General features: G+C 35.9%; 5 protein-coding genes across 11 annotated transcripts; 1 reads left to right on the top strand and 4 right to left on the bottom strand.

The window, feature by feature from the left end:
• Positions 1-7,239: 7,239 nt before the first annotated feature.
• Positions 7,240-11,490, bottom strand: LOC113229498 (toll-like receptor 7). Its single transcript, XM_026463106.1, has one exon. The coding sequence runs from the start codon at positions 11,304-11,306 to the stop codon at positions 7,554-7,556; it is 3,753 nt and encodes a 1,250-aa protein (XP_026318891.1). The 5' UTR covers positions 11,307-11,490; the 3' UTR covers positions 7,240-7,553.
• A 3,771-nt stretch (positions 11,491-15,261) lies between these two features.
• LOC113229412 (UDP-N-acetylglucosamine--peptide N-acetylglucosaminyltransferase 110 kDa subunit) lies at positions 15,262-32,846 on the bottom strand. 2 transcript variants are annotated; one of them, XM_026462981.1, is made up of 10 exons: positions 32,568-32,846; positions 32,100-32,310; positions 27,021-27,204; positions 22,807-22,875; positions 20,927-21,123; positions 18,582-20,223; positions 18,147-18,438; positions 17,614-17,794; positions 16,890-16,994; positions 15,262-16,744 (listed from the first exon to the last, which is right to left on the bottom strand). In XM_026462981.1, exons 1-10 carry the CDS (start codon positions 32,704-32,706, stop codon positions 16,585-16,587), a joined length of 3,180 nt encoding a protein of 1,059 aa, XP_026318766.1. In that variant the 5' UTR covers positions 32,707-32,846; the 3' UTR covers positions 15,262-16,584. The 2 variants fall into 2 exon arrangements, with proteins under 2 accessions (XP_026318766.1, XP_026318767.1); XM_026462982.1 differs by lacking the exons at positions 22,807-22,875; positions 27,021-27,204; positions 32,100-32,310; positions 32,568-32,846 and adding an exon at positions 21,548-21,814.
• Positions 32,847-33,501: 655 nt separating this feature from the next.
• LOC113229507 (protein inturned) lies at positions 33,502-48,589 on the bottom strand. 2 transcript variants are annotated; one of them, XR_003310416.1, is made up of 13 exons: positions 48,489-48,589; positions 48,178-48,350; positions 46,426-46,562; positions 42,055-42,981; positions 40,906-41,144; positions 40,344-40,434; positions 39,997-40,180; positions 38,871-39,114; positions 37,667-37,760; positions 37,303-37,321; positions 36,286-36,362; positions 34,157-34,306; positions 33,502-33,948 (listed from the first exon to the last, which is right to left on the bottom strand). XR_003310416.1 is itself a non-coding variant. In XM_026463120.1 (13 exons), exons 1-13 carry the CDS (start codon positions 48,587-48,589, stop codon positions 33,840-33,842), a joined length of 2,718 nt encoding a protein of 905 aa, XP_026318905.1. In that variant the 3' UTR covers positions 33,502-33,839. The 2 variants fall into 2 exon arrangements, 1 of the variants encoding a protein (XP_026318905.1); XM_026463120.1 differs by having other exon boundaries at positions 36,286-36,468; positions 37,236-37,321.
• A 1,399-nt stretch (positions 48,590-49,988) lies between these two features.
• LOC113229526 lies at positions 49,989-63,381 on the top strand. 5 transcript variants are annotated; one of them, XM_026463153.1, is made up of 9 exons: positions 49,989-50,438; positions 51,814-51,963; positions 53,362-53,448; positions 53,664-53,879; positions 54,868-55,020; positions 55,629-55,851; positions 56,702-57,015; positions 57,283-57,365; positions 63,250-63,381. In XM_026463153.1, exons 1-9 carry the CDS (start codon positions 50,349-50,351, stop codon positions 63,254-63,256), a joined length of 1,323 nt encoding a protein of 440 aa, XP_026318938.1. In that variant the 5' UTR covers positions 49,989-50,348; the 3' UTR covers positions 63,257-63,381. The 5 variants fall into 5 exon arrangements, with proteins under 5 accessions (XP_026318938.1, XP_026318941.1, XP_026318937.1 ...); XM_026463156.1 differs by lacking the exon at positions 63,250-63,381 and adding an exon at positions 61,278-61,404 and having other exon boundaries at positions 56,876-57,015; XM_026463152.1 differs by lacking the exon at positions 63,250-63,381 and adding an exon at positions 61,278-61,404.
• Positions 63,382-63,673: 292 nt separating this feature from the next.
• LOC113229528 lies at positions 63,674-64,641 on the bottom strand. Its single transcript, XM_026463158.1, has one exon. It carries the CDS (start codon positions 64,594-64,596, stop codon positions 63,688-63,690), a length of 909 nt encoding a protein of 302 aa, XP_026318943.1. The 5' UTR covers positions 64,597-64,641; the 3' UTR covers positions 63,674-63,687.
• Positions 64,642-72,089: the final 7,448 nt, after the last annotated feature.

Below are 72,089 nucleotides of genomic sequence, written 5' to 3'. Positions count from 1 at the left end.
AAACTGATGGTCTAGTAACCAGCATTTTCAAGGCGAAACCCGTAATCTGAAAAATAAAACACGATCTTCAGACGGCCATCTCTAAAACACGCAACGCGTAATATCGTGGCCTAGACGGGTATTAATTTACACGACATGATTCACAATAATTTGTTCCCGACGTCTCTAAGAATTATAATATTTATATAAAACAGATAAAAATGCCTTCGAAATAGGCAGGCTCCATCTTCTGCGATAGTAAAAACTAATTAAGAAATTGAGGATGTATCTAGTATAGCTTAAGGATTAATTAGCATCGAAGCATGTTTACATTTACATTGAGTAGTTCTATGCTGATGTCTAAATTAAGGAATTTTAGAAGCGTGGAGAAAAAAAGCCTCGTGAAAGAGTTCGTCCAGGGAAATATTGCCACTTTACCTATTTCGTAAGTTATTTCAAAGTTCCGATTTTGAAGGGTAAGGGTGCTGGTGAAATTACACACACATAGGACTTGTCTACTTATGTTTCAGGGGACGGGCGCAGTGGCAGTGTCTTTCAGATTTTTGCGATTTAAAGCTTTGAGTGGCTCTGCATATGTTATGTATAGGCATGTTGTTATGAATGACTTTACTGCAGTAATGTATTTAAAAGAAAAGTTTTGCAACTGTATGTAAAAATATAACTATTTATAGGTTTCATTTTTTCTCTTTATTTTTAATCATTTCGAAATTTCTTATGGAGGTATTGTCCAATCCTACGTGTACCACTCGAGTTCAGGCAAATATAACCATTTACTTTACACTGCAGCTCCTATGACAGTCGTTTCGATTACGACCAGGCGCACAACTTGTTCATCCCATGTCGGTGTCATAAAAAAATGTAAACTATATAAGAACAAACAAGTATATATGTACCAAGAAATAAAACGAAACTGTACTTCGAGAAAAAAATATATTGAAATTGAAAAATAATTATTCAATCAGCACCTCTTTTGCAACGAAGCACTTAAACGGAAAAAAAACAAAAGATATTTAAAATAAATAACTTTTAAATAGCTAAGTCATTTTTAATTAATACAAATTCACAACAAAGGAATTAAACGGCCATTTTATGTAGCGGTAGAGCTCTTTGAGAAAGAGCTCGTCCAGGGAAGTACTGCCACCTTACCTATTTCTGCCGCCAAGCCGTAATGTGATCATTACTGCGTTCCAGTTTTGAAGGGCAAGGGCGCTTGTGAAATTACGGACACATGGAACTTGTCAACTTATATCTCAGGGTTACCGGCGCAGTGGCAGTGCCCCTCAAATCTTTGTAATTTAAAGCTCTGAGTGGCACTGCAACTGTTATGGAAGGGTGTGTCGCTTACCACCAGGCCCACAACTAGTTCGTCCCGTCACTTAATATCATAAAAAACTAGCCTTGCATACATAAGCACATTTGGGATGGCTCTGCTACATACCAACTGGCCACCTTGGATTCAATTGACAAGCGTGTCAAGAGGCTTATAGGTGACTCAGAATTAGTAGAGGCAAAGTGCAGAGCCTTGAACACCGCCGTAAAGTTGCCTGCTTATCGGTATTTTACAGGATTTATCACGGAAAGTGTGCGATGGAACTAAACGATTTAATCCCGCCTTCCCCTTTCCATCATCGGGGGACTAGGCGTAGGCTTGGCTTCCTCCCCTATGTTGTGGATATTCCAAAGATTCGCACGAAGCGTTACGCTTCCATATTTACATGGCGAAAGGCTATGGAGTGGAATTCCCTGCCTGCAGACTTGTTCCCTGAACGTTATAACTTGGACCTTTTCAAGGCGAGAGTGAATAGGCATTATTTATATGTGCATGATCCATCGTCGACCTCATCGTCATTTTCCATCAGGTGAGATGGAGGTCAAATGCACACTTACATTAAATAAACAAAATTAAAAAAAATAAGACACAATACCAAAACAAATAAGTGATTTATACCGTTGTTTCTTAGTTGAAATAAATAATTCAATTCTAAATATATAAATACGAATGATGTATTTACATTATTTACGTACGCATTTGTGTTATATGCAATTATTTTTGTTTAAGTTTTTACTTATGAACACTCTGTAGTCAAGAGCCATGTAATAAATCGTAATGAAACACAATACACTGAATAACCACTAGACCTGAACTTCGAGTGTCGTCGTCGAATAAAGCTACCGATCGCAAAAAAAGTACGCATAAACGAAAATGTTACACAACGTAATATCTGTGCCTAGTCAGCGAAACGCCTCGTGTAGCCAGTCTTACTCTATGACTACGAAACAAGCGAGTAGCGAGACGGTTTCTTCCGTTACACATAAGAATAGACAACAATTTTTATATTTTAAATGAGCAAAAAAAACGTGACCACAGGTCATCGAGCATACAGGTACAGCACTATGGGAAGCAAAAATAAGACTCTTAAATCTTGCATATTTCAAAGATTCGCACGAAGCGTTACGCTTATGGCGTACGGCTATAGAGCGCAATTCGCTGTCTGCAAACTTGTTCCCGTAACGCTATAAATTGGTTGTTTTCAAGTTGAGAGTGAATAAGCATACACAGTGTGCTGCTACCTAGTTGATTTCTTCGTCACCAGGTGAAATAAAAGTCCAGTGTACACTAATTGTCCTTAAGAATAAAATTGTGTCAAGAAGATATTCTGAACGAAAAGCTATTTCAAATCATAATAATTAAACGGAAATATTAAAATTTGAAAACTGTACGTTGGGTTACAGTTAGCAAACATAGCGCAAAAACATGATTATGTATGCACATTTCAGGTAATTCTAGTAATATACTCGTATATACAATATTCCAATTGCTCAGATGTTTCATATTTGCTCAAATTCAGGTTCAGGGTCAAGAGCACGTCAAGCTTGACACTTAAGATTTAAATCCAACTCTATGCCGCTTACGATAAGAACGGTCCAAAGTACAAAGTGTCAAGTTTGATGTGCTCTTGACTGTACTATGTAAAAAAATTTAAACAATGTGTTTTAAACATCTGGGACTACCTCTTTAGGAACAAATTCTCATGTCATCCTTATGATGAGGTATGTTTCCAATATACTTATATGTAATGTTTTAATAAATATGTTTTTCACTGCTAACTCTTCGCTCGCCGCTTACCCCAAAGCTCCGTTCAAAAATATGAAATCAATACGCACTCTTTGTGCTTGCTATCTTGCGGGAATGTCGTCATTTATTATTGTGGTTCCATAACTGTGTGGAGCTTATCCGAGTATTGGCGGATTTTGTAAAAACGTAAATCTGAACATTTCCACTTTCAAAATGCAAAAAGCTGAATTGATAAACGAAAGAAAGCTTAAAAATTTCATCATTTTCTACCATGGCCTTATATTGTAAATTAACCTTACTTCATTAACTTAAAACCGTATGAAACTTTTGGCTATGTAAATCAACACTGAAAGTACTTGAAAGTCTTTGAATATAGCTTAAATAAGTACTTATATATATGAACTTTGCATAAGCATTACATTATCTTGTACGTACTTAACAGTAGGTAAAAATATTACATAAAGTAATTCGATAGTGAAAGAGCTCAGTTGTTGAAAAGGAGCAGTGGACTTTCGTTCATTCCCGTTCTGTGATTTACCCCGTAAACAACGAATAGAATAACTTAATCAACTTCTAACCAACTAAATAATATGATTAACTTCTCTAGAACTGCGATTGGCGAGAAAATAACACTAGTACCGCATATTCATAATTATAGTTATCGTTGGCGACGACTGAGATTGCGGTATGCGGTAGCACATAAAAACAAGTACCTACGCAAGGACGCGTTTTAACTATTATTATTATTCCCTTAAATGGCAGGCTTGGGCCAGTGTCATTTTTATAAAAATAATACAAAAATTATGGCGATCGTCGCCAATGTCAAAATAGTTGTACAAATTGTTTCAATTTGTCTCAATGACCGACTTCTATACATTTCCTTTATTTATATATATATATAAGGCATGTCCGGCATGACTGGATGCAGAGCCAGAATGGACTTATCCAAATGAGGAAGGAGGTCGGACAATGCCTCCCAATATTTTCCCAAAAAACACTACATGGTTTCATGAGCATACAGAGTTTACTAATAGACGAATCTAATATACAAAATGAAAATAAACTTTGAACAATTTGGTCACCAAACCAAGTGGTTCGAATCTGTCTGAGACGTACGAAAATTCATAGGACATCACGTGGACCGTAAAAACAAGCGCGTCCTCTCCCTCCTCGTGAGCTCATGTGTGACGTAAGTAACCCTATTATCAACACTACTTGACTGAATGGATTTACACCGGACGATTTTTGACATAATCGCTATGCCTATTTGAAGTTAAAAACATTTTTTTTTATAATGTTACGTGACGGGACGAACAGGTCATGCGCCTGATGGTAAGCTACACGCCTGTCCATAACAGTTGCTGCGCCACACAGAACTTTAAATCGCAAAGATCTGAGGGGCGTTGCCACTGCGCCCGTCACCCCGAGAAATAAGTTGACAAGTTCATAACCGGAACAAAGTAATGCTAACATCACTGCTTGCCGGCAGAAATAGGTAAGGTGGCAGTACTTCCCTGGACGAACTCTTCCACAAGGAGCTCTACTGCTACTAAAATTGTGTTACTAAAATTGCACTTATTTTAATAAAATTAACAACGCGACAAAATACTTGGAGGAAGATTTTCGTGCTATAGAGAAAAATGGCGAATGTCGCTTCAAACATTTTCGGTGTCAGAATTTCAGGATCATCATTCATCAGCTTCAGTCACCGATGGAACATGGATGGAACGAGTAGTTGGATTGAAACATTGGATTAAAACGATATGGCAAACGTAGTGACTTCAATCTCTTTGGGTTATGGTTTAAATTGCACTTTTGACAAAGACATTACTTGACACTTAAATGGTACAACAATCTTAGACTATTTTTTTCCATCCTATAAGACAACAATACATAAATCCAATGTGCCTCCTTTCTCTTCCATTCATCTTTTATGATGATGTATACACTTGTCTATCTAAATTTATTGTATAAAATAATACAAAAAAATTAACTGTTGTAATGATAACTAATAACATAATATTTTTCCTATATTTACATTAATTGTTTATTTATATCTTATAATTTTAGGCTGATCCTTTCTTCAATCTTTCTCCATCTTCCTAATCCCATTTCCAGGTTTAATTAGTATGATATTATAAGTTCCCCAGTTTTAAAAAGAAGTTAAAGCTCCTTTTAAGTGGCTGAGACACTAACAGCGAAAAGTCAGGAAAAATAAGAAAAAAATGTATTAACATTCACTCAACATTCAATTATTTCAATCAAAATAGACTTGACAGCTCTTTATCGAAACGCGACGAGCATAACCGGCAATTTGTCTTCTTTCTCAACCCTGTCACTGGCGGAATCGTCACGTAAAACGTCGAAGCTATTATATACACACAAAACTTGTCTCGAAGCTTTGCTGGCTTCCACTTAAATCACACATTTTCGAATGGAATTACTTGGCCGTTACTCTATGGATAATACACCTAATTTTGAGTTTCGATCTGTGACCTGAGATAACTTAGTCCAAAGGCAAAATAATAATAACGAATAGTCACGCAGTTCATGCAAATAGAAAAAGAAGAAGCAAGCTATCATCACAAACACTCCCTCAATATGCGTACCTACTGCATTTACTTAATTTCGGTCTGTAGAAATAGTTAAAAACTGCCAAAAAAACTAAGAAAAGAAATTCAATTCAAGCACATATTTCATATTTGGTAAGTCTGTCTTATGAGTTCAAGGAAATTTAATTTATTTTACATTAAACATGGCTACACGCGCGTGTCATGTATACCAATGCCTTACCATTGGGCGATCTACCTGTGGCTCCAATGTGGTAAATAGGAGACCGTTGGTGCTGGGACAGCACGCGCCTCATCATCGAGACTATCCGCTTGCGGAGGATCTGTCCACGCGCTATTCGGCAAATATACCTTTTTTTTTTATTGTGACTCGTCAAAATGACTGCACCGCGCCTGATGGAAAGTGCGAATACAGTCCAGAGATGAGAGTAACGGATGGAAAACACAAATATCTTCACTCCGTCTCTATCATTTTGCCGGTCTGGCCAAATGCTTCTTCACACTACGTTTGAAGGATGACCCGACCAAACACACTGCAGAACTTGGGCAACCTGAGCGGCATCCTAAAACCATTATTATAGTAGTAGTAGTAGTAGTAGTTTTAGCCCCCGGGCTGCACTTACAAGAGTTGTTTAAATTTCTACATTACATCATTTAAATCTACGCGCCGACAATTTGTCAAATTGTAAAATTTTGGTGGTGAAAAAGGAACGAGTATTTCAAAATAGATCGACAATGAGATTGTTTTTGTAATATAGATTTTAAGAAATGCAAACATTGAGGATGTGGATTATGTCGTCGAGCCTTTGTATAAAAGAATTAAGTAGATACCACAAGTAATAATTTAATGTAGATTATCAAACCTGACGACGGAATAATATTCTCTAATTTGATACTAATTCATCGGCAAAACTTTACACAGATGTTTAGTTAATCCTAATGTCTATGGTATCAAATTTTACACTGTTATCTAATTCCGGAGTTCACTAGCTAATAGGTACCAGCTAATAAATAATAAGTCGTTTAAATATTTCAAGTCTGCAAATAGGTAAATCATTTATATCTTAATGACAGCTCTTTCAACTAAAATCAAGCTAAGTTAACCAAATGACAGTGATCCAGAGAAGTGGATTAAACTCACTGCGCTAGAATTCCCGGAGGGAGCAAAGTAACGCAGCCGGCCCGGGTTAAGGCAATTTAGCCTAATTACTTGCTTACTCGATAAGTAAAATGATCTTTACTTTTGTCTTCCCTATACAGAAAATTGGAACTTGACCTTTGTAATTTTTCTTACAGAAATATTAAAATAAAAATGCAATCAGTATTATGTACATGTTTCCACGGAACGTACTGAAAGCAGCGGGCACGTTCCCACTCATTTTTATTCTGTTTACACAAACCAGCTGCTGCATCTCAAGCTCGCTCGTAAAAACTCAATTGGAATCAGAGTAAAACATGTATTCTTAATGCGTTCTTTCACAACGTTTTTACATTCCAATTGACATTAATATAGATGCTCAGATGAAGAGGAAGGAAAACATAATAAAATCATATTTTATCTTTCATAAACTTCTTTAATTATGTTCCTATACTAACATCAGCCAATTGAATTCCACTTACAGCTAACACATAATTTACAGTCTTTCCAAATAATACTTAAAAGATTTTATTTTAAAAAGTAATAAATACGATGAAGCAAATCTGTAGAAATGCGAAAATTTGGTATCATTATTGTACAAAAGTTACATAACTTTAAATATACAATTAGATTACAAAGTCTATTTACAACAACTTTACTGACGATTCAATTCGTCTACAATAACCTTGATTTTTAATGACGGCCTAGGGCTATCTACAGGTTAACAGATCACATGCAAAGAGATCCTTTGGGACGTTTTATAGGTCCATCAGACGAGGTATGTTTGCACAGTGTGATGTAGTACAACAGACTGTGGTTGCTGATGTCGACCGTGGAAATCGTTAGATGAGTAATCTGAGTCTATGGTAGAATAGATGTGCTCAGATAGAGGACGGTCGCAGGGCGAGCGCTCAGCGGAATTCGCGGATTTCCCACAGAGTGTTTGGCAAGTACTATTTAACACTGAAGCATCTACAGTATATGTATTTGAATTCCTACCATAATTTAGCCTTTTCAACTTATGACCATGCTTCTTCGAAGACGGCATTGCATATCGTAACCTTTCCCAAAAACGTTTCTCTTTCCATGTTATCTCCAAACCCGTTTTGAAATACGACTTCAATTCCGGATCTCGTGGGACGAGCCCTGCGGCGACTAATATTAATTTATGTGGATTCTTCCGTAGCGCCCGCTGCAGCGCTTGTCGAAACTCTAACTGAGACCATTCGGTCGAGATAAAATTTTTTGTTAGAACGACAATTATACGTCTAGACGCTTCTGTAGCTTCCACCACCAAGTCGGGGAACTGAGCGTATGTAGCCTCAAATTGAGGCACATCTCTGTAATGCAGACAGAGGTGATATGATGGATAACCGTTCTCTAATTCTCGAGCCAAAGTTTCTACGACAAACTCCTCGTCCTTAGGACTATAACAAATATAAGCGTCATAAAGCTTATCAGCGTCCTCGAAACCGGCTAACGGAGAAAGTTTAATGCCGCAATTGGAATATAACCACATTCTGCAAGCATATCTAAACGTGAACACTAAGGCTAATATTAATAAAATGAGCATGAACCCCGTCAGCACCGAAGCCAGTAATGGGAGGTTATGGGAGACAAAGAACGCGCTTATCATCGAGTCATCGCTTATTTCACTGCAAACTGTCACATTTAAATTCAATGGCTTCTTCACGGGGCTCACGTTCTCGTTTAGACACCACAAGTTATGGACGTCAATAACTTTTTCGACATTCTGTGATACGTAAGTTAAGAATCCTTGCAAATATTTACAATCACAGGACCAACGGTTATTACCGATATACAAAGTTTGTAACCTTTTGTTATTGTCTAAATGCCACAGTCCGTAATTCACCAGCCTGTTTCCGTCCAAGCGTAAAACTTCAAGGGCTCCCAAAAACGAAAAAGTTTCATTTGAAATATACTCAATTTCATTACTCTGGAGATACAATTCTTTCAAATTGCTTAACTTGGAAAATTCCGGCCCTCGTAATTGTTTCAGTTTGTTATTATCTAAATGAAGTATTCGGAGTTCTTCGAGTTTACTGAAAGTGTTGTTGTGAACGTAGATAATGTTACTCGAGTTCAAATAAATTACAAGAGCCATACGGATTGTATCGAAAACAGACTCATTGAGATCTCTATACACATTACCGTCCAAATATACATGCGTTGCAACCATAGGTATGTCTTGTGGTACATATTTTATTTGCTTTACAGAACAATCGACTACATTAGTACTTCTAGTGGAATCATGATAACAAGAACAGTTTCTGGGGCACACAATTTTGCAGTCACAGATATGAAAATCGCAACAATGGCAGTCATCCGGGCAGTGATAGTCATATTTACACAGAAAATCTTTGATATGTAGAGAACTAACTGGAAGGTATTTTACGCCACGAACGTACGACTCCTTGCATATAACGTTTTCTAAATCCATGACGCGCGGGTACTGCCTCGAAGTGACGGAGTTAATAAGCAAGAGCCACTTCATTGTGCAATCGCAGCGGAACGGATTACCGCTAATGTAGAATTCTGGCAATGCTCTCTCATCAGGCACTCTCGAAATGCGTAGACTATTTATGTCTAAGCTTGCAATCTCGTTGGCATACATATCGACCCGAGTCAAGTTGCCCTTCTCTAAAAACGTGTCAGTTTCTATGCTCGAAATAAAATTGTTGTTTATAAACAGTAGCTCCACGCTGTTTGGTATAGATATTGGAGATAACGACACCAAACGATTATGACTTGCGTCCAAAGTTTTGACATGGAGATCTTTTTGAATTTTATAGTAGTTTCCGAGTATTTCAATAAAGTTGGCGTGAATATCTAACCATTTTAAACTAGACGGTATAAAAGCATAATCAAACCACACCAAATGGTTTTCGGATAAATTCAGCCATAACAACTTCGTTAACGACACAAATACTCCATTTATATCAGAAATGAAGTTACTGTCCAAACGAACGGCTTCCAATTGCGTGTTAGTTTGAAAGGTTTCCGTTTGTATTGACTGTATTTTATTTTTTGCCAGATTGAGCACCTGCAAGCTAGGCAAGCTCCAAAACATACCCGCTGTAAGGTTTCCGATTTGATTGTCTATTAAGCGTAGTCCGGTCAACTGCGATAAATTTTGAAATGAACTGTTTGTAATTTCTGTTAATAAGTTCTCCCCCAAGTCTAACGATTTCAAGAACGGTAATTGCAAAATTGCTTCGGGGACTTTCGTCAACTTATTAGAACTTAAATCTAACTCCTTCAAGTCGGAGCAATTTCTAAAAGCGTTCTCACTGACGTACGACAATAAATTGTTATTCAAATTAAGTTTATTTAATATAAACAACCCGTTAAATACATGGTCCTCAATAGTGTGCAATTTATTTTGACCTAAATTTAGAGTGTGCAAGTTAAAAAGGGGCGAAAAAGCGTTGTCCTCCACAGAGCCTATGGAGTTATTGCTCAAATTAAGAATCTGTAAAAAGAAAAGGTCTTTGAACATGTTGCGGGTGATCCGCGCGACCGAATTGCGGGACAGGTCGAGCACGATTAATCTTATTAGACCACCGAACGTTTCATCTTCTATGTGGTCGCTCCTCAATTTATTCGCCGAAAGATCTAAAACGAGCAATTGTTCCAACCGATTAAATATTCTCTTGGGTAAAGTTTCCAGCTCATTATTTTGCATATAAATTTCACGAATTTCTCTCGTGTTATAAAAGAGTCCCTCTGGCAAATATTTTATGGCATTTTCTGAGAGATTTAGAACTTTCATCGATAACAAGTCACTAAAGACTTCGGCTGACAAATCGGTTATTTTATTGTTCTGTAGAAACAGCTGTGTCAAACGCCGTAAATGTAATATTTCAGAGTCAGCTGGTAACGACATGATGTCGTTATAGCTTAAATCTATCGTCTGCAGCGTCGACCCGCATTTATGACCAAAGCCCAACTCGTCAACAAACTTAATTTTGTTATGCGTCAAATTGAGAGAAATTATGTTTTCTAGCGCACAAAACAAGTCCGATGGTATTTTTCTAATGTTGTTGTGGGCTAGATCTAGTGTATGCAATTCTCTCAAACCGTTAAAGGCGCCCAAGGATAACTCTAGCTCTTTATTGTTGCTCCACTCGTTATTCATGGAGCGTATCCTCAAAGTTTTGAGTCCTCGTAAGCCCTCAAATACGTTGCCGGGTAGTCGCAAGATCTTGCAGTCGTTGATGGAGATCTCCGCCAAACCTTGCATGCGGCCGAAGTGATGATCCCGTATTGTGCTCTCCGCGTGCAGTGAGCTGCAGCGGATCGCGAGCCGCTCCGCGCCATCCGAGTGCATCGAACCGACGACATCGCCGTCGGCCGACAGCGCGCGAACGTTGCACTCCACAGCACCGTTCTCACTGGCCACTCGGAAACACGCATCGGCATCTGGCGCTTCCGTAAGCGCCGCGCCCATCACTAAACAAAAGAATATCGCGTTGATTATCATTTTAAACACCGCGTCCATATCATTTTTAGGAGCGCCCGAACGTGTCGAGTAATGAAAGTTTGGCAAGAGCGGACATGCTCAGCTGTTCGCGGCGCGGTTTCGAGAGGCAGTTCGATAGCAGCGGTTAAGGCCCGGTGCGGGAACATGCATGTGCGCGCGGCATGACGCGGCCGATTCTTGGCTTAGCGCGCGATCCCCCCGCGGCAGCGCGACCGCGACTGCCGCACAATGAAATACCATGAATGCGCCCCGCCGCCCGCCCCCTGCCTCACGTCTCACACCGCTGTGCTACCACCACTGGAGGGAGCACCATCGCATTTCTATTGCCGCATACTAAGTAACCCCGTAGTTTTTTTACTTCTGCACAATACGGACACCGTTACGTGACTCAGATTGCATTAATGTTATTATGAGATGAGTCCAAAAAAAATGTATGTAATATAAATAATTTAAATTATAAGCTTATATCGAAATACATTTTTGATGGAAATACTCGGCGACAAACAATGTGGTTGCATGTGTTGTAGCGACAAACCAATTGAGGTTGTTAATACTTTTCTGATAGTAAAACTGGACTGAAATTTATCTTTGAAGTAGACCGCTATAAACGTCAGGGATAATTACGGTTTATTACGACCCTACAGAGCACCGTCGTAAAGAGTAGATTCGCAGATGTTTCTAACAGTCCTTGAAGTTACGGAAAGCTAAACAGATTTAAATGCTTATCAATGAAAGACGATGAAATCGGACTACGAATACGAGCTGCATTCCTACTGCACGCTGGCTGTAAGCCTGCTGTAAACAATCAGCGGTTATGATTATCCTGTGGTTGTGATGCAGTCGCAATGCAGTTGGTACAGCACATGTACCGACACCCTTACATCTTGGTTTTGGTTCCACATTTTTATAATCGTTACAAAATGTTCTGTACAATAGGAATTAATTAGTTCACTTTAATAATTAATTTATTGATTTAAGTAACAATTAAGTAAGGCATATTCTGAAACTTTTCTGTTTTTGTTACGTACACCATACATCATCAGATAAAATGGTTGCGTAACACAATAGCTTACCTATAAAGGACTAATTAAAAACAAATTAGAGACCCGTTTGCCTTCCCCAATTAAACTGGAAAACAAATGCGGTGGAAGACTTTAAAAAAACCTTTATTTGAAATAAGTATTTCTGTTAACACGAATAATTATTAACCGTAACTAGCAACACTTGCTTTTCATAAAACGTATTTTTTGAACATTTGAACAATTAACAGTCGGTAACTGTCTAAAGCAACAATTCTCAGCTTCCATATGCAGTTGAAACACTGTTAGGAAGGTGTTTTTAAAAAAAAAGCTGTTTCTAAAATCTTGAGTGAGATATATGTATTTAGGTTTCGTGTTTGGATATAATTTAGATTTGCCCTCAATATTCGTCTCACAGACGAATCCAAGCTTAGCCTTCTAGGTGTACCCAAATTCGATGACTCAATTCCAGCCTTTTCCCAAATTCAATCTCAAAATTTTACTCGTGTGCAGGCAGGCTCCTGAGTCTAGATACCAACTACGCCATCTGTATTTTAAAAGATTGCTTTTTCGTTCCTTAATTTTCATACGTACTTCGCTGCTGTCCAGCTTGGAAATCCCATAACTTGATGTCAATATATTCCGACCTCAAAGCTCTTCTTCAATCCATTCTCAACGTCCATCCCACCCACAAAGCCTGGACGCAAGCTACCCTCCCCATTAGACACGGTGGTTTAGGCATCAGGAGCATATCCGCCGTAGCTCTTCCGGCCTTTTTGTCTTCAATCTACGGCACGGCCAACCTCTTAGGCAATATTCCAAGGCTTCCGCCAACAGACCGCGAGGTGACGTGGTTAATTGAGTCCAAAAACGCCTAGAACCAGGCTTACCCCAACGGAAATTCCTCGTCCGACCCCGAAATTAAAAGGAGCTGGGACAATATACTGTGCAAAAGACTTTAAATTACTTAATGAATCACTGCACCCCAATAGACCGAGCACATCTGGAAGCGGCGTCCAGGTGGAAATCTGGCCACGGGCTACGTTTTCCCCGCTGCCAGTACCGGTAGCTTTCTTAGCGCCGCCCGAGACCATTCGTATAGCTGCAGGCTTGTCTTGATGTCCCAATTTGCTCTCCGCATCGATGTCCTTGCAGCAAAGACGTAAGTGCCCTATCACCACGGTCTTTCCTGGCAGCTGAGCGCCGGCCGTATCTCCCGGCGGCTGAGGCAGCGCCTTTTCACCGCCCGAATTACTTCTCAATAATGTTTAATTCTAGCAACTAAGAAACGAACACGTTTCTTGGTTGCTACAATTATTCGACAGTCTAGTCTTTATTTTCATATACTTATAGCATTAGTTTTTACTGGATTTTAGAAAATATATAATGTATTAAATTTCTCGTGGTAGTATCAAGTCTTTCTATTTTTAGGTTAGCTCGCAAACATCAATCGCTCGAAACTCGCGTGACATGGTGGACATCTTCGCGCGCATGCGTAATGCCGTGGAAGTGTCAAGCAGTGGTATTTATCAGAAACCGAATGGGGTAACCCCTAAACGTATTTCAGCGCGTGCAAAATTGAACATAAATTACAGTCCGATAAGGTATATTTTATATATAGCTTTTGATACCGGCAGCCGCAAATACACACCACAGGCACACCACCAATAAACTCAATTACAATTAATTTCAATACAATTTCAACAATATTTCATTTTATTCAATAATATTAAAAATTAGCACCAAGATGTGAATAAAACTACTATATTCGTTTTTTTTAATTTTATTTATGTTTCCTAAAGCCTAAATTTAAATTAACATATTTACAGTTTTGAAAACGAAATATACATAAAGCAAAGTCCACAACACCTAAAAAAATATCAAACCAAGTAGCATATGGCTAATGCTGCTAATGATATTTTTCGTGGCGTCGATTTTTAGAAAAAAACCTAATATGCTGAGATTTATAAAGACAGTTGAAATAGCATTGGATTGACAACACGTCCACATACAACGCGAGTTCAGTGTGTTACTGAAGTTCTTTTCAACCCTAAAATAATTACTATAATTTTAAAATGCACATTTTGTTTTGTTCTAAATATCTTGAAATTCTGCATTACATACATTAATAATACATCTAAATATACCAATTTAGTAATTTTACAATCTCACCATTTCTTAGAGAAAAAAGTTATATGACACTGAAATCAAATATAATGCCTTACATTAAACAAACAAAACATTCAAAAATGATATCTAAGAAAAAGTATTATTATTAGAATTTCAATCATCTTGTCATCAAAATATTTACAACAGATAAATACACTTTATTTACAAATTACAAACCCGACGAAAGAATTCGATGCTTTAATTTTGTAAACGAGCCTATACTCTTGTATAAATCTCTTCTGTCTTAAAAGCATAGCCGTGTGGTATATTATCACAATGACTTATAAATATTTCTATTAATGTCTATAACCTCCATAAAGCTATTAATAATAATAATATAAAAAATTACCAATGAATGTAGCCCATCGGTCATTAATGAGAATCGGAAGTTCAGTCTTAACACATCTCTGGTGTCAAAGCATTTTGTTCAATTATTTGGCTCAAGGAATTCCTAACATTCTCACAATTTCAAATAACACTGCTGGCGATCTTTGGTAAGATTTAAGAGCGCGTACTGCTGAGATACGCCCCGCAGATAACAAGGGATTATTAAGGCCTGTTCAGACATAAGCGTTATTCATTAAATTCCGCGACCAGAGCGAAACCGGAATACCGCGCCGTATCGCCCGGATCGGCGGTATCTTTTCGCTTGCTTTGCTAAACAGGTGTCCCCGCACGATGCTCTCGCATCAAAGTGGCAAATTGATTCCTCCGAACACCCCGCAAGTGAGTCAGTGACGATTAGTTGACATAATACTAATAAATGATAATGAATAATGGATTTCATTTAGCGTGAACAGACGGAATACTGTGTACCCATCGGATTTCGCTACCCACAGTGGCAGCGAATAACGCCTACATATCTGAACAGGCCTATTATACACTGCCACCATGGCTTTACTAGAAACAGGTTGAGTGCCTACTTTTACGACCGACTTCACCTTACCGCCTTTGGTGGGGGTCACGTCTGATACGGGGACGGATTTAGGTCAATACTTCCCGGACGTGGCAGCTAGAACCAAAGCAACATTAGCGTAACTTCTCCAAAAAATTTCGCATATACTCACGAGCTATGATTGGTTTTACGAGAAGACTACTTTGGTGGAAATAATCCGACGTGAAGTCCTATTACAGCAGCAAAACATACATTGAAAAGGTACAACAAATAATGTAGAAGTGCTCTTTCAGTGGGGTGATTTTAAATGGAGTTAAAATTCAGGAAAAGGACTGGGTACGCTATCGCAAAACTTGTCAGAAGTCAATTTCCAGGGTTGATATGAAATCGAGCATTACCATTTAAAAATCTGGAACAGGCTTAATACTAAAGCACTGCAACAATGATAAAAAGTCAAAAGAGCAAAAGACAGCAAAAAGTCACAGAGTCGATGACTCTTAAACAATGAACCCTGAGCAAATTTCGGTCTTTACATAAAATGGTGACGTGTTTATTCCAGTTTAAAATAACATTTTCTTGTAGTTAATTTCAACCATACATCATAATATTCACATAAAGTCAAGAAATGTAGTAGTTATCTAATTATTACAGAACTCTACAAAGGCCACATTTTTTAGCTATTTTACAGTTTATTGCTTTAGAACGATCCTACATTGATTGTCAAAAGTTCGAAGTAAGACTTTAACTACAAAAGCTATGATCTAATAAAGTTACTACGAAGATGAAATGCCAAGTAGGACCTTGACACAACAACCAGCCACAGTCACTAGCAAAACCAATGTTTTATCTAACTGTCTCTGTCTGTCTAATAAACATGAATTTTTAATACATACAGTATAATACAGTAAATATTCAAACTTATCTCTTTGCTCATACGCCCATATCACTACCCACATTTAAAAAGTAGTGAAGGATTGTCCATTTTAATGCCTCTCTTACATATGCACAATAAAAGACAAAATCAGTTTACATTTAGTAAAAACTGTTGTCCTAATACTAAAGTTAAAATATAACTTTCCAGAGGCGCTCGAGTGTCAGCAACACTTGACCATATACCATAATAAATCCACACTCACTGATATTGTACCACAACACACCACACTGTCACTTAGCACCGTCTTTTCTTAGCTGTCCACTCGGGAAAAGGCCTGGTCTATTTTTCTAAGGCCTGTATGTGGTCGGGGCGCTCTCCGCGCGCATGCCGCAGCCACATCTTGTTGTACAGCATCTCCAAACCAGTGGCGTATGCCCTGCAGTCGAATAGGGGGCTTTCGGTGCGCGCCGACCATACCTTCGCGCGGATTGCTTTCAAGCTGTAAAAGAAAATATATTTTTAAGCAACTTTTACGTTCAAAATATACCCAAGTTAAATGACACACGACATTCGTTTTTAACCGGCAGCTTCTCATGACTGTGACTATGATTTAATATATATGCTGAAGTGAGTTTGATACTTACTATTCCCTATCAGTTCCTAGTCTTACAGCTATGTCTTGATACTCCTGCCTTGTTCGCGCGATCAATTCAGGGCATCCGAGGGTATTCAATTGAGATGCTGCCACTCTGTAAATAAAAGATTACCCTGCATTCATTGTTTTCACCACACCTTGTTGACCTAGGATACAAATGCTACTGTTGTTTTTTAGGCATCCACAATATTGATGTTTTAGATTACCTTTGGGTACTTCAGGAAATCTTAATAAATAAATCAGTCTTACATGGCACTATACCCAAGTAATGCTTATAAGATAAGCGTATGCTACGCGTTGCATGCAACTAGCAGTGTAGGGGTACATTTTGGGGAATGACAACATTATTTTTGGAATAACTGCCACATGTTAAAACCTATTTATCGGGGCTTACATTTACTTATTTATTGCGTAGAATTTGGTTACTAACATTAAACCGTTTTACTAATTAATCAAATAATTAGTCTAACATGCGCTACTAGATCTTTAGATTCGAATAGATGGGACTCGGCGCATAATCGTGTAACAAGCAAAAAGTAATTTTCATCATTCTTTGGTCGCACTATGCAGTGGTCTCGAAAAGTTGCAGTGTAGCCATATATAAAGTTTGAACATATGTACATAAATTATCAGGTATGGGCGCCCGAAGAGATTATTGAACAGCAAGATGTTAGCACATTTTATAGAAAACTGACGTAAAAATAAACAACCACCTTGAGGCGAGAGTTTCTCCCGGCAACGTGACCACAGGCGTGCCTGTCCACAAAATGTCCATGCTGGTCGTGTGTCCGTTGCAGAGCGGCGTGTCTAGACACACGTCGGCTAGTTGCCCGCGTCGCACATGCTCTTCCTTGGCTGCCACGTTGGAGAAGATTATACGGCCGGGAGGTAAACCTGTCAATTAATGGTTCTTAGTTATGGGTGTTTTATAGTCACGAATAAGATATCAATAGGACTCTTATATTCTCATAGGAGGGCTACCACTGCTAAAACAGAGTAAGAAATACAAGCGCGTTTCTGAATTTACAAATTGTTGCATGAATAAAAATTCATCAACTCGCCTGCCAAGCGTGGCACTAATGACAAATCAACATCTATCAATCGAACAGTGAACTGTTCAATACTAGCTGAAAGGGGAAATAGTCGATGGCAGTATTTAAAAATGAGACCTCTACTTCATTTCGAGACAGTTTCAATATTTACGTAGCTGATTTTAGGCTAATATCAAAGTCCTTTAAATTCTTACCAAGGTGTTGAGCAGTAGTCTGTAAATTGGGTTCACCAACTGCAGGGAACCTTAGCAACCATAACACACTGTTTGGCACATGTTTCAGGATATAGACCCACATATGAAGAGTCAGCGGGTCGATTTTGTATAGCTGATTGAAGTTGCAGTACACGACTGCGTCATCGGGAAGACCGTATTGCTGGCGAGTGGTAATTACAATTGACTGGGGGACTTCTTCGCCTGTCGCGGCCTTGTTGTTGGTTTGAGTCGTCGCTAGGCCGTTTTGTAAGATTACACCATTGACTGATGTCTGTAAAAAAAAATATATTTTAGATTGTGATATAGATCACGGTAATAATGTACTTTATTGAAACTCTTTAAGATTTGCTAAGAATGATCATCCGTAGTAGTTCGCAAGATATAAAGTGACAATGAATAACCATTGAATCTCACCTGAACTTGTCCTGAAGCAATCATTGTTTCAATGGGAGTAGTTGTTGGTAATTCGGCCACTTTCAATGAGATTTCCACTGGCCTCGCTGCCCTAACAACTTCCTTGATCTCCTTGATATCAGTATTTTCAACCAATGGGGATAAATCTGTGGCGTTAATTACAGCAACGTTATCCGCAACACCGCCCAGGTTATTGTGACCCTTGACCTTGTCACTCAAAATAAGTCGCTCTTGCAAATGAGGGAACATCTGTTTATGGTCGCCAACGAAGTAAGTATTAGGCATGTACGCCAGCTTCTCACTATACTGGTTGGCCAGCTCTACAGGTGACGTTACAGCGTCAGTGACCAGGTAGTCCATGTAGCTCGCGCCACTTGTACCAGGATAGCCCAACCACATGACCTGTACTGGAGCCGGCCGCAAAGCGAATATCTCATTGCGTGCTCCCTTAGTATAACCGTTCATGTTCACAAGAATATGAATTCCATCCGAGTAGATCTTGTCCGCGGCTTTTCCGTTACAAGATACTTGCGACAAGTCGGTGAAATGTTCTGCTTCCCTCGCAATCTTAGAACGGAATGTTGTTCCATCATCAGGATGCAGCGCGTAACAGAATATTTCCACTTTGGAGCGGTCGTGCAATCCAGGTATCGACTGCATCAAATGAGAAGTAGGATGGTTGCCGAAATCACTGCTAACGTAACCGATACGCAGGCGACCTTGCAATTCGCGAGGAAATTTGTATGGAGGCTTGTGCAGAACTGTTACTTTTTCTAGGCACAAGTTTGCATGCCGGGCAGCAATCGCCTTTCTGAAATCATGTGTCAATGGATACAGCATCGAATGATGAGGATGAACTGATGGCAACCTATTCTTTTCAAGTTGCTCGGCAACAATGCTAACTAGTTTCTTCATACGAGCCTCATAATCAGTCCAATCGCAAACAATTTGAAGGCAGTGGGCCAAATTGCAATACGCATCAGGGAAGTCTGGCTTGAGTTTTAATGCAGTTCTGTATGACTGAATAGCTTCTGGGATATTTCCCGAGTCCTTGTGAATACTGGCGAGGTTGCTATGAGCGTCGGCAAACGCAGGATTTATCTGAATAGCTCTCGTGTAGCATTGCAATGCACCAGCAACATCTTGCATCTCTTTCAGGGTGTTACCCATATTACTGTACGCATCCGCGAAAGTTGGCTGGATGCGGATGGCTTCTTTGTAATGCATAAGGGCTTCGTTGAGTTTTCCTTGTTGCTGCAGCACAGAGGCCAAATTGCTATGAGCAGCGGCGAATTCGGGGAATACTTCCAGGGCTTTTAAGTATAGACGTGTTGCTTCTTCGATATAGCCTTGTTCGCGTTTGATGTTCGCTAAGTTGTTGAGGGAGTCTGCATGTGATGGACATAGCCGTAAAGCAGTATTGTAACATTCTTCAGCATCAACGACTTGTCCTTTCTCTTTGAGAGCATTCGCGAGATTACAATATGCATCTGGGAAATTAGGTTGCAACTCAATAGCCCTTCTGTATGTGTCAATCGCTAAGTCAATGAGTCCTTGTTCATAGTAGACGCACGCTAAGTTGCCGTGGACAACAGCGTTGTTTGGAGAGAGGTTCAAAGCACGTAGATAGGCAGCCACAGCCCTAATGGACAAAATAACTTTACTTTATTTCAATGTATGTTGTAATTTATATAACAAGGTCAATAATGGGTACAAGATAGTGCTAGATTCTGCACCAACTATAATCAGTACGTACTTAATGTACAAATAACGACTATCCCAAAAATTTGTGTTCCAAATAAGAGTACTACCAATTTCTAGGATCTACCAGAATTTCTGTATTACAATTACAGGTAAAGCAGACGTTCATATTTTTTATGTTATACTATAAAGCATACAGAAACCACGAAAGTTCCTGGCGGATTAAAGTAGTTCCATTGCAAACGGAAGTCTAAAACCAACATACAGTGGAAAAGCCGTCTTTGTACATTATAATTGTTTATCTAGGTTAACCATCTATGGCGATCTATGTATCGCACACACACACACACTCAACATAGCCCCGCACTAGGGAAACCCTGTGTCTCGGGTGCCATGGAGACACATATAGACAACCACAAATTAGACCCTAACTCACGAGAGAAATAAATGTAGACCATACAAATATTTCTCCCGGCCCGGGAATCGAACCTGGGACCTCTGCGTGGCAGTCCGGCATGGTACCATTTCGGCCACGGAGGCAGTTCGTCATTTCATGTCATTTCGCAGTGTGGTTATAATGCAATTAAATATAGTAGAAAAATAGCTCTTTCAGAACTACTCACTTATCAATTATTAATTTGTACCTGTCAAAAATTCTCGCCTCCTTAAGGACATTTCCCAGATTGATGTATGCGTCCAAAAAGTTGGGGTCCAAAGCAACAGCCTTCTCAAAGTGATGGATTGCCAACCAGATCTCGCTTTGAGCATTAAAAACGCATCCCAAGTTACTCCATGCCACCGCAAAGTCCGGCCTTGTCTCGATGGCCTTCAAGTAACATGCCTACACACACGAAAAAACAACATGTTAACAAATGAATCAGTAATGATATGTGCTTCGCGAAGATGAGTACCGAAATGTCTATTACGCCAAAGTAAGAGCATAGCACAGAGTGGTGCTGGGTTATCGGAATCAATACGAGGATAACCGAACACCAATCACAACAGTTTAAATTTACGCCAAATGCACCCTAAGGACACGACGCTACGCCAACTGCCAAAACCATCAGTAGGAAATGCAAACGACCGGCAAACAAACCCATTTGGACGTGACATATCTGTTACCACTGCATAATGTATCATTGAGAGTGCATCGTCACACAACACGCTTCCACTTCCTTACCGATGTGGGATGATCACGACATGATATCAAGTACGAGTTGTAACCAGTAACCTGTAAATCTGTCTTGCAAACCTTAGCACTTTACCTGCATGACGCAGTCGTTATCTCGAAGCCATAGCGAGTGTAGTACCAACCGTAACCCAGCTAGATACAGCACCGGTCACACCTACTGTCTTACCAGACAACACCTTGTGAAAATATAATATTGAATTAGTGGATTTTGAGTGGAATCTAAGGCACCGGATACTCGTCTTACTCATTATACTTATTTCAAATCGTAATGCTCATGATTCAGAGGATCATTGTCAACTCATGCTGTCTCCGAGCAGAGTGTTACAGGCATGATGTGGATGACCAAAATATAGTACAAATAAACATAACTCACTACGTCATACCACTAGTAAAAAAAACGCTACTGCCTCCTTTGATCCTCCTTTAGTAATGTATAGTAAAAAATCACTACAAGCACAAAGATTGAAAATGTAAAACTAAGAAGTTGAAGAAAACAGGATTTTATTGTTACAAGTGTTTAGGTTTAAGATATGAACATTAGTGTATTCTCTCTTTTCATTGAATCTTCCGCACAACATACTTTTACAACGTATTCTAGACTATTATTGAATATACCATTCACAATTTTGGATACTTATATTTAAATGCTGTGTGGAAAATATGTTACAAATTTTACGCAATGCGGTGGCCACATAATATCAAACAATAACAACTAAGAAATCCTCATAAGGAAATTGCATCAATAGACATAGGAAATTCTTGAGTAAAAATAATACTAGCAACCTACAATAGGATGCAAAAGTTGCTAATTGTAAAATAACAATGATAAACTACAGATTCAACTTAGGATTCCTGACGTCATACTGATAGAATATTGTGTGGCGATGTTATTACAAATAGAACAAAATTGAATACAAGAAAATGAAATACAAATTCTGGTTTTCAATCATATTCTCACGTGTTATAATGGTTTAAACAAACAGCATGTGTCATTCGTTAAAAAATAATGATGTTGAAACCATTACAAAAATAAAAATACGCAAATGCTGCTCTTTCTAACGACCAGCGATAAACTAATAAAGATATTTTCATCTTATTTTCATTGCGTCGCTCCAAAGCAAAAAGTAGTATTTATAGAACAAAAGAACGTTACACGTACAAAGTGATTTCATATCTTAGATAGATAGTGCTGGTCAGAGAAAGATTTTACGCTGTCGCAGTACGCTTTACGCTACGAAACAGAGAGTGCACTAATTTGCTAAAAGATAACAAAAGGACATAATCCTGTTAGCTTCAGAGCAAACAAGAAAAGAAACGCAGAACTGTATGTACCTTTGCCTCGTCCAAACGCCCGAGAGCCTTGAGCAAGTTGCCCAAGTCGCTTCTAACGCAGTAAAGATCCTGAAACAAATTACTTTTCTTATTATCTGTGACGACAAAGTTTTAAGCCAATTTGTTGTTGTCAGATTGCAATTCTTTCGCTTCAGAGCAACATTACAAAACACAATAATAAATTGTTTATAACCTTATGTTATTGAGTTTACTGAGTACAGAATCAACGTGACTATACACAATATACAAAATTTAAATGCGTTTTGAAATCCATACATCGGTTACCTCTTTTGTCCCAGTACTGTATTTTTTTCAATAAAGTGACGGGACGAACAAGTCGTGCGCCTGACGGTAAACTACACGCCTGTCCAACACAGTTGCAGTGCCACTCACGAGATATAAATCGCAAAGATCTGAGGGTCACTGTCACTGCGCCGTCACCCTGAGACATAAGTTGACAAGTCCCATGTGCCTGTAATATCACCAGCACTTTTAACCTTCAAAATCGGAACACAGTAATGCTGACATTACTGCTAGATGGCAGAAATAGGTAAGGTGGCAGTATATCCCTGGACGAACTCTTTCACTAGGAGCGCTACTGCTACTAAACTACTGTATAATAACAACGCACACATTCATACCTCGCAATAGCGAAACCCTATATCGCGGGTGCCGTGGATACACATAGACAACCACAAATTGCACTCAAATTCATAAGAGAAATAAATGTAGGCCATACAAATATCACCAAATACTTCTCCCGGCCTGGGAGTCGAACCCGGGATGTCTGCGTAGCAGTACATCATGGTAACCGTTCGGCACAGAGGCAGTTAAGAATGTGTATGTGTGAACATCAAATGTAAATTTTTTTTTGTTCTGCGAATTTAATCATGCATTTAGAAATTTTATCTTTCTACCTTTTAAATTAACAAGAAATTTAGAAATCTAAGTTTTGTGGTCAACAGCACATCAAACTATATACTTTTATTCCAATATCACCGCCAGTGCAACAGAACAAAATCCGTCATATGTAGCATGAAGGGCAAGCTCCATATCTTTCTACGTTAGTTTTGATTATAGTCACACTCAACTCACATTGGCACACTTTTTATAAAAAAAATAAAAAATATATTTACGATCATGAAACTGATTTTCAGTGAATTCTGAGCCCTTTCACCGTGTCTTAATTAGATCATCCCAAATCTGGTCGACCTTTCCCCACGTTTCACATTCGCGAAAGAGGTATGTCGGGAAAATAACAAGTAGAGGTCCGTAGTCTCTGGACACATGCAACCGAGGCAGACAAACATGTCCGTCTCTGTAGCTAACCACAAACGCCAGCGAATCCATAACCAAGTTCCGGTCCGCCAGAGACGCATCACAGCAAAGGCGTATCACTGGCGGAGGGCAAGCCCGGACGCCCGCTGTACCCTGGTCTTGCCGTCGAGCCCGTAGTCTCTCCAGAAAACCCTATCTCTCGGTAGTAGACAGGGACAAGGAGCATGATGGGCAGCCGTTTGTACATGGGTAAAAAAAATACTTAGTGTCTGCCCTGTATAATTGAAGACAATTTTTAAAATAACATTTTATAAGTGGACGCCCGTTATTTCGGTTAGTGGTTGTATGTAGTAGTTACGATCGAAACGCATCTTAGATACGTGCCTGGAAATAAACAATCTATTAAGCCTTAAGAGGACAGTCCTACTAGAGCGAGCGATCATGTTCGGTATTTCGTAGTTTGACGATTATTCAAATCATATAAGCTGTTACTCTCACGATATTTTTTTTTCAATGATTATAAAATCTATAAAATATATTCAGTACAGTCTTGCAAAATTTCCAGGGTCTATGTGAAAAAAAAAATGTATTTTCTTGATTTATCATTAGCAGAAGTAAAGCTCCTTGTGAAAGAGTTCGTCCAGGGAAGTACTGCCACATGAACTATTTCTGCCGCCAAGCAGTAATGTTAGCATTACTGCATTCCTGTTTCGAAAGGTAGGGAGCTGGTGAAATTACAGGCACATGGAACTTGTCAACTTATGTCTCAGGGTGATGGGCGCATTGGCAGAGCCCCTCAGATCTTTCCACACGCACTCAATTTGCGATTTAAAGATCTGAGTGACACTGCAACTGTTATGGACAGGCGAGTAGCTTACCATCAGTCGCACGACTTATTCGTCTCATTACTTGATATTATAAAAAAAACTTTAGGATCACGAAACTGATTTTCAGTTAATTCTGAGCCCTTTCACCGTGTTTTAATTAGACCATCCCAAATCTGGTCGACCTTTCCCCACGTTTTACATTCGCGAAAGAGGTATGTCGGGAAAATAACAAGTAGAGGTCCGTAGTCTCTGCCTATCCCACTGGGGCCAAGCGTTATGGCATGTATGTATAGCATTTTACAGATACAACTACTAATTTTTGTTGAAAATGCGAATCAGTCTAGTGACCTTATAACATTCTGTTGTTCTACTACATTATTAATGAGGATTCATATTACAACAGATAGTTGGAGTTAATTCATTATTAATACCATGACTTAATGTTAATGGCAAATATTAAATGTTTTAAATTTATCTTGTTTAGCAAATGATGATCAATGTTATATGTTTACATAATGGCTTTTGCGACAATGTTTCCGTTTTTTCATAACATGCATAACACGACTGTGTTAGTGTTATTGACTATGGAGAGATCATTGTTGGTATAGTTTGTAAATTTTAATCGTCTAAGCTAAATCTTTTTCTTTTATTTTTTTATTAATCATAAATGTTAAGCTTTCATCAATTCATTATAAGTATATCTTGAAGTCCATGGTCAGATTTTGATCAAAATCACTCATTACAAAGTGTAAAAAAAAATCAAAATAGGAAAAATGTTACGTTCACCAAAAGACCACCTTCCTTTACAAACACCGGGTGTCTATAAAGTGAACTGCAGTTGTGGGAGCTCGTATATCAGTCAGACTAAACGAACAATTGTCGATCGTATGAAGGAACACATCCGAGCAGTAAAAAACAATGATGCACAGAAGTTGGCTATAGCACAACATCTCACACAGACTGACACTAACCACTGGATCGAGTTGCATAGCCCCCAGATACTCTCGACAGAACGTCATTCACTACATACCACGGTTGGTACGAGAAGCCATCGAGATCACGAAGTACAAAACATTTAACCGTGATGATGGTTTTAAACTGTCCAGTGCATGGAATCCGGTCCTTAGTGCGTGCAGTAATAAAAACAAAAACACCTCGAGTTCAGTTTCGCGTGTGGATACAGTGAGTGTGGTTTGTGTGAAAAAAGTGAGTGACAATGGTAACGCCACAACAAATCGCGATGAAGGTAGTCGTCGACAGCGCAAGAGGGTAGACAGATATGTCTGCTCTTAAAGCTGTCATCTCAACCCGTGACCATGGAGCGTGCACCGTTCCGAAATATCGGGAAAAAAAAAAAGAAAAAAGAAAAAAAGAAGTCATACCGTGGTAAGAAACCTGATACTAGTGATAATCATTAAGTGTAAACAATTCGTGATTAAGTGTTAAGAATTCATGACAAAGTGTCACGAATTCATGACTAAGTATAAAGAGTTTGTAACTAAATATAAATAATTCATGAATATTTATGAAAAGTTCATAACTAAATATATTTTTTCAAACAAAAATAAAACCCTCCAAAGTAGTAGATATTTTACAGAGTAATAACCCAATAAATATGCATCAATAAATATAGTCGAACTGATTTAGAAGTAAGTTTTTTAAAAATGGAGTAGTCACTATCATTGTGATTAGTGTGCTATACATAGCTGTATTTTCATTGTTATTTGTTCCTTGGCCGCCTAGAGAAATTCCTATTCATTACCGAAAATTGTACAACAATTTAATATTCTGATAATTATTATAATTACTTTAAAATAACTTTTTAACTAAAAAATTGAAGAAAATGGGTTACAAATACTGAGGTACCCTCTTTCCAACAAAAAAAGAATCATCAAAATTGGTTCACAAATGTCAGAATTATTATGCAACATCATACAAAAAAAACGTACAGTCGAATTGAGAACCTCCTCCTTTTAAGTCGGTTAAAATATACTGGCGGTATTCTCCGTCTAATCTGTGTGGATTATTCATTAGGCAATGCCAAGATGGGTCGTGGTTTTCACCATAGGTTAGACATTTAATTCGTGTACTATATTATTAAATACTCACTGGGTTATATTGCAATGCAGTAACATAAGCCTGTACAGCTTGCTCCATGTCACCTGCGGCCACCAGCGCCGCAGCCAGGTTGATGTAGCCATCGATAAAGTCCGGCTTCAGACGCACTGCGTGCCTGTAGTTCTCCAGCGCCTCCTGAAGCTGACCGCGTTCTTTGTATACGTTTCCAAGGTTGCTAGGGAAGAAAGCAAGTCGTTAACAAGGTGTAGCTACTTCAGTGATGGTATGGTATATTACGGCAAAGTTACCTTTATACCAATTATACGGAAAATAAAACTAAACTTGGCGAAAGGACTTAAAACTGTAAGCATCACGATGGCTCTCTTTTTTTGAGCAAGGAAGCAAAATTTTGTACTAGTAAGATTTGGCAGCGCACAAAATGTCTGCGCATTGTTGATAAATCCTGAAATACGATAAAATCTACTCGGATTGAGAACTTAAATAAGAAATACCACTGGTTGTTAAAAAGAATTAATGGAATTCATATTCCATAACGGCGGGCATTCATTATGCCTAAAAATATCGCAATTAAAATATTGGCTAAAGGTAAGGAGTTAAACATATTTGAAAATTAGCTAATGTAATGTGGAGTCTAAAATGTTTCTACTTCATTTCATTCTTCACAATTGTTCTAAAATGCATACATATTGTTCTAGTAACTAGGTAACTAGCATTGACAGTACCTATGTAAGGTAAAGATTAGGATTTAAAAAATCAACTGCTAGGTTGGTTATTCTATATTAAAAATTACTCTATTATTGAAAACATAAATGAAAATTTTGTTATAAGATTATGAATATTTGTAGACAAAGTCGTAGCTTCCATGAAAAAAAATTATACCAGTTATAATGCAAATATTTAACAACATACAAAACAGCTCCTATAAATAATATGAAATGATTGAATTAACCTAAAAGCATAACTTTCGTAGAAAAATTCAAGCAATTTTAAACTCATATAAGAACAAATCTAAAGAATAAAATATTCAGACATAATACTTAATAAAACATGCAGACATAATACTTGAAATATATAATGAAATATAAGTACATTCTAGCTTTGTATCTTGTATCTAACAATCATCCAAGGGAACAAAAAGCATTGTTCTTTAATTGATCTAATTCTATATTGAGTACTGTAATTACATAATATTTTTCTCCATTCCATAGAATGTTGTTGGTAAGACAAGAATTCCTAAAACTCATTCAACAAATTAACTAGGTGATGACCTGTATGTTGTATGTTCTAATTTTATCACGGATTTAAGATAAAAATGCGGTAGAAAAGACATTGCTTACGTTCGGAAAATAATTACGCCAAAATATGGCTACGGGCCAAATCCATACATTCCATATTCCAAATAGTGTAAATTTAAAAATTTCGAAATTTTTTTTTCTAAAACCTGACATCTAAAGTTCATGGAATGACAACTACTTGCCAAGTTTGATTGAAATCGGTTACCGGAAACTGCGCGAAACCGGATTCATGCCCTAATTTGTCACCCTTAGAGGTGGAATATTTTTCTTCAAAATTTAATGGGACCAATATGAAGGTACCTTCTTTCCAACCAAAAAGAATCACCAAAATCGGTTCACAAATGCCAGAGCAATTGTGTAACATACACACAAAAAAATAGTTGAATAGAGAACCTCCTCCTTTTTTGAAGTCGGTTAAAAAAAGAAGGGTATGAGAGGAGCAATTCAATAGTAAATCACTTTCTGAATTGGATCACCTCATATACTCTACTTTATGTGGTAATTTAATCCTTATAGCTTAAGCACAGTGTATTATACAATAGACAGACAACACATTATTGAGAATCATGGTCATGTATATTAATAGTTAATGATTATGCTCACTGTTAATAGTTGTGCTGCATTTATTAATGGTTGCCAGCTGCCAAAAATATGTAATATACAACAAGAATTATAACCAGACTAATGTCAGGTTATTTATTTATTTATTTATTTATTCACTCTCACATAAGGAAGATTGTACATTATAATTATATGTTAAACAAGACTTAATAATGACTAAAGTTAGCTACCTTAAGCGAGAGTCTGGAGTTCGTACTAGGTAACTAGACCTGTGTTACAAATCTCCAGGCTCCCACCCCGTTATAATTTATTTATTTAGTTTTCAAAAAGGTAAGTATATAATCTAAAAGGAAAGATATGAAGATGTTTCGTGAGTGAAATTTGTGTGTGTGTTTGTGTTTGTGTGTGTGTGTGTGTCTGTGTGTGTGTGAGTGTGTGTGTGTGTATGTAAGCGTGTGTGCGAGTTCTGAATAATATAATATTATAATATTTAAAATAATTACATTTATTTAGTGACTTTTATTAAATTTTCACTAGTGTCATAGTCTAATGTTAAAAGCCATTTCATCAATGTAACTTTGCAATCATGCCTGCACAGATTATAAACATAGATTTTAGAATTGATGTAGTTGTACAAGTGACCTCCCAGGAAACAGAAGAATTTCTGTGTAAAGCTATACTTAGCATGAAATTTGGGGTAAATGGCAAAGCGACGTCTGTCCTTGACCAATAGAGGATTGTAATTAACAAGGGAGTGTGCTTCAAGAAGACAGTGCAATAAGAAAATTTGGCGTACAGATAATACCTGACACTTTAGGAACAGATCTTTAGTAGGATAGAGGCGTGGAAGATTCCATCCAACCTTTAGGATAGCTCTCTGGGCTCGCTCAAGCTGCAACATATGAGCCTTAGCAACTCCACCCCAGGTAGAAACACAATAGGACAATAAAGTTTGACCGAGTGCCAAGTACACAATACGAAGGATGCTAGTATCTGCTACTTGACGTAATTTTTTAAACACAAAAATCAGCTTACGTAATCTGGAACTTATTGCATCAATGTGGTTCTTAAAGGACATTGTACAATCAAGGAGGACACCTAGATATTTGATAAGGTTGGACCTTTCTATTTTAGAACATGAACAACCGGGCATTTCAGGTCTCAAGCATGAATGCGCAAAAATAGAGTAGGCGTCATGGCAAGGTTGAGTGGCTTTAGTCATAGTCGAACAATATACTTAGTTTTGTCAACATTTAATGTAAGTTTATTCTTATTCAGCCAGTCAAGTACAGTACTGAAGCCATTTTGAGTATTGCGATATACTTCCTCCCATGTATTACCGTAGAAGATCATCAGGTTATAATTCTTCAATTCAATCTAGTTGTTGTTGTATTTAGAAATAATGTAGCCAATTTTAAAAATGTTACTACACAGAAGCTTCTAAGAGTATCGAAACAAACTTTATAAACAGAATACTATAACAATTTTGCCTAACACATTTTCTTTTCACATCAATTGTAATTTGTTTACTTACAAAATATTTTTGTATTGAGATTATTTTTTTCTTATGATATACTTATTATACATTTGTAGATTACATGCATAAATTAGTAGATTACCGTGTCAGTGTACATATATGTAACATTATTAGGCAGAAAAGTGAGAGAATATACTTTAAATCAGAACCTGCCAAGGAACCCATACTCCTGTAAAGATTCTAGAACATTTTCACCAAAAATTGTCAGCAAATGTTAGAATTTTTTAATTAAAAAAAGCATTTTACACGTTTGTGATAAAATTCATAATATTATCTCATTACATAACGATACATATATGCTACATTACATAAAGATAATTACTATCAATTGACAACTAAAAATATTCAAAGTGATAAACTAAATTTAACTTCATGTAACCTTTCTTTTTATTATTTATTGCCTTAATGCATAAAACAAAAACTCGATCAACCTATCACCACTCAAATGTCATAAAAATAGGTACTTTAGCCAAAAATGTGTGTATTAATGTTATAACGCTCTAATTTGTTAGTAGACATAATTTTATGTCTTAACAAATGTTAATTCCCACTGAACCTAAATATATGACACAGCAGTTTCCATTTTGCTATTTGAAAGGGGTCACCATTGTAGAAATTGACAGAGTATATCATAATAAATGATGCTTTGCAACAAGTGAAAATTAAACTTAGACTTATTTATTAATTCCCATACAAAAAGTTGTTTGTGCAGTATATGTATTTCTGTTAAGAGCAATAATACGTAAATTTATGTAAATTATAATTTAATTATGACAGATCTTTGCTCTCCATCTTGATTTAACAGCATGGGCACAATAGTCCACTGCCAAAAGCCATTTATCTACCTAAGCGGAAAGAAGATGAGCTGTCCTTCAGCAAACAATTGTTTTTTTACTAAGTGACAAAGTTGGAGTAGAGTTACAATAACAAAATACTATTGATCAATAAAATACAACTGTTCTGTGTCAATTACAGACTTTTGAGGTTATTCACTAAACAATTATTATTATTTACAGGTTGCTTCTTTTATACACAATATGAATATATAACTTCAAAGTGATCAGCCCCCGTAGCATGGCTAAATATGATAAGTCGCGACGCGCGCGATAAAATAGGAATAAGCACACACTATTGGCTGTCTCAATCAGATCAAATTTAGATAGACAATTGCCCGCGCTTATTTCAATTGTATCGCGCGCGTCGCGACTATCGTGCGTAGTCATGCTACACAGGGGCAGATGGTCAAAGATTGCAATAAAAATTCGTAACATGGCAAGAAACACCACACTACTGTTCTCTGCATAACAGCTGTTCTCGGCTCTGCTTTTGTGAATATGAATAAAAGGGGCCCAGACATTGATTTCAGCTACAAAACGATGGTGTAACAATCGCGAAAACCTAAGTAGTTATTTAAAAATAAAGACTTTATTGTCATAATAACTCTCAACTACAGATATGAGATTGATGGCAATCAGTTCAACCTCTAATGCCAGTTTAAAGTAAAGAAAGAAACGATGCACTAGGACAAGCTTAAATGGTCAAAAATATTAGATACAAAACAAAGTATAAATAGCTGTACAAACACAATTCTTTGTATTATCAGGTTATATTATCCTTGAATTGAACAAAAGCCGTCTTTGTTTATACAAATCATTGGATTCATGCAATACAACTGAAAGAATTCTAAAAAAGCGTAATGAAAATTTTATTTCTCACCTGTAAGCTTCAGCCAACAAAGGATTCTGCTTGATAGCCAATGAAGAAAAATGCGCGGATTTGTCCAACCGTCGACATTGGAAGTGAATGGAGGATAGGAGGAGAAGAACCCCAGTATTTGTATTATCTTGTCGCCACAGCTGCATACAATGCAGCTCTGCGCTGTCATAATCACCCGCTTGGTATTCTCGATGAGCCAACTCCAAAAGCCCTAACCAAACAAAGAAATTTTTGCATATTAATAATAGTGTAACAAAGACGTTAGTAACAGTGTTTGTAACGCGTCTATAACGTAAATGACGACTCTCTGAAAAGCTCTAAGCTCAAGAACGGAAATTAAAATTGTTATGCAGTTACTTTAATCAATGAAAACATCGGAATCTTCCCACGTCAAATTTCTTGTCTGAACATTACTCTGCAGTTGAAGAATATGTACAATCTGTACTGTTCACTAATGAATAAACTTACCAACGGTGGAAATCTGCGTTATATCTGACATTTTTAGAATAACAGCAGCGTTTGCGGGGACTCCAACTATTTGCTGTGGCTGCGTCGTGACAGACTGTGGCACTGCAACATTCGCCTGAGGTTGCATTTTTGTTATCATAGTTCAATAAACAAAAATTTCTTGTATTGATTTCTTTTTCACAACACTAAATCCATTGAAACAAATAATAATAACCATTAAAATTGATATTCCATGTTAATAATTCCACATTGCAATATCACACGCACAATTGCACGACGCGGATATATCGGAAACATTTCCATTGGTCAAGGTTGGCACAGTATTCATTATCTATGTTTACATTTAACCATAGACAGTCTCGTTTCCGGTTCCTAACTGCCAATCGGAATCGACACTAGACCTAAGAGACAACACATTTTATAACCGCGAAATTCAAATTATTTTTTGCGTATTTTGCAATGCGTTACAAAGGAAAAGGTAATCTTGAGTTAGTGAACACCGCTTGCGAACTAGCTGAACATAGGAAATGAAACTATTTTTCCGGATTTAAATCGCGTATATTTGTTTTTTCAAACAAACCGACGTTTCGGGCCCTTTACAGGTCCCATGGTCACGGATGACATGTTTATGTAGTAGCTGAACATGTTTATGTTCGCAAAAGGAGTTCGTACGAAAAAAAGTTCCAGTAGATTCAAAAATTATTCATTTATATATTTTTTAATATTCTGTAGGCAGCAAACAAGCATACGGTCCCCTGATGGAAAAGTCACCGTCGCCTATGAACGCCTGCAACCCTTTAGGGCCCTTCTCAAACCTCTTCTGAAAGACTTATGATCGAGAAATCAAATTTTGTTTGCAAACCATGTTCAAATGCTTGAAAACATTTAATTTAAAACATTTAAATAGGAGTAGAAAAATGCAAGACACAACTTTATGTTCTTTATTTTGTAAATAATGTGTGTAAAAAAATATTAAACTAGCACTTAACCTATAATACAAATAACAAGTAATATGGACGGAACCCCTTGTTACCCGTACATAAGCACAGACATTAGATATATGTCTGTGTACATACATAACAGTAATATTACCAGTGTTGGGAGAGGAAAATTATTCCAGTTACAAAACCAGGTATGTAGCATTGTATAGCAGGAATGTTTCACAAACCCAATGTGGCGAACCGGTAATGAACGAGGAAAAAAATTACTCGTACTTAATCTTTGTATAGAGAAAATGTCAACGTTAACACGTTATTTAACAAATAATTATTCTTAACTTTCTAAATATGACAGCATGTAAGCGATTTCTGTAAGATCTTGTGGTATGGAGTCGTGGTAGCACACGTAGAGTTCTCTTGATTCTGGTTCATTGAAAACCCTCCTGGAAAAAAAATTTTACAAGTATTTTTTATTATGATAATGGAGGTATTATTTTTGAAACTTTTCAATTATAGATTATGAATTGTCTTTCAGTGGAATAAGCCTTAAAATACCCGTTATTGACAATTAAATATATTCTTAAACTTACTAATTTATTTTTATCTGGAGTACTGGACATTGTGCCATGGCGATGAAAATGTACCACTTACCCTGTAACCCAAAACTGAAAAGGCTCCGAGCTCTTCTTGACCCCACATCGATTCAAAATTTCTTGTGGTGCTTGAAATAACATTCCTTGTTCTTTGACAGCCACTAAAATTTTATTGAGTGAATGGGACGATGCGTGGTTTTTCTTGAACCTAAAATTAAAGAGAGTACATCTTATAATTAATATGCAGCATATTATCTATATACCGCATACATCAACCGGATTCTTTTTTAAATAATTTACTATTTACCCATTTCATCAGTATCTTTATTCTATTATGCTGCCTCTGCCGAACGGTTACCATGCCGGACTGCCACGCAGAGGTCCCAGGTTCGATTCCTGGGTCGGGAGAAATATTTGTATGGCCTACATTTATTTCTCTCGTAAGTTTGGGTGTAATTTTTGGTTGTCTGTATGACGACTACAGCTGGGCGTGGTTCCCTCTAAGAAAAGCGTTGAAGCCGCATTTTAGCGTATTGGCCACGCGCTAGCCTACACAGGCATAGTTCATTCTACTATGATACAGGATTGGTAACTTCAGACATTTTCGAAGACACAAATAAACCTTCTCCGATTTGCAGGCATCGTTCACCGTTAAAAGCTGGTAACAATTAGTAAACTGACCCTTTCAGGCAACCTATTCAAATATTTCCATAAGAATTTAGTTATAATTCGCCTTTTTCGAAACCGGGTAAAATACATTTACAGGGTTCCAGTTTTCGTAAACTTTTAAAAGTCATGTCGTGGTTGCCGATAGTTTTATCGATAAATAGAAAAAAAAAACGTAAATACATAGGAAATAAAACTATTTTTCCGGATATCTTTCTTTCTTTTGTTACAGACAAGATCGGAAGAGTCCTCAGGCGTGCATCTATCAAGACCTATTTCAAGCCCCTGAGGAAGATTTCTCAGTTCCTGAGACCCGTGAAATGCAACATCCCCTTACAGGATGCAGGAGTTTACAAGCTTGACTGTGAGTGCCGTCTCTCTTATATTGGACAAACGAAGCGAAGTATTTGTACCCGCGTCAAAGAACATATAGCTGATGTCAAACACAGTCGCGTAAAAAAGTCTGCAGTCTGCGAGCATGTCATGGATAAGCCTACACATTCAATGAAGTTTGACAAACCCCAGGTCCTTGCAAAAGAAGTCCGTCATCTACTCAGGATGCTGCGAGAGGCCATTGAAATTAAAAAACATCCCAATTTCAACAGGGAACATGGTTTCTCCGTACCACCAGTTTGGGATCCAGTATTTCCTCTAATGAAAAATCCCAAACAGACATAAGACTGTAGTACTAATTAATATGTTTTAGTTTATTCTAATTTCTATTAAAAATTAATAATAACGAGTTCTTAGGTTTTCGCGATTGTTACACATAGGAAATTAAACTATTTTTCCGGATTTAAATCGCGTATATTTGTTTTTTCAAAAAAACCGACGTTTCGGGCCCTTTACAGGTCCATGACCTCCAATCCAACCGTGACCATGGGACCTGTAAAGGGCCCGAAACGTCGGTTTGTTTGAAAAAACAAATATATGCGATTTAAATCCGGAAAAATAGTTTCATTTCCTAATTAATAATAAATTGAACTTAATATAAATTCATTCAATAAAATAATTTGTAAAACGTAATGTACCTTAAATTGGAATGTTTTCTTTGTAAAATTAAAAATAAGGTATTTAATTAATAACTATTGTAACTATAGTGAAGAAATAGGGTGGTTTGCATTAATATTAGACATAACTGGTTGAAGACTACCTCAGCCAACCGTGACCACGGGACCTGTATAGGACCCGAAACGTCGGTTTGTTTGAAAAAAACAAATTTACGCGATTTAAATCCGGAAAAATAGTTTCATTTCCTATGTGTAACAATCTCGAAAAACTAAGAACTCGATAATAACGTAAATATTATCTATATTATTGTGAATGTTATAACATTCTAATCAATAATAATAATTTTGACAGTTGGCACACTACTATAGAAATCAATTAGTTTAGTACAGATGCACGTTCTTATTTTAGTGCAAATTTAGATAAAGACACTAAAGTAAACAACAGTAAACCACGTTGTATACGGAACTACAAAATAAGACAAAAAAAGGTATACATTGTTCTTGCAGCTACCTTGTGCTCTGTTGCAGTAAATCGTGTATGCTTTTGCAAGCAGCTCTGAATGTCTTCACAATATAAGAATATAATGCATTATTCGCTTGAGCCTCGATGTTTTTCACGGGCGATATTAGAATTCCCTTCTCAGATTCCAGTTGTACGAAATGGAATAAAACGTTTTCGTCGCCTGCTGTTATTCTGAAAGATATGAAATTAAAATAACAGCGAACAGCCCGTACTATTGCAACTAGGATCTAAAACAACCATCCATATATAATAACCATGGTTGCCTTAAATATCTAGTAAAGTTAAAAAAAGTACAGAATAATAAGAAATTTTGTAAATGTGCACATGCTTAGCAGGATGTCGTCCAGAAGACATAATATCTTCTTGTTCTTCTTTTAGCTTATTGGCGGCGCCTTTTTTGGACTTCGCCAGTATCGGTTTTCCGCTTAGAAGCTTCTGCAGTGAGTGTAGAATATGGGAAAGTACAAGTTTAGCAATTACAAGTTGTTACGTAACTGGCTGTTATCTTGAAAAAGACATACAAATCACAAAATATCAATAACAATAGATAGATTGAAAAGCAATCAATTTACAATCAAAACGGACGTCACGAGTTTTATCTATACATATGCGCGATATAGTAGCGCTATAGTCAGTAAGTAAACAAGAAAAGAAAATTATTTCGTGTCACGAGGTTTATCTATTTACGCTAATGTTAAGCTTCCTGGTAACGGAAACATGCTTTAAAGTTTCAATTATTTAAAGAAGCGAACCGCGACACTTGGTTTCTATAAGTGCCAGCAGACGACAGTGTCCCACTGCTTCAAATCGATTTCAAGCAATTTCATAGTATGTTTCACTTTCCACTATAATCAAACATCACTAATCATTTTTTATTGCACACCACTTACAAATAAATTGGTTTAATAAAAAAAGTTTGTTTGTATAATGTTCCATACCTATGCACAGTTACGCGATCAATTTCGTTCAATAGAGACTTGCGAATATCCGAAACGTCGATAATGCTACTTGTTCCGCTACCCTCCTGAAATTATAGCATATTAATAAAGTTGTTCAGGAGATGTACAAATTTTTATTGCATCCATTGCAATTTCAATTGTCTTAATTTCACAATTTGTATGACTTCACTTGGATTGATGAACGTGGAATCAAGGTCCATAACACAGGTTATCTTCGTTAGGGCACGACCCAACAACCCGATTTAATGTTAGATTTTATTATTCGAAATCATAGAGCTCCAAAAAAGTTGTAGCCACTATTTTGAAAACCGATTTTGAAGGGACTAACCCAAAACAGCCATCTCAGGATGTCAAAACTTGACAAGTTGTGTATTTACAAACTTTAAGGTGGAATAGACGTTATAACATACCTGTCTATCCCAATCAGAATCGGAACCTGAAGAATCCCGACGATTCCTTTCTCTGTCTGCTCGTCTTCCTTGGACGCGTTCTTCAATTATTTCACTGAAATGAAGCAGAATTTAATTATATAATCGTCTAATTAATATTCCCGGGAATTAACCATGTCGCGTCGTTACTACGCTGCTACTAATTAAGTAAACGAGGCAAAATATCTTTAGCTGCAAAATGAACATAATTTTACATCCAAGCCAATAATATAAAGTTTACATACTTTCCTTTTTTCCCACTAGATGCGTTGCTTGTAAAGCTGTCACTCATGAGCAGTGATCGGAATTGAGTGAGTTAATTTAGTTAAATTAAAGAATAGCGAGGACATTCCCTTCTATAAATCCTGTGATTTTTCGGAAATGTTAAGCGTATTATTCATTGAAAGAGTACTTTGGCGACAAATTATTATTTCCTATTAAGTATTTTCTACAAATTATTGTAGAAAATTGTGTATTATATAAATATTAATATAAAAAAGATCAACTTCTACTGTCCCGATTTTATTCCGATACAATGAAATGATCCTTACAAGAAACTGAGTCGGTTAGCATAAAATTGTCAATATTATTCATTTTTATGGACAACTCTCACTTGGCATATTTTTAAGGAGTAAATGTTAATGTAAAAACGGGAATAATTTTCCAGATCTATACATATAGTTTACATGAAAAATCAAAACAACACGAAAGTAAGTAGGTCTAAAGTAGTAAATTGTACTTGATAAAATATCTAATCCAATAATATTGTGTATTGTAATAAATTGTGTATTATATATGTCTCAAAAATAATATTAATTATTTATTTCATATTTAAATACTTTAGCCATTAAAAAAATAAACAATATATAATCTTTAATTTTGGACTGTTTAGAAAACAAACAGTAAAAAAAAGAAATTTTATACACATTGATGACGAAATGGGTATGTCCATACTAAGAAAACGTTTATACTTTAGGTAGATAACTCCCTCAATTCCAATCACTACTCATGAGTGAACTAATTAACTTGTATAATAAATTTTCTAACGATTTCTTGCAAATTTCATTAATATTTCCACTCGGTCTAATAAAGTAATAAAGTTTACATTTTTATTCGAAGGGCGTACCTAATTTAAACGATAGTTACAAGAGAGAGCTGAAGTAATCATACAAGTAAATTCGCTTACCTACTCTTCAAACTATTCGAGTCCTCAGAATAGCTAACATCCAAATTACTAGAATGAGTAGAATGCCTGTACTGCTTACTATTATACCAAGGGTTGTATAGGCTATGATGGCTTCCATAGTTTATAGAGTTATCGCTCATGCCAATGTTAATTTGTTCCGAGGAGTTGTGACGACGTTTTATGTCGATCTGCGATTTTGACAACTTTAATGTTGTTGATTTGAAACTTGTTTCTGGTTTTACAGCTGTAAATAATTTCGCATACAGTCGCATACAATAGATTACAATAAAAAATAGCGTCCCAAATGTTTGCTCAAGTGTTACAAAATTTACGCCTTGAATTCTTGCCAACATGAACAGACAAGTTAGGCGAAAGTTTGATTGATGATTTGAATAAATATTTTCTATAAAAATCTAATTTTAATTTAGGTACAGGTAGTATAATACGAGTGAGTGCACTATGTATGTACACCACCACTTAATTGGACTACTTTTTCACAAATGGTGTCTTCAAAGAAGCGTTACGTTAATAGCCAACTTTGGCATATTACTGCCCACCTCCTGTATATATTCAAGCACGCAAGTACAGTAACTCCATACAAACATAGCGGAGGGGCTTGTATGAACACACCCGCCACGTGCCCTTTACGGACACACACATTTGCATTTAATAACGAAAGGCGCGTGAGACGACCAGCGCTGTGCAACGCGAGTACATCGCGATATTATGCGAATGTGTTCGTCTGTACACAGCACGTGGCGGGCTCGCACACATACAAATCTCGCTGCTGCGTTTTGTATAGAGTTACCATACTGATCTTATTTTATTATACTATGACGCAACATTCTTCAAAGCAAAGTTTCAAAATATGACGTACTCTGTTACATCAGTAATTTTCGGGTAAGTTTTTTGTACTCAATTTTGGTGACAATTTGTATTATTTAATTACTCGAATATATCATTGAGAAATATTAAAAAATATTTCAGGTTACCACACTCGAATATTAAATAATGCTTCATGATGATATTCTGTAAATATTTAAATAAAAAGATAATGTCACCAAAATTGAGTACAAAAAACTTACCTGAAAATTACCCACACACTAAAATATCGATGTCTACTTACTACTGACTTCCCTCATTTTTTTCCCTTGCTTTGTGAAGAATTCTGGCGATGTTTCCACTTGAGGCTGCGTATTGGAAGAGAACCAAGATGCTAAGTACTTGTCCAGGCCCACGTCGTACAGGAGATCGAGGCAGCTCTCACACTCTTCAACGTAAAAAGGAGAAGGTGGTGTTATGCCTGTAGTCTGTAAGATTGGTAATTTTATCTATATTAACATTTGAAGCAATAACATTTGACAAATTTTATAAGATATTATGGAACCGATATAAAACACTATTTCACAACAATGAAAAATGATACCCCAATAATTATGACCCAAAACATACTGAGCTAAAATACAAACTCACGTCTTCAGTACATCCTCCCGATTCCATCAACGTAGCCAAAACGAAATGTCCTTTTCCAACAACTAGTAAAAACCAACGTCCATCTGGTATCCTGAAAAAATTTTGATATAATTTATATCCTAGGCTTATTCTGTAATAAAAAGAGTAATTGCATTCATAACATCGATTATCGAAATTGTTGTATAGAATAATAGGATAGCGACAATTATCGGAATGAAACGCTATTCATTAGCATGAATAAATGATGATGGTGTTCAATTTGAAATCACAACCAGAAATGAAGCTCATGAAGCAATAAAAATTTTGGAGTACATTATTTGAGCAAAATAAAACAATCATTAACATTTTCATGAACACTTATCTTAATGCATGAAAAATAGTGGTTATATTCCTATGGGGGGTATGAGTAATTACGATGTGGCGAATGAGCATTTTATATGGAAAGATACTGAGTATTTCTAGTAAATTCTCGTAAATTTTAGGTCTGCTCATTCCCGAGGCATACGTAAATAAACGCAACGCGTGTGCAAGCAAAGTAACAATTAATTTAAAGTAATTATACCTGTATTCATTGCCATCATTCTTCTTTTCCCTATGTTCTCTTATAAAAACCTCTTTCCAAATAACTAACTTTTCCAACTCCTTTTCAATGCTAAGTCTTAATACACCATTTAGCTCCAGATAAGTATTAATTTCCACCAGATCAAAATCTTGCAAATGTGAACTTAGCAAATGTCCTGAATAGAACAAACATGAACCAATAACAGTGTAAAGCCTTTGGAAGTTATCCACATCGTCAGTCTGAAAAAAGTCAAAGGTGTAGCAGAAAATTAAAACCCGCAAGTATTATATCGTCTTGCTAACCATAATTTTACTGAATAAGAGTGGTTTCAACATATTACAAAATGCATAAAACACATATTGTAATCTTAAACTATAAATATTCTCATTGTGCGTGACTTTAGAGTCTGTAAAAACAACTCGTGTAATGTCATTTTTTAAAAGTAAATCATTGCTTTTATAAAGTCAGCCTTTCTCTTTGTGCCTGTGACAAATCCGCGGCATCCATGTGTAAATTAAGAGATGTGGAATAGAGAGGACCAATATTTTTTTATGATTAGTCTTAGGAAATCATAACTATATTTGACACTAACTATAGTTTATTTAAGTTAGCGACCTAGTATAGGCTGCTCTCTTTCGCACCACTTCATAAAAATTACAAGGACAAAAGCACAAGGGTAAGTAGGCGTTAACAAACGTTGAAATTATAAGGGCTCGTGCGTTATTGTTATTATTTCTGTATATTTTAATGATTTTTTTTAACAGTCATTTTACGTCAGTCAATGTACTTTGTTATTTAGTAAATCACCAACACAGCAATAAATGTTGATAAAACTTATTATTTATCCTAAAAGTCGTTTGAACTTTCCGTGGTGTCAGTCTCTTCTCCAACGTAAATATAAATAATATTAGTTAAATAAATAAAACCTGAAACCGTTTTAAATGTATGGGACTTGTCAACTTATGTCTCAGAGTGACGAGCGCAGTGGTAGTGCCCCTCAGATCTTTGCTATTTAATGAGTGGCACTGTAACTGTTGAGGTCAGGAGTGTAGCTTACCAATAGGCGCACGACTTGTTCGTCTCGTCACTTGATGCTATAAAAAATAATAATAATAAATTAGTAATAATATGTCAATAAGAAATACTGACCCATTCACGATAATCAGCGGCTTCTAACTCCGTTATGGCATCATCAACTTGTATTTTAACTTCTAATGGTAGCAACACTCCATGAGCAGCGAGTATATTTTCAAACTGCACCATATTCCTTATCTTACCATCTGTACTTTGCTCTTTACAAGAATCGTTCAGTAATGACACAAATATACGAGAAAATAAAGTATCCAATTTATCAACGTTGTTTGGTTTTGTAAAACATGATTTCAGGGATCCATATAAAAATTGCAACATTCTTACAATGTCATTGCAAACTTTTTTTGCAGCAAATAAATCGACTTTCTTGTGCGGAAATGCTATTAAGAATAAATCACTGTAATAAGACTTGTAAGTAACATTTATAAGTGTATTGTTATGTAACACAGTTGAACTTAAAGGTTCACTGGTTCCTAGAGATTTTGGTGCTAGATGATTCAATGTCACATAGGCACCCCTAGTGTTATACAAAAAATTTTGATTAAAAGGTCTTGGGTAGCAATATAACACCCCTTTATCGTCATTGCCGTGATATTCTATGTCATTGCAGCAAATATAAAGTATAGAGCAGGAAGCATCTCTTATTAATTGTATAAGGGTGTTTTCGGGAGCTTTTGACATCAGCAACTTTTCTATATCAATGGTGTATTGTTCGTTGACTACTTGAAAAGTTAACTTCGAATTTTCAATGTCTTCTATGACTCTCTGTAATACGCTGTTGACGTTATAAGCATTTATTTCAATGCCATTCACTTTGATTAAGTAGAACCCTGTTTTTACCCTTGGTATGTAAAGAGTTTTGGCTTCTGTCAAGAAGTCTGCTACTACCAGTGTTTTGCCATCTGAATGTGTCTCTAATTTGATTCCAAATAGTTTTTCAATTTGGCAGTTTTTGTCACTGGGGAATATCATATTCTTGCTTATCTGGAAACAATAATAACGATACAAAAATAAATAAATATCCGTAATATAAATAAAGTTATTTGATTTTAAATTCGGGACTTAATCGTGTATAAAAACATTTTATTTGCCTCGGCGTTTTGGACGTATTGCAACGTACATGGTCTCGAAAGGGACTGAAAAAGGCGGCTGTCAACGTCTTCTAGCCGTGAGAGTTTTTGTAACTACCCGCACTTCGTCTTCATTATTTATTTGTGCACTAGGGTTATCACTAGACCGACATTAAACACTCTGGATATCCGGCGACTTGTCAGGTACTTAAAAAAAATCGCACGGCTGGAAGATGTTGACACCCGCCTCGACAGTTCCTTAGAAACTATGGACGTTACAGTACGTCCGAAACGTCGAGGTAAATAAAATATGTTTTTATACATGATTAAGTCTCGAATTCATAATCAAATAACGTGTGAAAATCGTAAAAGTTTAATCAACATAAATAAAGTTTATTTTTATCTTCAACTCGGTTGTCAATTCAGCATCATAGTTGGCTCGATTAGACATGTGCGCCAATCGTAAAATCGTTGTGATAGTTGTTCGACCGGCAACGGCGCAGCGTAATCGGCGCGATAAATAGGGCGCACTATAAGTTTCCGGAACTGGCCACTTACATAAACAATATATAAAAAGTAATTACAACATTTAAAAATGGAACTCTTTATATGATTATATGAGTAGAATACAGTTTGTTTCATCTGACTGTCACTTGTTTTTACATTGTGGCGTCATTTTAGAAATTGGTTGTCACAATGGATTTAACTCGTGAAAATTTTCGAAGTATGATTTTCTACGACTTTAGGATACAGTTGCAATCAATGGACCAGCGCTTTGAATGAACCACTTCAAAATCTCCTCAATTATTCGTTTTTGAAATTGTACGTTGGTTCGGACTGGTAGCTCTACGAGTATATCCCCCCCGGCCGACCTCTTTCGCGCCTGGACTCTCCCAGGCTTCGTTGAGGGGATGTTCGTCATTGTGTTTCTCGCGCTCCCGTTACAAAATTCACGTGACATATTTTACCATGTAAGTAAATTTCTGTACGGGTTTTTATTGTAATTTTTTTCCATAATGTTACTGGATTATCGGAGGTGCCAATTATTAAATAATATTTTCACTTCTCATGCTCTTAAAGTTTGTATTTATGCTGGGCTTATGCTCTAATGCATAAAATAGGATTTTATCCTCTAGTGCAAAAAATAAAAAACATCACATTAAATATGTCTAATTGTTGTAATTTTACATTCAATTTTAATTAAATATTCGTTTAATTAAATACCGTTTATTTGTAATATTGCTGTTTAATTTCCTCGCAAACGAAGTGAAAAGCAGAGTGTATAACTCGTTCATAAAACCCATTTTTCCCTCGACTTAAGTACCCACTCTCGCCTGCGCCTCGGGTGGATATACTCGTCTCGGGTAAAATGATGCGTTTTATGCACTTGTTGTACAATCTACTATTAATGTAACTTATCACAAATTTTTGTAAATAACTTGTTAGTCAGAAAGCGCCAAATTACCACCAATTGACCAGTGCTCTTTCAGGTCTTTGGTTGGACCGGTCCAATCATGGAAACTTCTTTAAACTTACTTTCATATATATTTTATACGTTTTAGCATGGCATAAAGAAGACAATATTATGCATGGAACGAAAAAAGCATGAAATTATAGGTAAAAAAGAAATGTGCTCGAGTGAGGTAAGCAGAATGTATGGGGTGCCTAAAGCGACCTTAAAACGAAGGTTTGATGATAGAAATGTAAATGATGGTAAATAGTAATATATCATGAATAATATTTTTCAGTTTGTATGTTATGATAGATTTAATGAAGTGTTATGGTACTCCTTTTCAAGTAAGTCAGCCAGCAATCAGCTGGCTAGGTACGGTTGTTGTGGTTATGGTTATAGCTGATCTCAAAGAATATGGTAACTCACAGTTTTATTTAGTTAGATAAACATATTGTTCCTTTGTATTGTTTGTATTTTTCTCATAGTTTCATTATATAAACTGAGATTTGATATTGCGCAGCCAGTTATAAACTTTATTTTCAAATATGTTATCATAGATATTTTTTACTTAATTAAGATTTATTTGCACGAATAATCCCATTTGAGCTTTGCGCTTATTATGACGTAGGGCGCACTATAAGTTATTAAGAAAAATACTTTAAATGGTCATGAATGAATTTATTGTTTCTCAAAATATTCTCCGTTAGTGTTAATAGGTACCCTTTTCATACGAATGAACCAATTTTAAAAACATTTATGCCACTCCTCCGTGACAATCTCTGAAACATATTTTTTATACACTTCGGGTGATGAAAATCGTGGACCGCGTGACTGGTTCTTAATCTTTGGAAATAAATAAAAGTCACAAGGTGCAAGGTCGGGACTGTACGCAGGATGGCTCATAAGGTCAACGTTGTTCACCTTCAAAAATTCATTTTTTTTTTTTCAGTTTCATTTGTCTGTCTGGCCCTGTGAGAACTGGGCATTATCGTGGTGCAAGATCAAACGGCGTTTACGGTTATTTTTACGGAGTTTGTCAATATAGAAAACTACTTCTTTTTTTGTTTAAGAATATATTTTCTTAAAATACAACCAAGAAATTTTGAATTCATTTAAGATTATTTAAAATTGATGTAAGAGGTAAAAATTTCTTGATGTAAGTAATGTCCAATTAATTGATTAGAAATGAAATAAAATCTTGAAGTAAACATATTTGTCTCAAAGTTAGAATAAAGTTAAGAGTAAAATTGTATTAGAAAAAGATAAGCAGTATTTTTGTAATGACAATATTTTATTAGGTACTTTTAATAAAATTTTTTCAGAATTAGCAAATATTTTGAGAAATTGCTCTTTCTTATTAGTAGAAATACTTTTTTTCTGTGTAGGAAATGAAACTATTTTTCCGGATTTAAATCCTGTATATTTGTTATTTCAAACTAACCAACGTGTCGGGACCTTTGTTTAGGTCCCATGGTCACGGTTGACTAAACCGGTTGAGTTTTGTGGAGTGATTTAAATCCGAAAAAATAGTTTCATTACCTTAGAGAATAAACTTAGAGAATGTTTGAAACAAAAATTGTCACATAAAAATTAACACTCTTAATTTAAATCTAGTATGAATATGACGTATATACACAGAAACATTAATTTTAATGTCACGGAAATATTACATTAAACTATATACATATACATACTAAATAATTAAAAAATGCTGGTACTTTAAAAAAATTAAATGATTTTTGCCATGCCAATTTTACGCCGGTCATTTACTTCAGCGGTGGTGGCAAAGCGCACATGTCTAATTCATCTCATAGAAACAATACTTTACGATTTTTAATATGTTAAAGTCTGAAACTACATTCAAGCTCTGTAAATAACATTCATTTAATTAAATATCATACATACCTGTACAACAACAAGTCTGTTACTATCTTCAGCAAAGAGGTTCTTATTGTTTGGTGAATTTGTGTTATCAGACTTCCTTTCAAATGCACTATCAATATTTCTAGTTTTGCGGACCTTCAGAACTTTAAAGATTCTGCCTGTAAATTTATTGTTAAGAATTAAATAAAATTTAAAATACATAATAATGATAATAACCATTTGTTTCAAAATGTAGTATTTTACTCTACAATAATAAATACTCTTTATTGCACAACAATAAACAACAAATAAACACAAAAAAGACAAAACAGTACAACAGGAAGACCTACGTTCAATCACCTTATGATTGCTTTGAACTTTCCATCCATAAAACTACTGGCAACCTTGAGTTGATAAGACTAATTCCAATGTAAACTGAAAAAATTAGATTTTCATGATATTGATTGACTACATCAGAAGTTCCTAAACTTTTTGTTGTGTATTTCACATGCAATTTTATTCTGTTTTATATAGACCTCCTGGCTTGCAAATATGGAATTTTTATATAAATTCATCATCATTCCCTCATTCACATCAGATGTGTTTTAACAGTTGACACAATGCTACTCATTTGATAAGTTTAATTGTATAGTGAGAGACTTTAAAAAAAAACACATTTTACATTTATCTAAACGAATATCTTGTTTGCTGTGAAATGCTATGAATGCTGTGTAATAGGCATTTATGTCCAATGTAAGAAAGTATTATGTATCTAAATACATAGGTACTAACCAGTGTGATGTGGACTGAACATTTTAGGGAAAAAATGTTGACCCAGACCTGTCTAAATGGATTCCAATCTTACAAAACCCCGTTAATGTCTCAAGCACACCCTTTATTTTTTCTTTGACATGGATATCTGTAGGGCCCACATGCCTGCGCCCGAAATGCATGATAGACACAAAGCGCTCGCGCACACTTCTATTTTCACATAGAGAACTCGCGCAAGTCGTGACCTGTTGTGCTAGCCCTACTGGTAGGTTAAGAGTGGGGTTAGATGTAGGCCACTTTAGGAATCAACAGTTTACATGGGTTTGGGAATTACTAGCTAAACCTTCTACAAACTATTCTCCACCAACTTATTGAGAATAATTTCATTAGCTTCATTAGTAATGAGATGTGCATAGCTATGTGTAGTAAGGAAGTCATCACATTTATAAAGGAGGAATTGGCTTGAGCTGGTCACAAAAAGCTTTATGTCCATGCAATAAGAGAGAATAAGAAGTGTCTTATTCTTTAACGAAAGGTGCAGTGGCACCTTTCGTTCCTTTTGTGCCACCAAATAAAATGCACAACTTGTTTTTCATTTTCTCACAGCTTTTTCTAACCAACTTAATACAATTCTGTGTCAATAAGTGTGGCTACTCCCTAAGTTTCACAATCAGTGATTGTGTTTGAACTAAAAACCTACTAAAATGCTAGTGTGCACATAAAGCTATACATACTTATAACAAAAAAATTGTTTATTAATCTATTATGACATTGATGGTTGAATTTTCAATATAATGTAATAACAGTACAAAATTTTTGATTTAAGTCTTCAGTGTAAAGTCCTTCAGTTTAAGTAAAAGAGAATCTAATGATTAGGCAGTATGGTCTCTAACCTGTGCCTGTTCCATGCAGAATGAAGGAAAATAATTTAATAACAATTGAGGTTTTTTTTCACGAACATATTAAGTTTACTCTTCTAAATTAACCACAGCCATCAATCTCATAAGGTTAAAGAGTATATACCTTTTGTAGACCTTCTTGTAGAAGATCTTTTGAAATTGTTTCTCAATTTGAAAGCTTCACAGCTCTCAAGCAGTGGTACCTTCGTTACATCGTTAGAATTACTGTTAACCTTCACTTTGATGAACATCAATTCACCATCCTCCCCAACATCTGAATCCCATTCAGGTACAGAACTAAAGCCATAAAATATTGTGTGAAATTAATTGCATTAAATGCAATTATGAGTAAATAAAACATTATGTTAGCCATCTATTTTATATACAAATATATTCAGTAAAGTTTAAAACTAGTAAAAAAGTAACTGTACATACCTTTCAGAGTCGGAATATTTCGAGTCGTCAGTAGAGTCCGTCCAGTCGTTATCAGAGTCACAAGGACTGTCATAGCTCACTTTAGCTCTAAAATCATTCATGTTCGCATTCACAAAATGTACATATTTAGCATAGGACTGTAGTAAAACAAGTAACTTGTTCTAAACTATTTTAATGTGCTATAATATCAGCAAAACAAATAGACAAATAGGTAAACAAAAAGTTGAAACGTCAATCGTCAAATTGTCAAGTTTAAAAAAATTGTTTCATAGCCTTGGATTCAGGTCCTTAAGATGTGTTAATTAATAAAGTCTGTGGTGAGGGTTTGTAATTTATCTATGCTTGTTAAGGTGGATTTACAATACACAAACTCTGACAATATATTGCCATTATATATATATATATATATATATATATATATATATATATTATCGGATCGGTGTAAACTGTTGGGTAATTTTCCGAAAATTTCCAAATATTGGAAATTTTCCAATCGTATTCCAAATATTGGACATTTTTCCGTAAAATTTCCCGAAAAATTGGAAAAATATAATTTGGAAGGCACATATTATGTTCTACGTGTAGAATCTTTTGAAGTTTTATTTAGCATGACTTATAAAATAAACTTGTATATCTAAAACCCAGTTAATAGAAAAACGAGATTTAAAATAAATTCATAACAGCGAAAAACCTCCAACAATCATACCACCACCACTTGTGGTTGGCTCAATCATTTTCGTTCAGTAACTTCAACTTTTGACAGGTGTCAACGTCAAATGTGGAAAAATAAAGAGAAATTATCCCGAAAAATATTTAATTTCTGAAATATATTTTTTTTTCACAATGGAAATTTTTCCATGACCCAGTGTATTTCATGTTTGAAACAAAGGTCTCTCATATTTTAATTTTTCTGACGTATTATAAACAATGTATAGATATAATTTGGAAGGCACATATTATGTTCTACGTGTAGAATCTTTTGAAGTTTTATTTAGCATGACTTATAAAATAAACTTGTATATCTAAAACCCAGTTAATAGAAAAACGAGATTTAAAATAAATTCATAACAGCGAAAAACCTCCAACAATCATACCACCACCACTTGTGGTTGGCTCAATCATTTTCGTTCAGTAACTTCAACTTTTGACAGGTGTCAACGTCAAATGTGGAAAAATAAAGAGAAATTATCCCTTGCTCCTATTTTAGTTTTGAGAATTAGATTTTATATTTATTTTATATTTTATGTTAATTTGATTGTCTTTAAAACGGGAAAACTGGTTTGAAGGCTTAAAGCTTGATTCACAATGCACAAATTCTGGCAATGTATATTGTCGCAATTTATTGCGTATTACCTTAAATTGACCAATGAGCTTACCTCCTTATTGGTCAACTCAAGGTCTTATCTATATGAACTGCGGCAATTTATTGCCAGAATTTGTTCATTGTGAATCCACCTTAACTCTTAAAGTACTTTTTGGCTTAACTACTAAGGGGCCCATTCATTATCCTGCATTGCAGTTCACCTAGCCATTCGCCACGTATGGCATGGCAGTCCGCCGAGCAGGCACGAGACTGCTCACAAACTATCCTGCGTATGGCCCACGTATAGAGTATCGCAGGACACATTGCAGGATTGTAGGATGGGTTGCACGCTGCGACTACATTCATAATCCTGCTTTAAGCGGCGGACGGCAAGGCGGACTGCAATGCAGGATCATGAATGCCCCCTTTTATTATCAATGCAAGCCATCCCGCAATGCCAAGCAGGGTACCACTGCGTCCTGCGAGACACCAGCAAGCTCCACTCACGCTAACAGTCCGCCGCGCAAGTAGTCCTAAGTAGATCGACGTCCTGCGTAATGAACTGCTGTTTTGAACGCAAAGGAGTGAATGTTGTTGTTGCCAGACGCAATCATAGACAAACACCGTACCAGTACCTTGCCGTAATCGTAAGTTCTTCCTGTAGCCAACAGTCTCAATGTGGCTATCTTTCTAATATGTGGTGGCTATAAATCTTTGGACCCTGCAACTTTGGTGCTTTGCTTTGTTATTTTTTGTTTTAAAAGTGTTAAGTAACAAAAATTGAAAAGTGTCTTTATTCATCCTCAAATAGTTTTGGTAATCATCAGGATTAATTTCTTTCAACAACTTTCTCATCACAGGCACAATCACAACTTCTCTTACGAACAGCAATTCCCTTTTTTTGACATTGAGCGTAAATTTGGCATATTGTGTGAGCAGTCTCCTGTCTGGGCTTCGGCCTGCTATGTTGGTAGTGAATAGGCCACCTGTGTGGGCCACTTAAATGGCTATAGTTTCGTCCTGAAATATAAAAATGTTGGAGAAGAAAAAAAATGGTCGTTCAAGAAGTATGACACCAAATTCAAAATTTTTGAAAAATACTACATTCTTCATATTATTATTATTATTTTCTTAATTTGTCAATAGAGATGTAAAGAATTGTATATAAAGTGCCAAGAATGACGAAGTTATCGGAAAACTATCCTAAGTCGCCCTGTAACCGATCATCTAGTATGAACAATTTAAAGAACATGGAAAGTTAAATATTTAACAAAATTAAAACAATGATATCTTCAAACACACGATGATATTGTTTGCATATTGTGAATGATTGGTATGAAAAATTGGTATTGACCATTCTAAAACGACTATTTCATTTAGAAAAGAATGGAAATGTACGTACCAACTTGCATAAAGATGCAAATCTAGTAATAGGTGCGGTAACTAGCTGTGTAAACATCGCTCTGGGCAGTTTGCACAAAATGTACCGCGGTAAATTGGTGGGTACTCATTTTAATACTAATTACTGATTCTTTGCTTTCACCCATTTTTGTTTTATAATATTTCTTGGGTCTTTGTAAGACCATTAGTCGTTATTAATGACTCAATGCATTACAAATACCTACGCAAAGCAGGCAACACGTAGTGAACGTTGAGACTGTGACGATATTATGTTATAGGTATAAATTCATTTTGATTACATTAGATACAACACTACATTTTTGATCACAATCTAATCAATTGGCACCAGTGTTCGAGCTAATCGTTTTTTCCATCAACAAAAACTATCACTTTTCATCACATATCACACACAGTCCCTTATACCTACTCTACAATTTCATATTAGTTGAACAGGAATGTACAGTCAAGAGCGCGTCAAGCTTGACACTTAGTACTTTGGACCGTTCTTATCGTAAGCGGCATAGAGTTGGATTTAAATCTTAAGTGTCAAGCTAGACGTGCTCTTGACTGTAACCTACTTAGTTAAGTGGATCCGACATATTTTAATATTATAATTTTCAGGATGACCTAATGGAGTTACAGGATACAACAAGGAAAATATTATTAGTATTAGAAAGTATACAATCAAAAATATTTTGCAAAGAAAATATTGAAGATGACTTGCCCAACCTCACAAATGTGCTCAATAAACAGAAATCACAAATAACTCCTGTAAGTTATTAACCGACTTCAAAAAAGGAGGAGGTTCTCAATCGACGGTATTTTTATTTTATGTAATAGTAAGTTACGCGATTACTCCGGCATTTGCGAACCGATTTTGATGATTATTTTTTTGTTGGAAAGAGGGTACCTCAATATTGAGTGCGGCCATTTGAATTTGAAGAAAATATTCCATCTCTATGGGTTCCAAACTAGGGGATGAATCCGGTAAAACCGATTCCAATAAAACTTGGCAAGTAAACAAGCCGATAAGTAAACTTATGAGGTGTTTTTTTTACTAAAAGTTATTATAATTTATTATAAGATAAACTTTTTCAAAATATGTTATTTTATTGTACGCAAAACTTTTTTGTACTTAATTAATTACAAAAGATTTAATTTTACCATAATTCGACAGTATATTCTTTTCAATGTATAGCTATATCAGCTATAACCTCCTAAAACACCCCGTGAACTACATCAAAATGTAAATAGTGAACAAACCTGCGGGCATTCTTGGTTGAGCCTGTAGCAGTTATTTTTTATGTCGAGCGTTCATGGTTTAGCTTGTTATAGTTTGCTGTGTCTTAGAAGGTTAATAATACATCCTTGTGTCCCATTGCTGGGCATAGGTTTTTTTTTAAGGGAATGGTTCAGATCATAGTTCACTACGCCAGGGCTCCGCAGTGCCTACCGCTAAGTGTGCCGACGATCTGAATGATCGTACGGCATGTTTCGTAAGAAAAATGTCGAAACGCGTAATTGTTGTTTTTTTTTGAATAATATCACGTGACGGGACGAACAAGTCGTGCGCCTGATGATAAGCTACACGCCTGTCCATAACACTCAGAGCTCTAAAACGCAAAGATCTGAGGGGCACTGCCGCTACACCCGTCACCCTGAGACATAACGACACCAGAAGTATCAATTAATGTAAGGGACAAACCATGACTTTTCAAGAAAGCCAAAAAACGTTTTTTTAATGTCTATTATAACTTTTTACTGTCTGCTCCAATTTTGATTGTACCTAAAGCAAAGTTTCTTAGAATGTTCTCTTCTTTCATGTCATAAACAAAAGATTTAGGAATGCCCAGTGATTTAAAATATAGCATGTCCCTTACATTACTAAAAGATGTTTAGTTGTGCCTTACGTTACTAATATTTTATGTGTAAATCGTCGATCATTGTGTGGTGGCAGGACTTTCACAAGGACCTCTACTGCTACTAATTATTGTTCAGTGGAAGGGTGTAAAAATGGGAAACCTGACAATAAATTCTAATTTCTTTTCACGGTGTTTTTATAAATGTAAACATTTCAAGTTTTTAATTTTTAATTTATTCGATCATACTTGTTATTATATGTATGTATACATAACGAAATTTTTTCCGTTGATGCTTTTTTGTTTTCAGCTCACTTCAATAACTGATATTGTGGATGCAGTAGCCGTTAAAAATTTAGAAGATCAGACAAAACATTTAGATGGTATTTACATAGAGGTAAAGTTTACTAAATACATACTAGCTTCTACTCGCGATTTTGTTCACTTTCAGTGTTAGAGCACCTTAAAATTAGACGCTTCTAGCGCTGCAGCGGCGCGACCTCCGCGTATTACGTCTACCTTCACTAACTGAACTAAAGTTTTCATGTATGATAAAATCATAGAATGAAAGTGGTAAATTGACACAAAGTTTAAAAAAACTTTTTTTTTTAGAGCGAAGACAATGACTGTTCCGTGTACAAAAGATTGACGAGAAAATGCAATTGCATGAATCGACCGGAATTTAATGATTTTACAATACATTTTAATGCAACCGCGAAATATAGCACTAACAACCTCGGCGAGATAATCAAGAACATACGCATTTTGAAAAAGTTTATTTATATAGGCGGAAAGTATAGTGAAAATGCATTTAAATTTTTGATTGAAGTGAGTGATGTCTATTTACTACCTACTAGGTTCAGTTTATTTACAAATTAAATGCGATACAATAATATGCTCATAGTCGGCTACATTAGTAAACCTCGTAACCTCCATTAATGTGATTTTTTGAGTAGGCACAAAGTCATAATTACTAGAAACAATTATAAGATAATCTATGATTACACCGTTATTTCATAACTAAGAATGGGTATACATTTATATTATATTATATTATATTTAAGGCTATTGCGCTTTAAGAGTCAATGCAACCTCAAATGGTTTTGGTTGATTCCGCATAACAGTGAAAGTGTTAAATGAAAAAAACACAGACTTACCTCAAAATTTTACAAGAAAACCGCTGTATTCAATAGTTATTTTACATATACCAATTATTTTTTTTATATCAACTGAACTAAATAGAACACGTATAGTACCTGTACGATGTACGTTTTTCAAATGGCTTTAATTTCGTGTGTAAAAAAGAAATTCTGAAATAAATAAGCTCCCTGTCCCTGCCGCTCGAGCTGAAGTGGTATGAAATCTTCAGAAAAAAAGGAATTCGTCCAAAACTGGAGTTACGAGGTTTTCAAATATAGCCGACGTCATACCCCTACCCAGCAGTGCGACGTATAGGTTGATAATGATGTAAAGTAGTTGCTAATTCCATATCAAAAATATAGAACAAAATACCATACGATAATTCCGAGATTTCAGGGGAAGGTACTATCCACTCTATGCCTAATAAGTACAGTCACGAGCACGTCAAGCTTGACGTTTAAGATTTAAATTCAACTCTATGCTATGCCGCTTATGATAAGAACGGTCCAAAGTACAAAGTGTCAACCTTGACGTACTCTTGACTGTACTTCTTAAAAGTTTGGGTCACAATAGCAATAGTATTACAATATCTTACCAATAACTGTAATAATATTCCGCCTATTCCGATCTGTCGTGCGTAGCGTTTAAAAAAAATTCAAATTATACACTGTCGCAGGGCTTTACAAAATGTGTTTACGCGGAGAAGGCTGACATTGCCCAAGCTTGTTCCCATGCGGATATCTGCAACATTTTCGAGAACGAATCTATAGTCACGCACTGCTTAATACTGCCCTTCAAGTACTCATCTTATGGAGATTCTGCAATTCAGGTTTGCATTATAAGTATTTTATTGTACCTAATAATTGAACTAAATTGTTTATGGGTAGAATAGAATCATTATTCCATGTTTTCACAAGACACAACGCAGATTATTTAATAATTTCAACCACATCGAGCATTGTAAGCGCTCGTTCCGGGTTCGACACCCGGTAAGATCAATTTAGGAAATGAACTGGTTTGGGATACTGGGTAATGCTTCGAAATTAATTTCCTTGATTTGCTTAGGTATAATAGATACAGAAAACTCCTTGTTTGAGACCAGTAATTATAATGGTTGTCTGGAGCATCGTTTTATTAAAGGACAATTCGAACGTCACTAAATTAGACAAAACAATTTATAAAAATAAATTATCTTTAAATTTTAAATATAAAATATTGTTCAAATACAACAATGTCCAATAAAAAAAATTAATTATATCCCATATAAAGGGAACGGTGTTGATTTGTGTACGAAATTAATGGGAATAAATATAAAACATTAAATTTATTCCCAACGTATGGAATTTCCGGGTTGCAGTAGTTCCACATGAAACTACTGGGAATAAATGAGAAAGCTTCATACAATGTATTATGTTTTACTTTTTATTTTTGTTTTAGCAATTGACATCTAAATTCATTCTGAACCTCGTACGAGTTGAGGAAGGAAGACGCTACCTAAATTTAAATTCAAAAATTGCAAACGACATCAAATATACGTTGACGAGGAAAAAGAAACAACTGGACAATTCAACTGTTAATTACCTAAACGACATTTTGAATCTCCTCAATCCACGTTTGGATAGAAACATAAACGTAACTTACTATTTCAAAGCAGAAGAAGGTAATTTGCCACTACAAATTCAACTTAATACAGTCCGAAATAATAAGGGTAATCATATAAAACCAAAGAATTCAATAAGACAAACGGTCGAAGTTACAAATAAAAAAATAACTTACCTTAATCGGCATAAGGTAAGCTATGCCTACTATGTTACAAAGATTTTTCTAAATACATATCGATGCGTCCTATAATTAAAATGAACTATTGATGTTTCACCTTCTTTGTCGCCTGCTTAGTATAGTCAGCCAGCAGGCGGCGGACTGACAGAATGTCTATTTTGGTTTGTCTTTTGTTTTGGATTTTTAACCGACTTTAAAAAAGGAGGAGGTTCTCAATTCGACTGTATGTTTTTTTTGTATGTATGTTACGCGATTGCTCCGGTATTTGTGAACCGATTTTCATGGTTCTTTTTTTGTTCGAAAGAGGGTACCTCCATGATGGTCCGATTTCATTTTGAAGAAAATCATCTACCTCTAAGGTGGCTATTCACGCATGAAGATTCATTGTTATAAATAGCGCCTAAATTTTATTATAAGGAGCAATTATTTTAATGGTTTATTTTGCTATTCTCCAATTCAAGGTGTTTTTCTCTCTCAATATACTTTGAGCAGTGAGAGCCGATTTTTATTATCTCCTGTGTGAAGTCCCGTATAGTGGCGAACTAGGGGATGAATCCGGGTTTGCGCACTTTCCGGTAACCGATTTCAATAAAACTTGGTAATTATATGTAATTTCACGTACTTTTGAGATCGGATTTTTATATTTCGTTTTATTGAGATGAAATAGAGCGGTTTGAATTCTGAAAATTGACAGGAGTTTTAAGAATAAAATATCAACGTTTTGTTTTTAGGCTGTGCAAACAGAGTAATTAATGGATTAGTACATTTCCGGCGGTATATGACAGTACAAGAAATTTATGACAATTTAGACCTATTAATTCAAATAAGCGAAAGCGATACTGGTAAACGTGATCTGAGACAATTTTTACCTAGTCTGTTGAATATGTTTAAACACCTGCTTGTAGAATGTGATAGTAACCTCATTAATACCGCTGTTGTTACTATTTTGACCAATGTTACAAAGAAGACACTGGAATCTGCTACTTCAAAACTTAATGAGCTCTCCCCACAGACGCCCTTGCTTGTGGCTGATGTATGCACTGAGGTAATGAAAATTCTATGTATAAATAATAGCTGTAGAAACAGTAGTGGTTAACACATACCTGCTAAAGATAAACAAAAAAAAGAGTTCTTAGGTTTTCGCGATTGTTCCACATAGGAAATGAAACTATTTTTCCGGATTTAAATCGCGTATATTTGTTTTTTCAAACAAACCGACGACGTTGCGGGCCCTTTACACGTCCCATGGTCACGGTTGACTGAGGTTAGTCAAAGAGAATATTTGTATCAGTTAGCAATCGTTCTGTTTCAGCCTATACAAATGAAATCACAATGCAACCAGGTGCCATCACTAAAAGCCATAAAAAAACCAAAATCCAAGCAGCGGCGAAGCAGGTAAACAGTAATAAAAAGAGACTTATTCTTCTGAGGAAGACTTATTATAACTCATACTGTACGTTTATATAGTTAAAACATCTGAATATTTTTTCTATATTCTTATTTATAATTATATATTATATTATATATACTGTTTTATAATGATTAAATTAATAAATAGCAGCTAAGCTGAACTAATACATTGTATATATATAAATATATAATTTATCCCGTTTGAGTCTGAATATATTTAAATACTGAATATATTTAAGTACTCGTAATGGAGTTACGAAAACGCTCAAATTACAAAACAATAGGCAAATGGAGCGCGCCGAACATAAAAGTGAAGCCACCAAAGCAAATACAAATTCAAAAGCGAATACAAACTCGCGTCGGTATACAGAACAGCGTCGCACTGCTTGCAAGTCACGAGTGATTAGTTATTTTATGTTTAAAAATGCCGTCTTGTGTCTTTAAACATCGTAAAAGTTGTTCCCAAAAACAAAAAAATAATATGGAATATCTTTTCACAGGGAACTATTGTTAATTTAACTGTTTTGTAATTTCTTTTCCCGATATTTTTTGAGATTCACTCGGAACACAAAACTTCGACATAAATTCGTATGTGTTGCCAGTTTTATATCGAAATGAGTTTCCTTAAATTAGGTAAATATGCATGGGTGATAAGAGCATGAAATAATTTATACTTTTGTATTGAAATTAAATAATACATACATATACACACAAAATGGTCCAATTACAGCGATCCAAAAATGTTGTTTAGGTAACTCAGATTTACCTAAACTATTCTCAAACCAATCTCTAATCGCCATAATGTATTTGGTATTGGTATTGGTGCAACGGGCTAGTTTCCGCAACTCGACGTCGAGGCGCCTATTTTGCGCCATAATGTAACTACATAAAAGAAATTATTCAAAAACAGCTAAAATTTTCTTATTTTTAAAACTTTCATTGTTATTGTGCACATGTCATAAGCAGAGTGATTTTGTAACAAAACGTGTCAATAAAATAAAAAAATATAATAATGTATACACATGACTTCACAGGTCCTAAAGAGTTTCATTGGGAACCTAATATTTTTTGTCAAATTAGAACATAGTCGTCAATGCTATGGAATTGATTACAAATTTAATTTAATAAATAATTTAATACAAAAGTATTTGATGGCGAGATTGCGCTACATATCAAAATTAGCTATAAACATAATAAAAATAACATAATAAAATGCTCGATGTATAGACACGAAACGGTAGTTTTATAAAAAATGTGTACAATTAAGATAATATTTTAATTGTACACATTTTTTGTAATACTACCGTTTCGATTGTATAACTATGATTGTAATAAATATTTTGAACTGTCAAAGTTTTCCAATTTAAAATATCTTAATAAAATATTATTTTTTTTTTGTGTGATGTAATCAAGTAATATTGATTTACATCACACACAGGAAAAATTATTTTATTAAGAAATTTTAAAATTGAAAAATTTTGATAATTCTAAATATTTATAATAATCACAGTTACACAATGTCTTAGTAACTTTAATTTTGTACACGTTTCTATAATACTACTGTTTCGTGTCTATACATCGAGCATTCGTTTCTGATTTTGATATGTAGTGCAATCGCACCATCAAATACTATTAATAAATAATTAGACAAAAATTGTTTAGTTCCCAATGAAACTCTTTAGAACTTGTGAAGTTATGTTTATAATATTATAATTTGTGTTTATTATAATATTTTTTTATTTTATTGACACGATTTCTTTTAAAATCATTCTGTTTATGACATGTGCACACAACAATGAAAGTTCTCTGTATCTATCGGGCAACATTTTCTTTCGTGTACGTAATGGCTATTAGACATTGGTTTGAGAATAATTTAGGTAAATTTGAGTTACCTGAAAAACAAATTTGGACCGCTGTAAATGGCTCAGCCTATATGAATATGCATGCATTATTTAATTTCTATACAAAAGTATAAATTAATCAATGGTCTAGAGAGGTCTAATCAAAGGGGCTATCTCCCATGCATATTTACCAAATTTTAAGGAGACCTATCGATATAAACTGGCAACATATGCGGATTTATGCCCAGGTTTTGTGTTCCGAGTGAATCTCAAAAAATATTGAGTAAATAAATTACAAAGCAAACAGTTAAATAATCAATAGTTCCCTGTGAAAAGATATTGCATCTTATTATTTGTTTTTGGAAACAACTTTTACTATGTTTAGTGCGGCAATACGCGTCCGATTTCGTGTCTGATGGTCGGAACCGACTATCGGATCGGATTCACCTCATACACGTTAGGAATGGGCGTTACAAATCGTATATAGTTATTGAAACTATATATTGTGGAAATATCGAAAATCCGATATCGTATATCTTAGAAACTATATATCGATATTACTCCGCATCGCGTATTTTATAGCGATGCCGAATCAAGCCGAGCGATTACCAAGTGGATACCAATACGAAATCATATATTTTCCAAGCTATATACCAATATTGCTTCGTATCAGATTTTCACTATATAAAAAACTGTATTTTTACTGTATATTCACTGAGTGGATATCAACGCGAAACCTTTTTTTGTGCGTCTTCGAAACTGTATACTAACATTGGCCCGCATTACTCTTGTAGAACTATATCTAATAACTAATAATATATAGTTTCGAAATCCGATTTCGAATATTGATATTTAGTTTCTATACGATATTCAGAAAAAGCTATATTACACATTATTCTTAATACACGTCCGATGCTTACGTCAGACTTTTCTGAACTAACTGCGTGTTGCCAATTTATGGGGAATTCCCTAAATACAGGGAATTTCAACTCAACAACTCGTTTTGGGGATTTTGTTTGGATTATGCTATGTGGGGAAAATGCCTTCGCATTCTAGAATTTTATATTTTGTTGATTAGGATCACTTTGTCTTGAATTGTAAAATTACTACTATTATGTGACCCTTCCTCGTTTTGACCGGTCACCCACCGGTGTGAAAAAAGAATACAACAATTGCCGAACAAAGCCGAGCAGTAGGTATTTTTAAGTACTATCCACACACATCAGGGCCGTACCCGGGACGTGGACGAGTGTGAACGAGTTCATACAAAATATACGCAACGATATTCTTTTGAGCCTTGACGGAGCACGGCCCGTCCACGTCCCGGGCACGTATGGATAGACCTTAATACCACAACTTGCCACTCATCAAGCTTAATTAGTAAGGTTTAAACTTAATTCAACTTGTTGAGTTTATTTCTAATTATAACATAACGTATGTTTAATAGATGGGTACATTTTGACTTTCTTAATTATTTGATATATTTTTAAGCGTAACAATAATAATATAATAAATACTGAGAATGAATAAATATTATTACATATAGGAAATATGACCTTTGCTCTCCCAAAATTTATAATCTTGACTTTTGGGAAATATTAATAATTTGCATTGGCGACGCTGCAAATCGGAGGTAAGAATCGGACATGTATTTCGTCTCCCCGCAAAAGTATAGAGAGCGCGCCTTCAGACAATCGGATCGGTAATAAAATCGGACGCTATTTCCGACTCGGACGCCACGTCATGTTCGTCGTGTATTGAGTGTTCATACAATTATATGGTTCTAGCGCCTTCCGGTAGTCGGATCAGACTATCGGATGGAAAAAACGGACGTGTATTGTCGCACTTAAAGAGACAAAATGGCATTTTCAAACATAAAATAAATTATCACTCGTGACGTGCAAACAATACGACGTTGTGCTTAGTATTGTCGCTTTTGAATTTGTATTTGCTTTGGTGGCTTCACTTTTCGTGTTCGGCGCGCTCCCTCTGCCTATATTTTGTAATCTGAGGGATCGGCTCTAATTATTTTTTTTTCAATTTAAGAATTTTTGAGGATCTTTTTGTAACTCAATCTTTATGAATTGTACTTTAACGCACAAAATTATCGGCTTCGTAATGTCAATGGAAACTACGAACCTAAATTCGCGTTCGAGCGAGTCAGACTTAATTTCAACTGCAAGTTAAAAATCTAAGCAGGTAACTCCACAGTTCCTGGGTAACTTTAAAAGCTGCGCTAGACTCTTAAGCTTTCATGTTAATACAAAAAAGTAGTAACTACATAACAAGCCATTATTCGGCCTTCAAAGAGAGGGAACGAGGAGGACGTGCTCTCCACCACGCTCTTGCTGCACACCTCCACGCGCCTTTCCTCGGGCACATAGGTTCGGTGCGGAAAATGATGGCCTGGTCCCCCCAAGGCCGTCATTGAGCGCCATGACTGTGGCAGACTTTGATCTAATCGCCGCAGTCTGGACACTCGTTCCCGGTTGTGTTGCTTTGATCAGGACAGCGGGTCCTGTCCGGATACAACCAGTCTCCCGTCCACGATTCTGGGCCAATGGTCCTGGAACCGCTGTCGTGGTGGCTCCTACACCTCTCCCGTGGTCCGTAGAAGACGGACCATGTGCAAACTCTTGCGCTGAGGCTCTGGTTTTGTAGCCGAGACACTCCGCGCGGAGCCGCCGTTGACTGTACCTTCCCGACCCCTTGATCTTAAACGTAACCTTTTTAAGACCAAGGTGTGCCCGACAATTTGAAGCCCGAAGACTCTCCACAGATGGGTCATCAAGAGCGAACACGACTATCCATGCGTTCGCATCTTTCCTATTGTGGAGAGTCTTCCATACTTCTGTGCGACTTCATCTATTTTTGGCCCCCAGTAGACTGACAGCCATTGGCACCGACGCACACCCTTTTTTAGAATGTAAGTGGTGGCTTAGGAAGCTCGCTTTCCTTAATTGTGAATAGCTGAGCTTCCGGCCACGGCTTAAGGTTGTTAATATTTCCTTCAAGCCAGTTTGCATTCTCTTGATCCCTGCAGGTCACAAGAATCCAGTCTGAGACGCCCAGGAACTTTAGTCCCTCGCCATGCGATGTTGTACTCGCAATGGTGCGGACCAGAAAAAGCTCAACCAGTTCCTTTTGCTCCTGGAAAGTACGTTCCGAATTCCAGCTACCCACAGACAGGGTCCTCGCCATTTCGCTAAAATTGGTCTATCGCCGCTTTCAGCTGGCGGGATGGTCCTGGGAGCTTTTCTAACGAGTCCCTGGGGGGACGCCTCCTCTGATCGATCGCGCTTTTGCGCTTTCGGTTGTGTCTCCCTCCACGTCTCACGAGAAACTAGGGAATTAAAAGGTCACAGCTGGCAAAGCCCAGCTTGCCAGCTGAAAAATTCCCCCTGGTATCGGGGGTGGACCGTTAGCGGCTGGGCTCTCCCCCAGTCACGCATCCATAGGCACGGTACGCTAACACCTTCGGATTTAGTGACGACAATTTAGTGTCTTCAGGAATGGAAGCCACTCGCTCGTATAGAGGTACTTCCAGGAAGGAGGAGGGACATCCTGACATGCCATTCAGTAGCCTTCTAGAATTAGAATACTGGCAGCTTTTTGGTTAAAGAATAAGTTATCCTGGGCACAATGACCCAGGTATCTTGGTGAAATTTTGACTAAAACCGCTTAGGTACCATTTTGTCTTCAGCATATTTTGTAATAATATTTCTATTATTTAATGCTATATATGAGCTTCCCTAACGGCCCTTCTCAGGGCCATCAGAACAGCCTTTGCCAAGGCTCAGACCTCATGAGGGACATCTCCACTCTCAGAACCTGCGTTCTTGTCCCGCTTGCCCTTGTACCTGAACATGCGAGAACCTGTACATCGCCACTGATAATGCTGTGTCAGTGAGTACTGGTCCTCCCAAATATAAACGTCAGATTCAACATGCGAACAAGATATGAATACTTATTTGTTGTTAAATCTATTCTATCTAAACTTTTTTAATATACTTTTATTCATTTTTCAGATTGTAATGTGGTGCCATTAAATCATCACAAAGGAAATAAAACAATTTGTTTATTAGCAACAATGCTATGTAAATTTAATATAAAAATGTTTAAGAATAAATACTATCTTACAACCACAAAAAGCTAGAAAATACATCTTAATGTATAACATATACAAATGAAAACATCTACATATAAAATTAAAGAATAAAATGCAGTACACCTTCAAAATATAAAATGCAAATAATTTAATTACTGTTTCACTGTATACCATGCACACCTCATAATTATATTTGTTTAATAAAATTTACATGAACTCTCTAAAATAATTGTAAAGCAGTAATTCTCATTAGGAATGATAATGTAGTATGTACTAAAAAAATGCAATAGCTATGTACTTTGTTTCTAAAGATGAGATAAAGCTTTGGTATCAGCTTTGTAGAATGTTAAAAAGAACTTCAATCAAAAGATTTAGGGTCAAAATGTTCATTATATGTAACAGAAGGTCGCCGATTTTGTTCATATGTTAAAGGTCTTCTGGTGGGTGCGGGGACACCAGAATTGCTTGGTTTAAAAATCATAGCCACAAGAATGTAAAATCCACCAACTATTTTACTCATGAAATCCAAGAAGCCAAGCAACAGTGGTGTAGAATTTTTCACAAAAAATGACATCTCTCTTATCAAAGCTAAAACAAAATTACCCAAAAAGTTTATAAAGGCCGTGCTTCCAGTAAAAACAGCTATCACCAAAGCACATATAAACGTTAAGAATTCCTTCACATTTCTTATTGACAATGCACTTTTTAGAGTTGCTATTATTTCACTATATGACTCACTAAGAGCCACTTTGCTCTCAGTAGTAGATGACTTATGGACAGGAGCCTTTGTTGTTGATCCAGTGAGAATAGGCTCTAATTCCAGATAAGCTTCAGTAATATATCTAATGCATTTTAGTGTTAGAATGATTTCACCATCTCTAAACTTTATACTTCTGATTTGGAACCAGTAAGCCCCAAAGGGTTGGTTATCAATTTCTGTCCACAAACATATGCCAGAATATCCGATCGACGCACCATCTGTGATACCAATCCATTGTATTATAGGGAACACTGAATGCAAGTAATGTTGCGCCTCTAGCAAGTCCTTCTTCAACTCCTGTTCTGCAGCACTCAAAAGGACTATGTCTCGATATCCAATTCGCTCATCCACTAACCTTCTCTCCAAATATCGGCCTAAAAATATACGGGACTTCAGTAAATCTTTCACATGGTTTTTCACCTTTGTCGTTTCCATATCGTCACTGTTGTCTGTATTATATGACGTTGAAGTCGTATTTAAAGATAAACTTTGCCTGCCGACACTCATTACTGCGAATAAATTATGAAAAGGAGCAAAAAATATAAGCAAAACAAACAATCGTGAAAATCGAAGGATTTTCCGATGCAAACGTCAAAGTGACGTTTTTTTTTATTGACTCTGGCTGGCCATCAGCCTTGCATTTAGAGGATGGAAAAAAATAAAGAAATGTCTAAAGGTCTACTATCCACACGTATCCGGACCGTGCCCGGAACGTGGACGGGCCATGCTATAGGCCTGTATAGTTCATGAACTACGGACTATACTATTAGAAATATGTTCCCTACACTGACCGACATGAACTAGTTCGTCTTGCACGGTTTTAATAGTCGTCGTTCTTTTTAGTTCAGTACAAACTAGGAACTGTCTACGTTGATAGTTCTCCTGTCTTTTATACAGTAGGAACGGAGCGAGCGGGACAAATAGCGATCTTTCACTACTTTTAGTACAAGTTCAAGTGGGATGCACGATTAAACGTTCCCAGCTCGTTCTAAGTCTCTAATATGTATATACATTATATATATACAAGCTTGCTAAAAAGTGATATTTTTATTGGTAGGTATCTGTATGTATAATATCAACTTACGTGTACGAGTTTAGGAAATAGTTGTACCTAAATATTGATTTTTAACCATTCTAACTTATTTTGTAAAAACAAGGATATTTCGTTAGAATGACAGTTTTTAAACCCTAAAATATGGATGAAAATCAAATAGTACCGATTCCATATAAATTGTATTTTAAAAAATTTAGTACTGTGTAGTATTGACCTCATAGTACGTACTAGGAGTCCGTAGTAGTTCATGTGAGTAAAATTACTAGTTTGGAGTGTTAGTTCAATGTTCGAGCAAGGACAAGACGAACTAACTAACTAAGGAACTAGATGAACTAAAAGACCGACCTAGTTCAGTTGACCCATTGAACTAACTGGGATCGCTCCCGCTAAGGACCGATCAGGCACAAGTCTACCGTACTCCGTCAGGGGCTCAAAAAATAACTTTGCGTATATTTTGTATGAACTCGTTCACACATGTCCGTGTCCGGGCCGGCGCCGGGACGGGCCCGCAGTTCATACAAACTAGCACGCCCCGTCTAAGTCCTGGGCACGGCCCTGATATATGTGGATAGTCCTTAAGGCCTTGCATCAGCCTAAACGTGACAAAGTGACAAACCGCGCCTTAAGTTTTCGTTACTGTTGGGTAATTTTCCGAAAAATTTGAAATGAGTGAATTTTTTCCGAAAAATTTCACGAAAAATTGAAAAATTTGAAAAATTGGAAAAATATAATTTGGAAGGCTGCTATTATAAAGTTCTACGTTTAGAAATATCTTTTTAACCGACTTTAAGAAAGGAGGAGGTTCTCAATTCGACTATATGTTTTTTTTTGGATGTATGTTACGCGATAACTCCGGTATTACACTATTTGTGAAGCGATTTTCATGATTCTTTTTTGTTGGAAAGTGGGTACTGCCATAGTGGTCCCATTTCACTTTGAAGAAAATCGTCCACCTCGAAGGGTGGCTGTTCACGCATGAAGATTCATTTTTCTAAATAGCGCCTAACTTTAATTTAGGGGCAATTATTTTAATGGTTGATTTTGCTATTTCTCCAATTTAAGGCGTTTTTCTCTCAATATATATACTTTGAGTACTGAGAACCGATTTTTATTATCTCCAGTGTCAAGTCCTGTATAGTGGCGAACTAGGGGATATTTCAATAAAACTTTGCAAATAGACGTAATTCCACGTACTTTTGAGTCGGTTTTTTTAGTACTCTGTACTGAGATTATCAGAATTTTGTTTCTCTGAAAACCTTTAGATTTTTATTGAATACATTTTGTTTCATTTGTTCGAAAACACGTTACGGGTTTTTTCATTACACCATTTTATGTTTCACTGTTTTGATATATTGACAAGTTATTCTTTTCCCGATTTTTATTTCCCCACCAAACCTTTGTATCTAATTGATTATATTTATTTTGTAAAAAAACGATACCATGATACTTTTTTGTTATATTATTTCTTATTACAGATTATAAGTATTATAACGTGTCGCACAATACAACTAGCACCTCGCATCTTTACAAAATATGGTAAACGAAATGCAAATTAATTTGGTCGAGTTGCAGTCGCACAGTGTGTTATTTTACTTTAGTTGCGGACATCCTCGTTTTATGTTCGGTTTCAATAGCTTGAATCCTAATAAATTATATACTAAGAAATACCCGTTTAGATATTTACTTTTATTATGGAGATATAATGTTTTTTTGAAAGGTCACTGAACTTCAAGACAAATGTTTTTGGTTGTATTTTCAAAGTCAAATTCAAAGATCATTTATTACAGTAAAATAAATTTACACTTGAAAACGTCCCATTTACATTACATTAAGCTACTGCTCGTTGACTACGCTGATCTCCCTGAGAAGAACGAGCAAGAAACTCTAGGGATTGCTCTTTTCAAATAAACTTAAATGCTATGGAATACACTTTGTATCAAATTTGTGTGGATTCTGGAGCCGTGTCGTCTTTCCATACATCTTTATCTAACACGTAGTCTTCAATTTTGTAATATGACTTTTCAACCAAAATATTTTTAATGTAGTTTTTAAACTTAGGAAATGATAATCTTAATATATGCCCCGGAATCTTATTATAAAAACGTATACAGTTCCCCTTAGAAGAGTCATTTACCTTGGTTAACGAAATCGTGGTGTCATGAGTTTGAACTTAGCTCTAAGGTTAATATTAAGGATATCTTCTTTCTTATTGAAATTATGTATATTTTTACGGGCATATAAAATATTTGAGTAAATATACTGTGATGCCACAGTCATGATACCAGTGTCCTTAAACTTTTCTCTGAGAGAAACCCGAGAGCCTAGACGGTACACAGAACGAATCGCTCGTTTTTACAATACAAATATGGTTTGAATATCTGCCGCTTTACCCCAAATGAGAATCCCATAGGACATTATAGTATGGAAGTAACTAAAGTAAACTAGTGTAGCAGTACTAACATCGGTAAGCTCACGTATTCTGCGGACTGCGTATGCAGCGGACTATTTTATTTTACTATCTAAACTATTTACTATCTAAGGTCACTCCCAAGAAGACTGCTTTTATTAACAAGTTCTAACTTTTCTCCGTTTATTTCTATGCTTGGACTAGTCGATTTTACGTTAGGTAATTCAACATTTTGTCTTCTTGAATTAAGCAATAAATTGTTAGCATTAAACAAATATATATATAATATAATTTAGAGGGGGTATCATGGTCATAGTTATTGTCATGTCTGTCTGTTTTAAAAATCAAGGATGTATCGTCTGCAAGCAATACTATTTCGCAATGGTCCTTAACAAAGAATGGCAGATCATTAATATAAATCAGATATAAGAAAGGTCCAAGTATTGAGCCCTGCGGAACACCCATTTTTACCGGAGAACCCAGATGTCACTCCATTTATGTCTACTTTCTGTTTCTACCGTTGAGATATAACGAGACAAGTTCCGATGCCTTTGTATTTACACCGTAATATTCCAGCTTCCTAATAAGAGTAATATGGTCAACGCAATCGAATGCCTTTGATACCACATAAAACACCAATAGCCTTCTGGGACCTTTCCCAAGCATCAAAGATGCGAATGAAGCTTCATATTGGATACTTGTCTTTTAATTTTGTTACATCTTACTTATTTGACAGTAATTGTTTCGGACGGATGTCGGACAGAGATCGAGAGTAGACCCCCTGGTACCGAGTTGTAGGTGCAATATGTATCCAATTTTCCGACCTTTGATCAAGGGTGACATACGGGTCGCACCAGAAATAGGCAAGCACACTGGTTTCACGCCCAAATTGAGAGGGTAAAAATATGTACTATTAAATACTTGCTAAGTTTTGTTCAAATTAACGATATTGTTATAAAATGCTCTTATTTACTTAATTTCCTTATTTATATTCATTTAAAAACACCACAAATCACGGGTATTTGGACATTGTACTGTACTGTTTTAAATCAGATCAGATCTACAAGTTTTTGGAATGTCAATATCCGAAAAATCCTCTGTAACATATTGTGCCACTTTAGAATCGGAGAGTAGGGTCACTTCCGCTGTATCACTAGTCCTCTCGAAGTAAATAAAATTAAAAAGTGAGTAAAGTGAGATATGAATATATAATATTGCGCTTTGCAGACAGAATAAATATTCAGTGACAATCCTAACACAAAATTTAAAAATTCAATATTTCTGAACTCTTCTGTTTGTCGCATCGGGTTTTTTTTGTGGTAGTACTTATTACTGTAATTAACATATCGGCATTGAAAAAAATGCTAATATGTAGAAATTCTTCAGAAAAAAATTAAAGCTTGATATTTTTTATTTCTTGGATTTATTGATGCTTTTAGTAGTTTTCTATCACAACATGAAATATTTAAAGAAAAATCATTTACAAGAAAGGAAATATTCTGATTTTATGGTTTTTATGGATTTTTCTCGATTTTCTAAGTTTCTCTAAAACTATGATAGATACAGCCTGGAGAGTTTTATTAAGAACTTTGTTTGAATATAATTTTTTTGAAAAACACATAAAACGTGGATGTCCGCAACTAAGATAAAATAAAACACTATGTAGTCGCTCGCTTCGCTCGTTCAGATCGATCGAAATTCGGCTCTGGCACTCGCCGGCCGCTCCCGCGATATGCTCGCATCGCTCGCTCGGCTCGTGCGACTTTTTCATGTACTAACCTAACCTAAACCCATAGGAGGGGGTCGCCCTAGCTTGGAAATGCAAACAAATTCGGTTCTGGTACTGTCCTCGATTCAGTTATAAGTTATTTTTCCAGTCCAGTCCAGAAATTTGGAGCTGTACGGTAAAATTGTATGGCGGTACGATTTTATCTAAGAATAATAATTTTGTCGAAACGAATTTTCAGCAATCTAAATTATATGGAAAACAGACAGTATAACAAACATGATTAGACCAAACAAACCTTGGCCCAAAGAATACGTATGTGTAATAATTATTCTATAGGTTTTCGGACAAACGACACTTCTGCTGTAACACATTCCTGTGTTGCAAATTAATACCAAAACTGTCATCGCACTAATGAAAAAAAGTCTATCCGTTTTCGGAGTAATGAAATTCGGAAAAAAGTAATTCGGGGTTTGTGATAGGTTACCGTCCCGACGGTGCCCGAGCAAGGCCGAGCGAGCGCTCGGCCACTCAGCATTTCACCGACTGTTACGTAATCTTTCTCGATCGCTTAATTTACCTATTTTTCACTATTATTATGTATTGTTATAATTTATTAATTATATACAATATTTAGGGAAGTTGACTGAATGTTTGTTTTTTTTGTAATATAAATTTTGTATAGTATAGTAAAATTCGCACGTTGTCGAGAGTTTCGTTTCAACTTTGTGAGTTACATTTGACATTACAAGTTTGAAACCGGCAACGGTTTTTGCGCGAAATTGTTCGACACTCGGCAATCTTTTCCGTGTAAACTAAACGTTTCACATCACCCCACCCCACACTTGCCGTCCATAATCGTCCGTTCTGGTGAACACCAAACGTCTCTCAAACCCGCGACTAGATAATTTTTATTATTAATTCTAAAATTTCACGACTGGAACCGACTAATTCACGACTTTTTCTGGGTGCAATCAGATCTAAGCTAGGAGTTGTGGTTCTCGAGATTCAAAAATGGTGCCGCCAGAATAAGCTTATTCCAGGCTGGACAGTAAAATACCTTAATAACTTCAAAAGGGCGTATCGACTAAAACTAATTTTTTGCAACTAGAACCGATTAAATCACGACGTTTTTTAGTGTAATCAGATCTAAGCTAGGTGTTGTGGTTCTCAAGACCGAGAAATAGTGTAGTATACTGTCCACGCTGAAATAAGCTTATTCTATCGTGGATAGTAAAACACCTTTATTATAACGGTAGACCAACTAAATCTAGTTTATTGCGACTAGAACCGACTAAATAACGACTTTTTTCTGGCTAGTCAAAGTTTAAAAACTAGTCTATGGTCACGCTGGAATAAGGCACGCAACTTTTAAGTATAATATTGGACTTGGTTAATTAAATAGCTTATTTTAGTGCATTTTTAAGTCTAGCACAATTTTCTATTTTGCGAAATTGAAAAAATCTGCCATGTAGACTGATTTTAGTGACACTGTTTCAAAAAGTTCCTATACAATGTTTTGAAATTGGTCATTAAATAAAACAACTTTTTCAATTTATAAAATTTGTACCATTTTAATCGATACAGACAATAATTTAAAAAGGAATAGTGTACCACTTAGGTAATAAAATATTTTCTTGAGTATTTACAAAATGACATCTAGCTAGAGGTATTTAGATAATAGGAAAGCCATTTGATTTAATTATACTATTACTTGACAAATTAACAACGAATGTTGGAACTTTTGTCGATAAAATATTATGTTTGGAGAACAAAAAAGAACGCGTCTGTACTGAAAAATATTATATTTTATGATGATGACATTAGTATTGAACGGCATTGGAGGCTAGCTCTTAATATGGGCCGTCCTTGAAGCGTCCTGACAATATTGTGTAGGTGACATTCACTGTAAACTTGTCAATATGCATTATATTGATTCCAATTATTTATATTGATCAATTAATAACAAATTAAAGTCAACTGTTTAAACTTAATACATATTATATCTATAATACTTAAAATAATACGGCAGATTCATGTTATTACTATAACGATAATATGATAACAAAGTTATTTTCCAATTGTTATAATGTGATTGATGTAAACAAAACAGCTACTTCATAACAGCAAGGGCCCTTACATACGATGTCGCAGTATATGCGTGCAGTGCCACGATGTCGCAGTATATGCGTGCAGTGCCGCTTGTGTTATCGAATAAACACTAAACTATTCATATTTAAAATGTTTTTTTAGAAATGCGGCGTCGTATGTAAAAAGCATAACATTTTTTTTATCTTACGTCATTAAACAACGAAATAATTTTAGACTGTATCTATTTCTAGCCATTTATATTGAATGGAAGCTAAAGTTTAAATGCTCTCAAGGAGCTAAGTGGCACAGGCACATAAGTCAAAGTTAGAAAATATTCTATCAGAGATCTATTTCTTTCTATTTTTGACATTATTCATAATGATGCGTCGTTATTTATAGTAACGTTATTGATATTCGTTCGGAATGACAGCCGCAAAATTGTGATAACTATTGACCATCACCATATTTTCACATTGCGTTCTGAGTAATGGTGAGAGCTGACCGTCAAATCCATAACAAATGCTCTGTCAAAAGGCGAAGTATTTTGTACCGGATTAGTCAACATAAGACGTATTCGCAAAACGGCATACTCTTAAAAAAAAAGTCCTGTTCGCCAAATGACCTATTCTTAAAACGGCCTGTTCGTAGAATGACTTATTCTTAAAAAGACCTGTTCGCCAAATGCCTTTTTTTAGTAGTGTAATTAGTATACCATAATATTA

Source organism: Hyposmocoma kahamanoa, unplaced genomic scaffold, assembly GCF_003589595.1.
Source record: "Hyposmocoma kahamanoa isolate Upper Pololo Valley unplaced genomic scaffold, ASM358959v1 62, whole genome shotgun sequence".
NCBI classification, from domain to species: domain Eukaryota; kingdom Metazoa; phylum Arthropoda; class Insecta; order Lepidoptera; family Cosmopterigidae; genus Hyposmocoma; species Hyposmocoma kahamanoa.
This window is presented reverse-complemented; position numbering and strand designations above follow the sequence as displayed.

Excerpts from the sequence above, each read along its gene's own strand:
- LOC113229412 (XM_026462981.1), bottom strand. The coding sequence starts at position 32,706 with ATGATAACAAAAATGCAACCTCAGGCGAATGTTGCAGTGCCACAGTCT. Across the intron at positions 27,205-32,099 it reads TTGTTGGCTGAAGCTTACAG|CAACCTTGGAAACGTATACA; the intron begins GTGAGAAATAAA and ends TTTCTTCCCTAG. Across the intron at positions 16,995-17,613 it reads GGAGAAACTCTCGCCTCAAG|AGTGGCAGCATCTCAATTGA; the intron begins GTGGTTGTTTAT and ends TTTTATTTACAG.
- LOC113229507 (XM_026463120.1), bottom strand. The coding sequence starts at position 48,589 with ATGAATGATTTTAGAGCTAAAGTGAGCTATGACAGTCCTTGTGACTCT. Across the intron at positions 37,761-38,870 it reads TCGAATAGTTTGAAGAGTAG|TGAAATAATTGAAGAACGCG; the intron begins GTAAGCGAATTT and ends GCTTCATTTCAG. Across the intron at positions 37,322-37,666 it reads ATTCTGATTGGGATAGACAG|GAGGGTAGCGGAACAAGTAG; the intron begins GTATGTTATAAC and ends CTATAATTTCAG.
- LOC113229528 (XM_026463158.1), bottom strand. The coding sequence starts at position 64,596 with ATGAGTGTCGGCAGGCAAAGTTTATCTTTAAATACGACTTCAACGTCA.
- LOC113229498 (XM_026463106.1), bottom strand. The coding sequence starts at position 11,306 with ATGGACGCGGTGTTTAAAATGATAATCAACGCGATATTCTTTTGTTTA.
- LOC113229526 (XM_026463152.1), top strand. The coding sequence starts at position 50,349 with ATGAACTGCTGTTTTGAACGCAAAGGAGTGAATGTTGTTGTTGCCAGA. Across the intron at positions 50,439-51,813 it reads ACCAGTACCTTGCCGTAATC|GATGACCTAATGGAGTTACA; the intron begins GTAAGTTCTTCC and ends TATAATTTTCAG. Across the intron at positions 51,964-53,361 it reads AGAAATCACAAATAACTCCT|CTCACTTCAATAACTGATAT; the intron begins GTAAGTTATTAA and ends TTTTGTTTTCAG.